Source organism: Malus domestica, chromosome 05 (assembly GCF_042453785.1).
Source record: "Malus domestica chromosome 05, GDT2T_hap1".
NCBI classification, from domain to species: Eukaryota; Viridiplantae; Streptophyta; class Magnoliopsida; order Rosales; family Rosaceae; genus Malus; species Malus domestica.
In genome coordinates, this window is record NC_091665.1 from 30760862 (window position 1) to 30829814 (window position 68953).

The window sequence follows — 68953 nt, forward strand, 5'->3', positions numbered from 1 at the left end:
AATAATTAAATTTAAAGAATTGGACTTATTTTAATAAATTGGACCATTCCTACTATTGACTCAAAAAATTAGAGTTATATCAAGTTTCCCCTTTTTTATTTTATTTTTTGAAAAATTATCTTAAAGAGGGCCCTTTTATAAATTTCGCACATAGCTCCCGAAATCTCAGAGACGACCATGCCCATAAGGCAACGGAAGACAAACCTTAGTCGCATATGGTTGTAAGAAGCGAACTAATAACTAAACTTATGCCGTGCCCACCAAGTTTAAAATGTACCAAGTGATAAAACCTTTTTTCGGTTTTTAGCTTGCTGCTTTTCTCACAACCCAAAACCAAAAGTAATAAAGCAACATAACACACTCTGAAGACCGAAGCTAACAATTGGAAATTGGTTTGACAATAACTCCAACGAGATGTTATTGTAACAGTATTTATATCAATTGTGCACGTTTTCTTGTTTGAAATTCCAGGTCGGATCTTCATAGGTATTTACTTTTATTTTTGTGTCAAAAAGTTAATACGTCAGGCAATGCGTAATTGGACGGTCCAAGTTTGTCTCTGACCAATGCACCGGGAGGGAGAAAAAACGACATAACGTTTTGATTTCTAAAATTTGAAAAATTTGACACTGACGTGGCGCAATACGAACCCTCGAGAAATTCAGATGGACGGTTGGGAAGTACGGGAAGGAATCAAAAAGGGGTATTTTGGTAAAAAAGCGACGACTGCGGGTTCGTCCTTTTTGTAAAACCAACGAAGCAAGCACAACATAGGAAAGAGAGAGGCACGGACTCTTGTTCTCTTCTTCAGGTTTGGGAGTGAGGTGATTAAAAAAAAAAAAGTACTCATGAAAAAAAGTTGTGAAGATTTTAAGCATTTGGTAAATTGAAAAAAAATGACTTATTTTGAAAGCTGCTTGTTAAATTGAAAAAAAAATGACTTATTTTGAAAGCTGCTGTGAGAATAAGCTGAAATCAAAGGAAAAAGCTGAAGCTGCTATTTGCAGCTTTGGAAAACTAGTTTTTTTTCAAAGCACACAGAGTTACAGTGCTCCTTTAATGAAAAGACCCACTATCAGACTGCTTTTTTTCTTCCAAAAACACTTTTACAAAAACGTTTACCAAACACTCTGCTGATTTATTTCACATTCGCTTATTCTCACGACACATTTATTCTAACAGCGCTTATTTTTCAAAGCAGACCGATACCAAACCAGCACTTCCTCGCATCAGAGAAGCCTCGATTTTCTTTCTCCTCAGATTCAGATTTCACAGAGTTCTCCTCAAAATTCAAATTCCGAAATTGGAGTCGCAAATTCGGCTAAATTCCCATGAAGTCCGATCTTACGATGGCTGGACCTTCGCGAACGTTGGATCAGACCCCGATTTCTCCATGGCTGTCCGCCGAGCATCATCACTGCAGGTCAGAATTCCAAACCCTCTGGGTTAGGGGTTTTTTTGTTTGCTGTAATTCGATCCATATGCGTTTCGGATTCTGGAATTTAGCTAAATTTGATTTCTTGCAAGTGTTGGATTTGAGTTATATTAGTGTAATTAGGAATCTACACTCCGATAATCATTGTGTTTAGTTTAAGTTGGATTTTTGCATTCATTTTTTTATGTTTTTGTTTATATGAATTTCATCACGTCGTGTAGTGATTGGTTGCACTTAAAAGATTTTAAGTTCAATGTGGCCTTTCGTTTAGTTTGTGTGAAATGCTTGTTCGAATTATGAAATAAGGCTCGAGTACATAGGACGGTTCAGTGTTGAGGATCAAGTACTGATGGACTTGGACCGCTTGTACGCTTTAGTAGTGAAATCAATGATTATATAGCTATGACTCTGGATTCCGGGAATAGGGAAAAATGAGAGATTTGGTTGGACTACTGAATGTGAATTATTGGTATGAAATGTTAAAAGATCATATAAAGAAAGAGTTTTGATACATTAATTGAGAAGAAAACACAATGTTAAAAATTACAACAATTTAGAGGGTGGATGTGAAATAATAATTTTTCCTTGATTATTTGAACACTTTGAATTTCCTAAATAGTGAAATTTATGTGTAACTAACAACATCATAATATTACTTTTTGTAAAGCCTAATTCAACTGTTTACGGTAAAAATCCAACCCACATATCTAAATGCCACCCTGAGACATGTTTTTATTCATATGATGTCCTTCTGAATAAGTGAACTTCTTAATTTTCTTTTTCAGTGGCAGAAATGTGGTTGCCTTGATAGCACGGAGGGAGATTTCTCCTAGAGCAAAACATGTGCCCACAAGGCGGTGGGGAGAAACTTCTAATAGGAAATCTAGTTCCACCTATGGGCCTAAGGGTGAAGCAATCAGAGATGCGAAACGTGGCCTCCGCTCATGGTACCAACAGTTCTCTTTTTTAAGTTTTTTCAAGCAGGTTTTAGTGTGAGACCTTTTGGACCTTTTATATTAGGTTATCAAAGATGCCATGCTGTATTAATTGAATCTGTATTTCATTGATCTTTCAGGGTTGAAGCAGAGTCACTGCGGCATTTGTCAGCCAAGTATTGTGATTTAGTGCCTCCTCCAAGGTCAACCATTGCAGCAGCATTCAGCCCCGATGGAAGAAAACTTGCTTCTACGCAGTAAGTTTTCTAATCTTGTTCACTTATTTAGATCTGAATACTTATTTCTGATCTTGACTCTAATTGAAATCTTTTCATGCTTTCAGTGGTGACCACACTGTAAAGATAATTGATTGCCAAACTGGCAGATGCGTAAAGGTTTTGAGCGGCCATAGAAGGACACCTTGGGTGGTACGTATGACTTGTGCAATTGCAGATCTATTTATTCTTCAATTTTTATTTTTTTTTTGCTAATATTTGCATCTTTCTCTATGAACTATTTAGCTAAGGGTAAAATCTATGTAAATGGAAGTCTGCTGAAAAAAAAAACAGATACAAATTAAATACCTTTATCCAATTTATTTGAAATATGAAATATCAATTAGCTGGTCCAAATTGTTTAACATTTTATTAATTAATTAATAGTTTAGGTAGTTGCTTCTGGGGCATGCGTTTTTTGGTATGGGTAAATTCCAACCACTAAATTGTGAATATTATTTTGACATGGAAGTAAAGTAACTAATGGCATTCTTACAGGTTAGGTTTCATCCTTTGAATCCAGAAATAATTGCTAGTGGAAGTTTGGATCATGAAGTTCGCTTATGGGATTTAAACACATCAGATTGTATTGGCTCTCGTGATTTCTGTAATCTCCAAAACTTCAGTGTCTTACTAAATTAGTAGGCTTTTTTTTTTTTTTTTGACACATTGTACATTTTTCCTAGAATTCTGACATAGTTCATATCCCTTTATGATTCTCTCCCCAGATCGACCTATTGCATCTATTGCTTTTCATGCCAATGGGGAACTCCTAGCTGTTGCATCAGGACACAAGGTGTTGATTCTTTTTATTACGGTTCTTTAGTATATCATACAATCATTGATGGTTAGTAATGGGATATATATTTTGATAACACTGACATAGAAAATCTGGTTTCAGTTGTATATATGGAAATACAATGGGGAACCTTCTTCTCCAGACATGGTATTAAAAACATGGCGTTCCCTTCGAGCAGTGCATTTTCACCCCCAAGCTGCTCCGTTTCTCTTAACTGCTGAGGTAATTTTCCAGAGGGCATTTAAGTGATTCTTCATTCCTGCTATCGTATAGGTTACATTATTAAACTGATATGCAGGTCAATGATCTTGACTCTTCAGATTCCTCAATGTCTCAAGCAACATCTCCCGGCTACTTGCAATATCCATCTCCTGCTGTTTTTGTGGCAAACGTTGATTTTAGTGAACGTCTTAGTTTGGCTACTCAACTACCACTTATGTCCTTGCCTTTTGTCTTCGTGCCGCCATATGTAGATGATCCAAGAATAGTAATGCAGCCTGAAAACGGACCTGCTGGATCAAATAGCATGCAAGTCACTTCTGCTTCAATGCAGTTTCAAGCAGATGTAAATGCAGCAGAGCAGGATGCTACCACAGTTTCTCGAATGGAGACATTTCCATCAGCTCCAATTGTTTCCAATCACAATGCTGAAGGCAATGCAGATAATTATTTCCTTAATGGAACGAGAAGTGATGCTTGTGACCGCACAGGAGATGCAATGGAGACTGATGAGATGCCAGCTGTAGGAGGAAGCCAGCATGGAAGCTGGATGAATTTAGATCCTGTGAATAATAGAGTACCTGAAAATACTTCAAGTCATCCTGGTTTTACTGAATTTGGGCAACCTTATAGAACGTTTCCTTATAGAGATCCTGCATTCTGGGAATTGCCTTTTCTCCAAGGGTGGTTAACAGGTCAAAGCCAAGCTAATTTTCCCTTAATGCTTCCTCTTAATCATGGTGGGCTTAACAATTTAGCTCAGCCTATGGGTTCTTCTAGTTTGGTGTCACATCTGTCTGCTCATAACGTGACGGATGTGGCAGCTTCTTTAGCATTGCCAGGAAGCACCAGTGTATCTGGGCTTTCTGGAAGATCTGGCTTGCAGCATTATTATCCGCACTTCCACTTCTCTGGACCAGAATCAGGGGATAGTGCTTCCTTAAGTACCCAACCCGATGAGAATGATGCACAGCCCATTATTAGTCGAATCCAGTCTGATATTGATACATTAATGGCTGCAGCAGCAGCTGCAGAATTACCATGCACTGTAAAACTAAGAGTATGGTCACATGATATAAAAAATCCTTCTGCTCCGCTGAATGCTGAAAGATGTCGTTTAATTGTTCCTCATGCTGTTCTTTGCAGGTATGTGAACATCTTTGGTATTCCTTTATTTCGTTTCTTTTACCAGTTTTCCTTTTACAATATTCTTCATTCTTCTACATGGCTTCAGTATTTGATAAATTTACAATATCTTCTAGCACTCGCGTCTATATTAAAAACAATTGTAATCAGATGCAATTGAAGGATTTTTTCTGCTCAGCTTGTAATTATGTTTTATTACAACTTTGTGTGGCATGTGCTTTTGCAGTGAAATGGGGGCTCATTTCTCCCCCTGTGGGAGATTTTTAGCTGCCTGTGTTGCATGCATGCTTCCTCATACGGAAGCTGACCCTGGACTACAAAGTCTAGTTCATCAGGATTCTGGAATTGCAACATCCCCAACTCGGCACCCAATCTCAGCTCACCAAGTTATGTATGAGCTTCGCATATATTCACTTGAGGAGGCCACGTAAATTTCTAATCCTTTTGTCAACTCCTTCTTATTTCCTTTATTCTTTTATCAACATCTTATATATGAGTTATTCTATTATCTCGTGCAGATTTGGTTCGATACTTGTCTCTCGGGCAATTAGAGCAGCACATTGTTTGACTTCAATCCAAGTTAGTTTCAAAGAAAATTTGACTACTATTGCTTTTATTTCTATTTATTCTCTGGTGCCTTGTGTCGTGCTTTTATTACCTTGGGCTCATTTTCTACTATGACTTGGATCATTGACCTCTTGTTCTATGTATGATAAGGTCGAAATTCATGGTTGACAATTATGCAGGTTTAGGTTGGATAATGACTTTCTTGTTTGTTTAATCTTATGTCTATTTCCGGAAGCTGTTTTGCTCTATTGTCATTTGCCACTGACAATAAACTGTATTTGTGCCTGTTCCTTTGGTACTTATAGTTGATTTAGTGTAATTCGCAACTACTGGTACTTTTGCATTCGATGTCAAAAGGATATTTTTGAGTTGAGTCTCTGTGCTTTATGTTGTGCCTGCAGTTCTCCCCCACGTCTGAGCACATATTACTGGCCTATGGTCGCCGCCATGGTTCTCTTCTTAAAAGTATTGTCGTTGATGGGGATACAACTGTACCTATTTACACTGTTCTTGAGGTGAGCTTCCAGAGTCTTCCTTCTTGTCCTGCAACTGAGTAGAACGTGTTATCTCTCTTTCTGCTTTGTGTTTGTTCTTTGGGAAAGTATTAGTTAGCAAAAAGTACTATTCGTTGAGATATGCTTTATTTTTTTAGATGTATAAGTTAGAAAGCTTAAAAAGTTGAATAGTCTTCATTTAGGGGATGTAATAGTATGCCTATTTGGTGATATTGTGAAGGCACAATGGTTGGACTTGGTTTTCTGTGTTTATGACAAAGAGTGATGGACTGGATTCATTATAAAAATTCAAAATTGAGTGAACCTTACTACTATTATCAAAGTTTTACTTTGTCAGACTCTTAGTTACCACATATATTTCTTTATTAAGGTCTACAGGGTTTCAGATAGATTTTTCTGCTTAATTAATATGTCAGCACTCTCTCAGTTGGCATGTTGTTTGCTACTGTTGTTAAAGTTTTACTTTGTCGGACTCTTAAATTACCATCATTTCTTTCTTTATTTAGGTTTACAGAGTTTCAGATATGGAACTTGTGAGAGTACTTCCCAGTGCAGAGGATGAGGTTAATGTTGCTTGCTTTCATCCCTTTGCTGGTGGAGGTCTGGTTTATGGGACCAAGGTGTGCTTCTGATGTTTCAGAAATCTTGCAATGATCAATCTACTGCCCTTTTGTTCTTTTTTGGAAGGTTGTGTTTTCCCATTTACAATGCTAATTTTCATGAATTGCAGGAAGGGAAGCTTAGGGTACTCCAGTTTGATGGTGCTCGAGATGAAAAGTTCATTGGACCAAATTACTTTACAGAGGAAAATACGGCTGTTGCAGTATAGTCAGCAAGGTTGTAGCATATTCTTCCTTTCATGCTTCTTGTTGAGTTTTCCTTGTGTCATTATAAGGGGTCAATAAAGTCATTAGTTGGGTTGCCGGGTTTGGCAGGTGGTAATGTTACCATTTGAAGATCTTTACATTTGTTACATGATCAAAGTTGGTGTTTATGTGTTGGTTGAAAAAAAAATAATGCTGGTTGTCAATTGTCGTGTTGATATATATGCCCGTACCAGTTACCTGCTCTGAATAAATGGGTGTTGGGTCATCCATTTAAGACCTTGGATATAAATGCGTAAAAGGATGATTTAAGCCTGAAATCAAAAGGGCTGTATGGTCGTACCATATGGAATCTTTCTTACCCCAAAAAGGAAAACAAGAACAAACAAAATGACCTATTTGGACTCGATTATTCGCTGCATGCAATCTATTTTTGGAACTTCACTTTGACATCTCTCTCTCTCTCTCAAAAATAATAATACTAATAATAATCTCACTAGAATTGAATTCCTATTCTCTGTTCAGATGTTGAGGGAAATGGTTCAGAGAATTGCTTGCTGAGCATCTTTTAGGACTCCAGAAGCCTAGCCTTTTTCCTTCAGGTAGATGTATTTTCCTATATTTTCAATGTTTGCATGCTTATCTTTATATTCATTTGCAAACTTGGGTTTGGGTTTGGGTTTTTATCGGTTTTTGTTCTCTTTTGTTTATTTTTTTGGAGGGTGGGGGAGGGGAGGTATTACTGGTATGATAAATTGTGATAGATTGAGGGTTATTTATTTATTTAACCGGTTAGAGTTCTGGATTTGGTCTACATTTTGTATGGAGATGGTTTTGGATCGTACAAATTGGCTTAAAAATTTGGCGTGTATTTGTGTTTGTTTGGCTTGTAATACATTAGGGTTCGAGTACTGGTATTTCGTTTTGTTCTATATTTTCCATGTCTAGTAATTCAGAAGATGCTAAGTTCTAAAAACTAGACTAGAACGTGTACCATCTCATTTTCGCCTCCCTGCATGACTTGAATTCTTGCTTTGAGTACTCTGCGGACCATACAAAATGCATGACTTGAATTCTTTTGTTTGAAACTTTGAATGCTGTTTTGGTTGCAGGATCCATGACAATGTAGATATTGGGAAAGCAAATCCATAAAACAGCTTCTGCAGTTGGAGCCACATGGTTCTAACCCTATGCGTGCTTCTCTCAAATCATAGATCCAATCAGCAGCGGAAGCTGGCGTCGGGGGTCCTGAAAGATGGCACAGCCAGCTTCATTGAGGCTGATGGCAGAGTTTATGCATTTACGGGCGATGGCGAAGCAAGATTGAAGTTTCGTGCGTGTACATAAAACCGTGTTTGATCAATTAAGAGACCGTTCATAAGCCCATTTTGTGTTCGTGTAACCGTATCAAATTGTGAAGTGCAATTTTGATATGGAGACTGCTTTTGTATGTCTAGAATTCAAAGAAAGAAGTCCAAAAATCCTCTATGATTTTTTGCGTCACCAGCTAGTTATACTAGACCTGCACACAGTGGAAAGTAGCACAAAACAGCATCATATCCGGCTAAACAAACAAAAAGGAATGGGATCCGAAGTCTAATGCTTTATCAAAACTAAGATTAGTGTCTTCCAAAAAAATAAAACTAAGATTAGTGGTAAAAAAACTTTTCTCTCTCCTTCCGTGAGAGACCCTCTCTCCTCTGTGAGAGTTTTCTTCCCCCTTTGGTGAGGGTCTTCATCTTGTCCACCTTCTCAGGCGCTGACTCTGGCTTTGGCTGGAGTCGGTTGCCTCTTTTCCTTTTCTTCTTTTGATGCTTCTCCCTATTTTTCCCTCGGGCTTGTCCTTTTCTTCATCTTTCGTGGGTATTCCTCTCCCCATCTCTTCCTCAGTCCGATCTTTAGCCATGGTTCCTTTTGAGTTCGTGTGTAGAGTTGAGGTGTTGTTCCTGGCTCAGGTGTTTCCCACACCATCACGTTCTCCTTGCTGTCTACTGTTTTTGGCCGTGTTGTTCGTGGGTTTCCCTGAGCTTCTTCCCAGTAGTTGGCTAATCCCTCTTTGGTGCTAACTATCACCTGTTAATGGTTGTGATATGGTTGATGTTCGGGGTTGGCGGTGGTGTTTGAGACGGCGTTGCTCGATGGTGGATGACGTTTCCTGTGGCTGGCCTGGATCTCTGTCGATGGAGGAGTTTTCAATAGAAGTTTCTCGGTTGGCTGTTGTGTGTTTTTTTGGATTTCCCTGTTGTGGGGCTTCTTTCTTTTTTCAGTTGGTTTCGGTCCTTTTCTGTTTGTGTATAGTTGTAGTTGGGCATTTGGTTTGCTTGTACTTTTGGGCTGCTTGTTTTAATAAAAGTTGAGGGAGAGATGTTGGGTTGTATTGACTTAACTACGATTAGTGGTTTGTATTGACTTAACTAGATGTTGGGTTGTTAGATTGTTAATGAAGTCATACTTATTTGCATTGATCCATCATTTCTAATTTTTTTTTTTTGGGGACCGCTAGATGTTATTTTGTGAATTAAGGTGATATATTCTTGCTAGGTGAGTTGATACATTATGTTGTCAGATTGTTTGTCGAGATTGTTAATTGTAGTCGTAAATACAAATAAGAATCATTGTGTTGGCAAATTGTTTGTCGAGATTGTTAATTGTAGTCGCACGTACAAATAAGAATCTTAACCAATTTCCTAATTGCTTTGTTTGTAAGACAATGATTTAAAGCATTTTAACCATGCATGGTTGCATCCGAGATTCTAAGTTTGATTTGTCTAATTCTCTCGGCTAGTATAAAAACGGTTGCAGAAGATTTGAACTCGATGATTGTACCAACTCAAAAGAACAGGCCGGTGTCTAAATCATTGCCCACAAAAGAGGAATTTTTTTTTTTTAACAAATCCTATTTGACCAGTCAAAGGAGCATTAAAAGCTAATAGCCAATACGTAAAGGAGGGTTGGTTCCAATGGGACATGCATTGACTAATTATTTTCCCTTTGACTACTAATCGAACTATCGATCTCTCTCTAAAAATTCACAAACCCTAAAAAACAAAAAACAAAAAACAAAATAAAAAATCTGAAATTTATGAGCAAAAGAAGACAATAATCATGATTAATTCATGATAATAATGGTTAAGAAGAAGAAGAAGAAGATTCGAATTTGTAGTGTTTATCAACAGCAAGAGAAACATCCCAAGTGCAGGTGAGTCCCTTTGGGATGGTGACAAGATCTCCAGCTCCGAACTCGACATATTCCGACGACCCTTTTGGATAATACGCCTTCACTCTTCCCTTCAACAAATAACACGTCTCCTCCGCATCAAACTTCAGCTGGTACTTCCCCGGCGAGCAACCCCATCTGTCAATTCATAATCCCAAAACAAAAACAAAAACATAAATAAATCAACAAAAAGTACCAAGTTATATATTTTGTAGAGAGAGAGAGAGAGAGAGATGGAAGCTCTGTGCCTTTGACCGCACTGAGGAGCTAATCACGCTTAACCCTCTATCGGGAGTGAGAAAGAGAGAGAGTGGAGGGGTCCTCTCGTGTTGGGGGTTGAGAGTGGCAAACCTTGTGCCTTCGTGGCACTGAAGAGCTAATCTCGCTTAATCCTTGATTTACTGAGTGAGAGAGAGTGAGAGGAGGGGAGGTGAGAGACTTACTTGGGCCAGCACTTGATGTCCAGTTGGGATAAGCGAGATTCAGAAGGGTTTCTTTCAACTGTGATTCTTAGGTTTGAAGATGATGAGGAACTTGATGACGATGAGGAGCAGGGTTCTGCAGCCATGAAAATTACTTAAGTTGGAAGGATGGGATAATATCTTCTTTTATTTTTGGTTGAATTGTTGGGCTATATATAATTATATATTGTGAGGGTTCTTGAGAAGCTTTAGGAAAAGGGAATCTTTACGAGAGGGGTAGGAGAGAATAAGAAACCTTACTATATATATAGAGAGAGGGACAAGATATTGGTATACCCATTATTCCCTCCTCATTATTTACCGTTGACTTATCCCATGATCATGTTACAGTCAACAAAATTTTATTTTTCATATGCTGAAAATCAAAATATCTGAGCTGTGGTGCATTACGTATTCACGATAAAAATTTGACTTTTATTATGCTTTATAAAAGAAGGTCAATTTTTTTTTATTTTGTGTATTAATACGAAAAAAAATGTAACTTTTATTATGCTTTATAAAAGAAGGTCAATTTTTTTTTTCTTTTTATGTATTAATACGGAAAAAAATGTATATCTAGTATTACGTTAATGCACAAATTTAATTATATGGTAGGTGGTTAGCTACACTATATTTAGTTATTGCAAATGGGGGTAGAGGGCCAACCCATGCGACCAACTCCCTTATGCACAAGGAAGTTTACATGTGCAATTTATTAGACGGTGTTAGAAGGAGAAGTTTATGCACAACGTTGTCCACCCAAATAATTTTTATCGTTTAAAAAAAAAGATCAGCGGGTAGCTTTGTCATAGTAGTCCACAATTTCAAGAGTTGGAAAGACTTGCAGAAGCATTTTAGTATTTTTTTTACTACCATCGTGTAATTCATCAACATCAGAAATTAAATCTAAGACATATCATATGTAATACGAACGTGAAATTCGTCCTATCCAGCATCGTCTGCAATTCTGTTTCTCATTCAACAAAGAAAACCATAGACTGAAAACTCTTCAACTCATAATACCTTCAACCAACAACTCGAATCTAGAAATCAAGTCATGCCAAGAACAAAAATATTTGTACATTTGACATAAGATATCATAGTTTTTTATTGTTCGACGTCACAAATGCGATGAATTAATTGTTGACAAACACAATTGACGAGACGTCATACATTTGCTGTCATATAATTTTGATGTTTAATCCATTACCATCGATGTATCTAAGCTAAGTTTGTGAAAATATCCAGTCACTGGTCAAACAATTTGACCGTAAATCCAACCGAAAGAGATTGCGTGGCAAAAGATGAGTGGATGAAGCATATTACAGTTTGACTGGGAACCATGATCTTGAAGATACCGACATAGCTCTGTCAGACCTTTTCGCTTGGCTTCATCCATATCCTTGATGTCCCATGATGTTTACATCTTTTGGTTTTATTTATCACCCCTCATCAAACAACCATTTCTGCACATGCCGCTCCACGTGCAACCATACTGGAACATTCTACTGGTCCTAGTCACGAGTCACGAGCCACACTGAGATGAGATATTCGAACTTAGATTTCTTTCTGATAAGAGAAAAAAAAAGTACTATTATGATGTGTTTGTTGTATCGAATTATTTCGAACTGAACTAGTTTCAGGGATTAAGTTGGACTGGTTTAGACTAGATTAAGTTGAACTAGCTTAGTGAAGCGTTTGGTGTAGTGTCGGACTAAGAAGCAGGATAATGAAAACAGTATTGTCATCAGTTTGGTGTTTGCTCAAACTAGAACTACATTATTGTTCTATTTTTTTTTATTAAAGATATTATTAAAATTAATAATATTGGATGAGAGTGAGACTCAATAAAAATACAAGCTCAAAATTCAAATTAACATAGAAATTGGAATTGAAGATTCCTTTTTATTTTATTTTATTGTGTCTGGAATTCAGAAATTCATAAGATGCATGTGATACTAAATGCAATCAAATACATCAAGGCTGGCAAGTTCAACCAATTGTTTAATCCAAAATCTCTAACACAAAATACTTAATTAATTGAGCACACACCATGAACAACAACTTAAAACACATGAATTATTTCCACTTGAAAGATTCTTGCATTATATAAAAAACCCAAAAATCAAAAGCTTCAAATAAGAAAAGATTTTACATTCACTTCCTCAAGCTTTGAATTGATGAAAACACAGAAACCCACCAGACTACCACAACCAAAACCGATAATCGCAAAATAAAAAAAAAAAGCATAAAACTCTCATTTTTCCTCTGCTACTTCAAGAATCTGCAAACAAAAAGAACAAAACAATTCAATTTCTCCTTCTTCAAAGTTTACAACTTTGAATTTGTTTCAAATCAGAAAAAAGAAAATGAGGAGGAGGTGGAAGAGATAACCTTGCGTCGCTGCTTGCAGGAGGAAGAGAGGCTGGACTGGAGACAGCGAGAAGCTTGTCGTTGCCGTCGGTCAATCCCTCTAAAACCCTTTCATCACCCCTACAGAACTATGAGATCGTTTTGTTGAGGACGTTGTCGATCTGCTACAGCAGCTGTTGATGTATAAAGGACGAGATCGATTCGTTTGATAGCCAAAAAGATGAGATTGACGAAAGCCCGTAGAGGATTGGAAGGGCGAAGCGAAGCAGTTTTAGCAATCCGGCTGTTTTTTGGAGGGACTCGCTAAGAACCTCTAGTGAGGGCGTTAGGCGAGGCGAGTGCCTCCGAATCCCACTAAAGTTAATCATTCCATCAAACAAACACGGGACTACATTCATTGCTAGTCCAGTCTAGTCCAATGAAGATTATTAAAGGCAAACAAACACACCCTTAGATCATAAGCTGGTGGTCCGTTGGTAAAGGACAAATTACGAGGTTTTCTTAAAACTAAAAATTAGAGGTCTCAGGTTCAAAAGCGTTGTTGGTGTGGAAGTCAGATTTGTGGCAGGAAAAGCTAAAATGCCTCTATGAGTCTTCTTGATCCCGGAAGAAGTGGATAACTGTGACTTACTACTAATTATCCTTCTTTTAAAGAAAAAAGAAGAAGATTTCTTTCGACAAAGAAAAAGAAAGTACAACTAGATGAAATGGATTAACACGAGAAATAGAATACTTAAACTTCAGTTTCTCTAAACATTAAAACAAAAAGTATTGTTAGACAAAGAGTTGGTCCGTTGATATGTACGAGACTCGATCAGTCATTTTTTATCATATATTTTTGTCTTTCAATTTTGGCTGCCCATTTGGATTATAAAAGTAGACAAGTGATGATCAAATTCATTTAATTTTGCCTCTAAATTGAGTTGAAATTGAAATGGTCTTATTAGTGTATATGGAATTATGCATGTACATATAAAATAGTGGGTGGGCTGTATTGACTAACTATTGCCTCCACATTTTTACGGAGTATAATTCTCTTTCCTTCTATTCCTTTCTCATTCTCTCACATTTTTTATTTTATTTTATTCTCTTTATAAAAAAATTAATATAAGAAGTTAACGTAACTTAATGATAACCTTTCAAATTGAAGAAAAGAGAAGAGAATGGAGGGAGAAAAAAAAGAGAGAAGATAATCCTTCTTCCATTTTGATACATTTGTGAATGATGAGGCGTGCCCATTTTAAATCACATCTCCACGTTTTGAATGCCATCTCAAGAAAAGAAAAAAAAAAGATTGTGCATCAATCAAAGTCAACCACTCACTTCTTAATTTCTATTTGGCACTCACCAACTTGGATGTGATGATTTGTACGAATAAATTGTATTTGTATTGTATTTGTATTGTATCTGTGAGACCCCCTCAAATTTTAAATTGTTTAGAAAGTGTTGTTACTATTTTTGGAGAAATGTGAAGTGTATTCGAATTGTACGATTTGTGGTTGATTTTGAACAATTGAGAAAGCAGCCTCTTTTAAGGACTCTTTTTAAGGTTATAAGATGAAGTTGGGCGAGATCACAGAGTTCTCTTTCAGATTAGTTTTTTGAGGTCGGATGTATTTTTAAATGAATTTAGAATAGAGTGAGATGGAATTAAGTGGTACCACATGTTGAGCACCCCTCCAACTGCTGAAAGGAAGAGTGAGGTTGTATAACTGTGGAGTATACCACTTATGTTCTGATCACAATGAAAAATTTCTCATAACCGTGGGATAACTCCATGCCTTCTTCTTCGTGGAACAGCAAGGGCAGAGCATAGAGAGAAAAAGAAAATTAAATAAACCCTTCAATCTTCCGAAATTCATAACTTTTCAATTCGAGAATCCGATTGAAGAACAATATTTTCCTACCATTGGACCTGGAACGGTATTGATAGATTCTGTTTTGCTTGAAAAGTTGGAGGGGAATTTCTGGAAGAAAAAAAAATTGACCTGGAACTCGCTGGTTTCATATCATGGACCTAAATGCAAAAATAGTTTCAATTTTGGGGAAATTGTGTAATTTTCACAAAATTCAGGCACCAAAGTTCAAAGACCTATTTGAAATGTTAAAAGATTTTAACGAAGAGAGAATTATTATTTCGTTAAGTGAAGTGTCCTTTTTGAAGTGAACGGGATAAAGTTTAGTTACTATACATGTAACATGCACGTATGTTGACATATTTTAATTGTTGATTATGTATTTGTATATTTTAATTAGTACTTATATATTTATATATTCATCTTACATCGTTTCATAAAAATGACGATGATGTGATATGTGTCATTTGGTTCAACTGCATGACTTGATCAACACCATTCACATGTTTATGAATATAACTTTGATTCTTGAATAATATTTGTTTATTTGGAATGTTTGGTGATCTCCAACAAGGGCTATAGGCCACAATTAGCTCAAAATTTGATAAAATTTGTCTCCAACCAAAGGTCTAAAGGGAATCAAAATAAAAGAATTAGGTTGAGTTTGGTCCCAAGGCAAGCAACAACATGTAGTGTCAGCATATGTTAAGTTTAACCCAGGGCACGCAACATGTAGCCTAGGACAAGCTAAGTTTGGCTTCAAAAGTAATAAAACATGAAGGGGGATAAAATATAGCCCTGCATAGTTGAAGGTGGAAAAATTTAGCCCTGAAGTAGTTTTTAAATATTAATTTTTAAAGGGCTAAAACATAGCCAATGGCTACGTTTAACCTCCATGACTGAAGATGGCCTTATGTTGATATTTATTTATAATTATTATGAACAATAGTTATCTCATAGATTATGGACTCATTTGAAAAGTATCAATGTAAATAAATAACTATGCTCATTTGTTGAAGTCCTAAAGTGAGTAACTATGGATTTATGAAAATATGGAACTAAAATTAGTTGAGTCCACTCTCGAGGTACCAAGATCTAGGATCAGCCTAAATTGCACAAGATAATGAATGAAGTCCTTTCGATAAGGATCTGATAAAATGATGAAATTGGATTTTAGATTTGGGAACTAAGAGTTTGACAAGATGACTAATGGAAAGAGAAATGAGTTATTTTGTTAACTAGTTAACAAAATAGAATGAAGAGATATCTATTTTCTTCTATTTTTTTTCTTAATTCACAGACTAGCCATGGAGTTAATTTTTTTGCCGACCTCGGGTTCGGGAATGCCAATACAATCTTATGTTCAAGTAGGAGGAAGTTTACAATGCACCAAGACAACACACTAAGAGATCGCTTGGTGGTTAAACTTGAATTGAACTATTTTAACTAAATTAAACTATTGTCTTCACCATTATTTAATGAGCTTAAAAATATTGAAACCAGACTTAATAAATTGGATAACAGTCCAGCAAATTGTGTTTTCCAAGTCTCCTTAAAAGGTTGAAATTCTATAGGAAACACTCGTACTCATTTCTCATATTGTCTAGTCTTAGCCATTGAACGACCCCTAATGGTGCGTTTGTTTCCCTTCCTTAAGTTTCACTACATTGGATTGGATTAAGAATTAGCTAGTCTTATGTTTGTTGGCCGACGAAATTAGCTTTAGTGGGACTAGAGTTCACTCAGCCTAACTATGGGGCTCACTAAAAGGTCTTAGCGAGACCCCCCAAAAAACTAGCGAATTGGTAAGCCCGTTTCTCGTTCTGCTTAACTCCTTGTCTGTCTCGACCAATTCGAAGTCACCCCCCACTCCCCGCAACATCTTCGTTTTGCTCCATGACTTGGCCAAACTATGCCTCTGACCACTGCTGCGTCCTCATAAGTCTTGTGCGGCTTTCTCTTTTCCATTTTCTTTTCACTTTCTTCGATTTTGTTGTGAAGATTCGTGAAATTATAGGTTTGAGTTTATGGTGGGATGAATTGGTAGAGGTGGACATTATGGACTCATCTAAATTCTTCATTGATGCCCATTGTAGAGTTGTTGAGTCACAACATGTTTTTCGACTAACGGGGGTCTATGGTACTTCCTATAGAGCAGAAAAGGCGGCCTTCTAACAAGGAATGAACAATGACTTCTACCCATTTACCACCCCTTGGATTTGCAGAGGCGACTTCAACGATTTCCTGTGGGATTGGGAGAAGTCGGGTGAAGCGGAGGTTCGACACAACATGTATAGATACTTGGGGGAATTCATGAATAGTATGGAATTAATGGATTTGGAGTTTAACGACCCAAAATTCACATGGAGGGGAACTCGCAATGGTCAACTTATTGAGGCTCGATTGGACCGTGGTTTAGTGAACAAGTAGTGGCTGGACTTGTGGCTTAATACCATTGTTACCCATGGTATTATTGTCTAGAGGGATCCTATTTGTGGAAAGGGTAGATGGCTATTCAGGTTTGAAGCTTATTGGTATAAAGAAGCCGAATGCAGAGAAATTATGAGGAACTGTTGGGAAAAACGATGCTTGGGAGGTACTTAGATAGATGGAACAAAAAAGTGAATGATTGCCGCTCCAAATTGATCGACTGAAGTAGGAAAAAAATTCAAGTTTAAGGGGCGGGAAATTGAGGAAAAGTTGATACACTTAGGGAAATTAAAAGAAGATTGGGGAAGGAATAAACAGCAGAATGAGGAACTTTCTATGAAGGTAGATAAGTTGTGGAGGCATGAGGAAAGCTTTTGGCAACAAAGATTGAAAGTGAAGTGGCTTCAAGAGGGGGATGCAAACACTAACTTCTTCCATCAGTCCACCTTGCAAAGGTGTAGGAGGAATAAGATGCTCAAAATCAATGACGAAAATGGGAGTGTGGATAGATTGTCCTAGGAAAGTGAAGGAAACCATTGACAAACACTTTGTCAACCTCTTCACGTCAGCGGTCTAATAGGGAGTGGGGAACAGTTTTGGATTGCATCCAACCAAAGGTGACTGCCGAAATGAATTCTTCCCTCATCGCCTTGGTCTCAACGAAGGAAGTCAAGGTTGCTGCGTTACAAATGAGGGGGTTAAAGGCCCTCGGCCGTAATGGCTTCCAAGGCATTTTTTGCTAGTCATTCTAGGGAAATATTGTGGAGGAGGTCAATGGGTTGGTTGATGATCTTATGATGGGCAACAACAATCCCAAACGAATTAACTCCACACATGTTGTCCTCATCCATAAAGTCCCAAATCAGGAGTCTGTTTCTCAATTCCGACCTATTAGCCTTTGTAACTATTCTTACAAAATATTGTCGAAGGTCATGGAAAATCACCTTAGACTGTTGTTGTCGGAGCTAATTTCCTCGTCCCATAATGCCTTTGTTGCAAGAAGGCAGATTCATGATAATATTGGCATGCCACATTAGCTTTTCCACTTCCTCAAAACACGAAAAACAAAGAGAAAATTTGAACTCGGAGTCAAATTAGACATGCAAAAGGCTTATGATAGGGTGGAATGGGATTTCTTAATGGCAATCATGGAGAGGATAGGGTTTGGTCAAAATTGGAGCAGTCTTGTCCTCAGATGCATTTCGTCGGTTGATTTCACCATTATACTAAACGGTCAACCTGGATAGAAGTTTACTCCCTCACGTGGCCTTCATCAAGGTGATCCATTATCCCTATATCTTTTCCTATTCGTAAGTGAGGTCATCTTCCAGCTCATTATGCAGGCTAGTGAAAAAAAGCTGATTACGAGGGTTCAAATTAATCCATACGGGCCTGTTGTTTCCCACAACTTCTTCGCGGATGATACCTTATTTTTTATAAAAGCAGAAAATGAGAACTGCAACAACTTAGTGAATTTAATCAAGGAGTATTGTGAGGCCTCTAGACAGCAGGTGAACCTTCAGAAGTCTAGTGTGTTCTTCGCGTTAATGTCCTTGCGGCCTTATCGGAGGAGTTTAGTAGTATTCTTGGGATGCCAATAGTTGACAACCTTAGGACTTACCTCGGAGTGCTTACCATATGGGGGAGGTTCAAAAGAAAAGGGCTTGCTTATGTCAAGGAAAGGATATTGGGAAAATCAGGGATGAAAACATGCAACCTTATCGTAGGCAGGTAGAAAGGTTTTGATTAAAGCTGTGGTTCAGGCTATCCCGGGCTATCTGATGAACCTATTCAAATTTCCCGCCACCATTGCAAAGAAGTGGACTTTTTGATCTTTAATTTCTGGTGGGGGAATAATAGGGAGGAGAAACACATTCATTGGTTCTCCAAGGTTACTCTTGGGCTCCTGAAGGCTAATGGGGGCATGGGTTCATATGCTTCATGGATTTTAATGATGCCCTTATGGCGAAACAATGTTGACGTCTAATCCAAGAACCTGATTCATTATGGGCGAGGGTTCCGAAGGCTTGGTACTTACCTCACTGTTCCTTTCTGGATGCCAAGCGTGGAGGCCAAACATCCTGGGCGTGGTCTAGTTTGCTTACGGGACGCGACCTTCTGCTTAAGGGAACCCATTGGCAGGTCATAAATGAGAAGGATATTCGGGTTCGAAGCAATAGATGGATGTCATCATTCCGGTCGGACACCCCATCCCTACCAGGTCGGTGCAGGTTAGCTGTAACACCACAGTGGAATCTTGAATTAACCAAGCTAGTGGGGATTAGGATATTGAATTTTTAAAATCGTTCATTTTGACGGTAGTGTTTGATGCAATCCTGGAAACTCATGTTGGCGACCCCGTTCTATGGGATAGGTTGGCGTGGTCGCTAAATAAAAGAGGGCTCTACTTAGTAAAGTTGGGCTACCACTGGGCGCATTCATGGGTGATTCCAAGGATCAACCCTAGATCTTCATTGTCTACAACCATTCCGGATTCGTTATGGAAGTCGGTGTGGAAGCTGAAACCCCATCCCCCCCTAAAAAAAATCCGGTGCTTCATGTGGAAGACGATGCATAATGCCTTGGCCACAATGACGGCTTTCTATAGACGAAAATATGGTTCTTCACCTCTATGCCATCTATGTAACTCTCAAGAGGAATCGATTGAGCACCTATTTCTCTTGTGTCCGTCGATGGAAACTATATGGTTTGGTGGAGTTCTAAACTGCAAGGTAAACAGGAATGAGATTACAACGTGGACAAATTGGCTTCTTGCAATTATAAAGGCCAACAAAAACTCGAAGGCCGACATGGAGAGGATCCTGCCTTTTGTTGCTTTCTTATGTTGGCATATTTGGAAAGCTAGATGCTGCCTCCTCTTCCAACAACAACAAATCAACCCGTCCCAGGTGTTGGCGGTAATATCCACAAATGTCAGTGCTTTCTTGGAGGCTTCGCGAGCTCCCATTATAAGCGTGGTGCAGAGCAGACCTGGCAACCATGTGCAGGCACGTTGGACTAAGCTGAGACATCCTTTTGTAAAAATTAATGTCGACGCGAGCTGGGTGGCTGCCACGAATGATGGATTTGCAGGGGTTGTGGTGAGGGACTTTTTTGGCAGTTTCACTGCTACTCAAAGATACCGTTTCAATGCTCATAGCGTCGCTGCTACAAAGGTGATGTCCATTTTGTGTGGGTGTGGCTTGGGTTTATCCTTGGGTCTGAACTACGTTGTTGTTGAATTTGATTTATTGGATTCCATATCTTGCTTGCGGGGAAAGATAACAAATGGCAAATGAGAGGCTTTTCCAACCTTTGCGAGGTGCAAGAAAATTAGGGAATCCTTTCATGGCTGTCGCTGGTCTTGGATTCCAAGATCAGCCAATATGGCGGCTGACCAATTGGCGTTGCGAAGAAGTGGGGAGATGTGTGACTTTTCTTGGGTCAATAGACCCCCATCTTCACTTGTTCATGTCCTAAACAATGATGGATTACCTTGCCCACCTTAACTTTGTACTGGTTGTGCAAGAGGTGACGTTTATAGCTTTGCTTGCAGCGTTGGATTTCTTCTCTCCCCTTGCACTTCCTGGTTTGTTATTTTGGTTGCTTGCCTTGTTGTGGGCTTTCGTTGTAATTTTTGGCATCTTTGCCCTAGTTATATAATTTCCAGTTCACCAAAACAAAAAAAAAATGTAAATCAAATACCGTCTTTTTATATTTTTTCTATAAATTGATATAGAGTTTTTATCATGCATCAGATTAAATTACTACTTTTTTAGACCATCAATTTTGAACAATTGATTGAGTGGATGATTGTTTGTGAAGTTTAGTGTTTGTATTGCATTTTGTTGAGTGAGGGGTGCAACAGATGAAGAGTGAAATAATAAAACAAAAGAAAATTGAAATTAATTTTTTTGAGCTAAAAATATATTTTAGTTTAGGACCTAGTCCGGCACTGCACCAAACATTTCACTATTCATATCATGTTTATTCCAAGCCAAGTCAGTCCAGCTTAGCCCTTGAAGTTTGTCCAGTCCAAGATAATATGGCGCAACAAACACACCTTAAAAGTATAACGAGCCTCTCTTTCTTTTAATTATGGGTTTGGTCAATTGAAAGGAAAATCTCATGGACCCAATGAAGTATCCATGAGCTCAAAGACGTTGAGCTTTCATTAAACCCACATAAGTAGTCTCCTAGTTTTTCTTGCAACCCAACAAATTGTATAGCCTCGAAGAAATAAACCGGATACTCAAAATCGGTTTAAGTTCAGGCCCTGGCCTAACCCCGGATTAGTAGTTCATTAGGGAAAGGGATCTTTTGATATAGGCGCCTCGGTTTTGAATTTTTTAGATCAAATATCCATGCATTTTAGAGATTTGATTAAACTTTTTTTTGTCATAATTTTAGTCATATATGCACATTATATTGTAACAAATTTCTTATAATCTAGCTTTTTAATTACACTCTTCTCCGTTAGAGATAATTTTAACAAATATCCACGCCCTCACGGTTTTGTTTCTGGGAACTCAGACGAGAACTTCTCAGTGAGTTGTAACATCCCATATCAACCAACGGAGAGGGGGTGATGTGTCTTATATGTACATGCCCACCTCCATATAGCACGAGACATTTTGAGAACTCACTGGCTTCATATTCTATCGGAACTCCGAAATTAAGCGAGTTTCGGCGAGAGTAATCCTAGGATGGGTGACCCACTAGGAAGTTCTCGTCTGAGTTCCCAAAAACAAAACCGTGAGGGCGTGGCCGGGGCTTAAAGCGAACAATATCGTGCTATGATGAAGCCGGGACTGGGATGTGACAAAATGGTATTAGAGCCATTCTGTTGTGTGGTGCGAGTGTGCCGACGAGGACGTCGGACCCCTAAGGGGTGGATTGTAACATCCCACATCGACCAACGGAGAGGGGGTGATGTGCCTTATATGTACATGCCCACCTCCATATAGCACGAGATATTTTGGGAACTCATTGGTTTCAGATTCCATAGGAACTCTGAAGTTAAGTGAGTTCAGACGAGAGCAATCTTAGGATGGATGATCCACTAGGAAGTTCTCGTCTCCAGAAACAAAACCGTGAGAGTGTGGCCGGAGCCCAAAGCAGACAATATCGTACTACAGTGAAGCCTGAACTGGGATGTTACATGTAATTTAGCTTGAGCACTTTAATCAAATTTTAAAAAGGCTCAAATGTTTAATCTAAATAATATATAGAAACTGTAGGGGATTTTAAGTTTCCCTAATGAAAAAGGATCCTTGCTGGATCCTTTCCTGAAGATCATGTAATCGAGATCGTTCAAGATCCCGTAATCGAGATTGTTCATGGCAGTCGTTTTTCGTTAATTACTGTTTATATTTTTGGTTGCTTACTGTTTATATTTTATTAGAGATCGTTTTGTACACTCCCCACAGACACTCAGGTTCACATATTCCGATCCACTCACTCTCTCTCTCTCTCTCTCTCTCTCTCTCTCTCTCCGTTTCGCTTTGTGGTTTCAGTCTAATCCATGGCTACTCAAGGTCAAGTCATCACTTGCAAAGGTACTCTCCCTCTCTCGCCCCCCTCTCTCTATGTGTATGTATCTTTCTGTATATGTATTTACAGTGAAATGGTTGGTTGTGATTGAGAATAAGTTTTGTGGGTAATGGTTTTTTGGGTGAAATTGAAATTGGGAATGCGAAGCGGCGGTGGCCTGGGAACCCAATAAGCCGTTGGTGATCGAAGACGTGCAGGTGGCTCCGCCGCAGGCCGGAGAGGTCCGGGTCAAGATTCTCTACACCGCTCTCTGCCACACCGACGCTTATACCTGGGGCGGCAAGGTAAAAGCTTTGTTCATTTCTCCTCCGAGTCGGTTCGATAAAATTCATACTTGCTTGGATTGTTTGTATAAATTGTTATCTTTGTTTGGTTGAAATGATAATGCATTGTTTAAGTTTGTCTAGTATTCGGTGGATTACGCGGCGATTGTTGTGAATTTCAGCAAATGGGATGGTTATTTATTGAGTTTTTGTTGTTGTTTCAGTTTTGAAGCTTGAAATTACTGACCTTGAGACATCTAATCGAAATTGGAAGTTTACGATTACCTACTGTTGTGTAGAGATATTGTGTAACGGTTATTGTACCAAGTTGCGAATGGAGGCGTTCTAAAGAATATCTGGAAATCAACTCTGACCGATAAATATATTTGAAGTGTGCGCGTTATAGTAGGTCTGACTTCATAATTGTTATGAAAACTTATTAGGTTTCTTGGGATGGTTGGAAGTAGCTTGAATTATTAATAGTCGTGCCAAGTTGAAATTTTTTAAATTGCAGCATCGAGTTGATAGTTCTGTTTGTTCTTTTTTTTTTAAATTTTGTTATTTAGAGGGAACTGTACACTGAGTTTACTTAATTTACCTTGTAGGATCCTGAGGGTCTCTTCCCTTGTATTCTTGGTCACGAGGCTGCAGGGTATGTTACTTATCCATGTAGTGTCTTGTATCAATGGCTTGTTGTGTGTTTGATGCTGAAAGGGCTCCACTCATCTTGATGCAGTATTGTTGAGAGTGTGGGTGAAGGTGTTACTATAGTTCAGCCAGGAGACCATGTCATCCCTTGTTACCAGGCAGAATGCGAAGAATGCAAGTTTTGCAAATCAGGGAAGACAAATCTTTGTGGGAAAGTACGTGCTGCCACTGGAGTTGGAGTCATGATGAGTGATCGCAAAAGCCGTTTCTCTATAAACGGAAAACCTATCTATCATTTTATGGGAACATCAACGTTTAGCCAGTACACAGTTGTTCATGATGTTAGTGTTGCAAAGATAGACCCAAAAGCTCCATTGGAGAAAGTTTGTCTTCTTGGATGTGGTATTCCTACTGGTAAGGATAATAGTACTTCTTTAGCTAGGCCCGGTGAATGTATTTCAACTTTTGTTAAAGCATACATCTTAATCATAATTGTTTGTTAATATTGAATTCTATAACTGGTTATATTGATAGATTAGAGCGTGGAATTTTCATCACCGCTTTCCTAGTAAATAGCCTCTTTCTTTTTATGGGGAAGAAGAAAGAAGATTGTAATGACTCTCTTTTTTTTCTATGGTTATGACATGTATGATGTATGACTTATCTTATGCTTCTATCTAGATTATTCATGTGTGTCCCTGCTTGTGACATATACTAGGTCTTGGAGCTGTTTGGAACACAGCAAAGGTAGAAGCGGGATCAATCGTTGCTATTTTTGGCCTTGGGACTGTTGGTCTTGCTGTAAGTTTGTATTTGAACCCTAAGTTAATAATCTTGTGCTGAGTTCTAAACTGTAATGAAGTAATTGTCATAACTTGACAGGTTGCAGAAGGTGCCAAAACAGCTGGTGCATCACGGATAATTGGCATTGATATTGACAGCAAAAAGTTTGATAGAGGTACATATTAAGTTCTCCATATTAAAACCTTACTATACTATATAGTGTCTTGTAATTGACTGTTTATGTATGGAAGAGCTCTGGTTTTACATGCTTGGGGACAAAGCTGGTATCACCTAGTGAGCGAGAGAAAAAGTTGACTTCTACTTTTATGGGAATAAGGAAGGAAAAGTATTAGGAAACTAGTTCCTGTGGATCATGGTAGTCAGAACGGGTCACATTCACGCTCATCCGTCACATAATCTTGAAGCACCTGAAATCAGCCTTTTGTAGTAGTATTACTGTATTAATACTTTATTTCCTGCACATTGGATTCTTTTTCTTAGGTCATTTAACTTGTCATAAAAGACGGAACAAACCCTATCAAAAGATCCTCAGCTTGTGTTTTTAATATCTTTTCTCATTAGCTGTATCTCGGATTCATTCAGCGAGGTTTTTATAAACAATTTAAAGCTGACATTCTATTGCAATTTCTTATTTGCAGCAAAGAACTTTGGAGTTACTGAATTTGTGAATCCAAAAGACCACGAGAAGCCAATCCAACAAGTCCTTGTTGATCTCACTGATGGTGGTGTTGACTACAGTTTTGAGTGCATTGGAAATGTCTCGGTGATGAGGGCTGCCTTGGAGTGCTGCCACAAGGTGAGTGCTTTTATGACTGCTTCTCAAATTTTTGTGCATAAAACACATATTGAGGTCACTGAAATTGTTTGCAGGGCTGGGGAACATCTGTTATTGTTGGTGTTGCGGCATCAGGGCAGGAGATCTCTACTCGCCCTTTTCAGTTGGTGACTGGTCGTGTGTGGAAAGGAACAGCCTTTGGTGGTTTCAAGAGCCGCTCGCAGGTGCCATGGCTTGTAGAAAAGTACTTGAAGAAGGTAAATGATTTTAACAAATATTCAACAATATGAATTCCTTTATAACAAATTATATAGCGTATAACATTACGTCATTGTCTTTGCAGGAAATCAAAGTTGATGAATACATCACCCACACTTTGACTCTTGGTGAGATCAACAAAGCATTTGATCTGATGCATGAAGGGGAATGCCTCCGGTGTGTGCTTTCTACCGATGCATGAAGTGGGATGTCTTCGGGGTGTCCTTGCTACGGATTCACGAAGAATTCCATTGAGGCTTATTCCAAGTTTCTTGTGTGATGGAACTCTCTTTATCCTTATGCCTTTTAACTTTGACACTGCTCTGCTTTGATTATAAATAGAACTTCGGGCTGGTTTGCCATGTGTTGTATTAAAACGTCTTGCAGTTGTGCTATGCTATCTTATGTGTATATTGTCGGAACGTTTTGCTGCAGAATTATAAGATTTCTATCGGTGTTTTGTCTTAGTTGAATCTTGTTCTCGGTCGAGTTGCCTTGCTGCGTTTATCTGTCGAGAAGCCTAAATGCAAAGGAAGCTTTTGTCTTCCTCCTTTTTTCAGTTTTTGTTTTTCCCTTGTCCGAATTTTCAGAAGAGAAATGATAAATACATTCTTTTTATCTTTCACAGGCTTCCGTTTAATTTGTCAGTTGAAACTGTTTGATTTATTCAATTCAATGATTAAAAATAAAATGACCGATAAAGACCTTAAAAGATAATTTATAATTACTTTCATTGTAGTAGAACGACCGATAGACGACGACCTCCTTCCCTGCCAGAACTATCGGTACTGATAGGATGTCGAGCCCCTGGACTTGAAAGGAACAGCTTGCGGTGTCAATGGATGAAGCATCATCAACTTGGCCTGGCAGTGCAGCAAAAGTTGCATCTCTCCTTCCGCTGTGCAAAGGACGGAAAACACGCACGACAGAGAGCAATTGGAGGGCCTCCAATTTGGTCACTTCACTTCTAATGGACAGGAACGTTGTTTGAGTTTTAGTACTAATCCTCAAAAGAAATTTTCGTGCTGTTGGATTTTCATTTTTGTGGTAATTCGATCTTCAAAGAAATAGGAAAAAGATTGTTATGGCAGTGAAGGACACTTTCTACCTATCGCTCGGATCGCCCACGCTCAGCATCGACGATGCGATTCCGGCCAGAAAATTGCTCCAGTCTTGGAACCAAACCGTCTATCCTCACAAACCCACCTCCATTCTCATCATCTCCGCACACAGGGAGACCGCCGTCCCCACCGTCAACTCCATTTCCGGCCGCCACGACACCATCTACGACTTCCCAAATCGATGTACCAGCTCAAGTACCCTGCCCCCGGCTCCCCCCACCTCGCCAACCGCGTCATGCAGCTGCTTACGTCGTCTGGCTTCGGGCCCGCGGACGTCGATAGCAAGCGGGGGATCAACCACGGCGCGTGGGTCCCGCTCATGATGATGTACCCGGAGAGAGACATCCCGGTTTGCCAGTTATCGATTCAGACAGAGAGGGACGCCGCGTACCACTACAACATGGATAGGGCGCTGGCTCCACTCAAGGACGAGGGCGTGCTTATAGTGGGGTCAGGCAGCGCCACTCACAACTTAAGGGCGTCGGAGAGGGAGATGCGTGGGTCATGGACGCTCTTCTCGAAGGAAGGTACGAGGATGTGAACAAGTACGTGGACAAGGCGCCGCATGCGAAAATGGCGCACCCTTGGCCGGATCACTTTTACCCGCTGCATGTGGCGGTGGGGGCTGCTGGCCCGGGTGCGAAGGCTAAGCAAATCCACGAAGCTGGGAGCTCGGTGCTCTTTCGTATGTCTCCTATCAGTTTACATCACCTTGAACTTAGAACTTCCGGCTGCCAGTTGAAGATTGTAAGAAGTGTGAGCCGCCGTCGCGGTTGCCGCCGATCAATCATGTCAATAAAATTGCGGTGAATGAATGATTGTGTATCCCTGAACGTTATGTAAGGTGTGCATGGATTTTAAAGACTATATATTAGGGTGCATGACGGAAATAAATTTAGAATTTCGATAAAAATTAAAATTTGTAAATTGACATGCACTAATTCTTTTGTTTGGATTCATAAACTTAGGAATTTAGAATTTCCTTGTGGATGAGGGAAATAAATTTAGAATTAAGTCCGAATTTGTAAATTGACATGCACCAATTCCCTTGTTTGGATTCATAAACAGAGGAATTTAGAATTTCCGTGTGGAAAAAAACTTGAAATTTGGAACCTTCAATTCCCAAGTTTAAAATCCATGTAAATAGGTGTAATTTCCCAATTTCTATGATTGAGAGCTGAAAAATAACAAATTCCGTATTCAATTCTATTGTTCTTTTAGTCTAACCAAACAAGAAAATCCACAAATTCTAGAAAATAAAATCCCGTCAATTCAATTTCCATCATTTTAAAATTCTTTAGTAATCTTAAATTTCTTCATCCAAACATAAGTAACTAGCTAATTAACCAAACCATATATTACATCCTAAGATTTAAGGGCTAAACTTTAAGGTGCGGGAACAATACCAAATTCAAATCAAACAGATTGAGTAGTGCCTGTGTTTGAGCCCGGTTTCGGTGTTGCCGGATGGCCGAATTCATCGTTATACACATAAGCCAATCCACCATGACTTGTGACATCCATTCCTGCCATCTCCTCCTCAGTTGAAATCCTCAAGAGCTTTAACTTGTGAAGCAAGAAAAACAATGTCCCCATTGTCACACTCACAAACCCTATAACCACCACAATCTGGACCAAATGCGCCGCCAGTAGTTTTCCGCCACCGCCCATCAGAAGCCCATACGGCCTGTTTGGCTGCCCTGCATATATCTCATTCACATAAGCCTTTTTCGCAAACAATGCCGTGAAAATAATCCCCCACGAGCCACACCCCCCATGGAGCTGTGCTGCTTCAAGCGGATCATCATACTTCAACTTCTCAGCAAGCTTGTTGCACCCAATCAAAACCCAAGCCGCCACAAACCCGCAAATGATTGCAGCCCAAGGATCGACAACCGAGCAGCCAGAAGTGATTGCTGCAAACCCACCAAGCAAACCGTTGCAGACATCAGTGACGTTCCAATGACCGGAGAACAAGCGCTTTCCGAAGAGAGTAGTGAGTGCTGCTGAGCATCCAGCGAGTGTGGTTGTGACCGCCGTTCTTCCAATTGCACTCCATTGCCCGTAATATGATCCGCTTGCACCGTATGCCTTTAGAATGTTGAGGAAAGAACCAGCATTGAAGCCATACCAACCAAACCAGAGAAGAAATGTGCCCAAAACAACCAATGTGCCGCTGTGTCCACGCAGTGCCACTGACTTGCCTTCGTGATCAAAACGTCCAATGCGGGGGCCTTCAATTAGGGCACCCCACAAGCCAGCAATGCCACCAACCAAGTGAACAACGCCGGAACCTGCGAAATCAATGACCCCGGATTCGAATAAGAGATTGTCAGCACGTGCCGGGCTAGCCCATCCTTCAGCAGACCAGAACCAATGGGACACAATTGGGTAGACAAATCCAGTCAGGAAGGACGAATAAATCAAGTACGCGACGAATTGGGTTCGTTCAGCAATGGAACCACTTGTGATCCCAGCAGCTGCAATGGCAAAAGCCCATTGATAAAGGAAGTAACCGTAATCAAAAGATTGAGAGGGAAACTTGCTGAGGCCGAAGAAGTGCTGCCCTATGAAACCGTTTGACGGTGTGCCAAAGGCCAATGCAAATCCAAAGAGGTAGTAGAAGATGCCGCCCGTGGCAGCGTCAAGGACGTTGGTGAGCATAATGTTCATGGTATTTTTCGCGCGAACTGATCCTGCGCAGAGCATGGCAAACCCTAGCTGCATTGCAAAAACAAGGTAGGCAGAGAACAGAAGATAGGTGTTGTCCACAGCATAGGCTGTGTCGACAAACTTGTTTGACACAGCATCAAAGCGGCCGCAGATGTATTCTGCAGCCGCAGTGGCGTTGGCAGCTGCACCCAAAAGGGGTCGGAGGTCGGTGGCTGAGCAAGAAATAGCAGCCGCCATGACGGAGGATGGAGGAGGGAGGTGGAAATGTGGGAGATGGGTGGAGAACGTGAAGGGGTATTTATTGTGGAAAAAGATCCAATTTCTTGGGGATTCTAAGAGAATTCCAAGTGGAAAGAAGACCAGTGGGCGTCAAATACGCGTAAATAACTGATATTCCGATATTGGAGATCACACATTTTCAAAAATTAAACCAAGTTAAATGAAACGTTTTTAATTACTGAAGAAACAATTTTAAAAAATTAACAATTTACCAAATTTGTTTCCTGGTTGGATTCTACTACTTACCTGTCTCCGATCTGTGAATATTCTCTATGCAAAACATTGCACATACATCTGTATTGGTCTATTTCCATTTAAATGTGACTAGGAAGAATCTCGACCGTAAGATTCAGTATTGAAAAAATTCTCGATTCATCTACAAATTTCTATGTATTGTTAATGAATATCGTTGAAGAATCGAAAAAAAAAAAAATACTCAATTAACAAAACAGAAGATTCTATATTACAATTTTCATGGGTCAAAGTGACTGTTCATCGGTACTGTTATAGTCTGAATACTTGTAATCCGATACCATTGATGTCCAATAGCTTTGATAGTAACGGCTAGATCTACTACTGCCTCGTCCATTGAGTATAATAGAGCAAATGATGGTATAGCAATGGAGGTGGATGAGACGCGACGTCGTGGCCTACTCACGATGGAGGAGCCCAGTTCCCGGCTTTGAACTCTTTATAGAAGCTGGAGCATTTAGAAACAACATAAAACACTGCACAGGAAAAAAACGACTGGTAAGAAAACGAAAGGAACAAAACAGATACCATCTGAATTGAAGGTGACTGATAAATTAAAGACACACCTGGGATCCCTGGAATGATGAGGTTAGGTTCTCTCAGAACGTCATAAAGTGTTCCTACTTTCGTTTACTTTGATCCATTTAGAGAAACCTTTGCCTGAGGAACATCAGATAAAGGACATTCAGATAACCTTGCCGAGAGAAGTAAAACCTGGGGAAAGCGGGCCGATAATGTTTCTTTGTAACTAGTGAGTAGATAGGTGACGGCAAGAATTTGAATGGTAAAAAATTTGAAACAAATTTTCCAGTTCATAAAGTCACGTGAACTTAATTGGTAACAGAACAATGAACTGACAGATTGTGTATATTTCATTACTATCAAATTGTATGCTTAATCAAGAACAGAATGTTCGTTCCTACTTTCTTGTTTTCCCCTATCCATCATTGCTATCATTAAAGAGGAGAAGCTAAAATTGAAAATTATCAGAGGCCACCAATAATATGACTTTTTATAGCTTAAACCCCACATGCGCACACCCGCTGAAACAGAGTCATGAGTCACTTCAGTGCATCGGGAAATCATACCCAGCCTAACAGCCAAATACTCGAAGTGCATAATCAATGAACTACTGATAAACGGGCTAAAGATAATGTTAAAGCCATCCTACCTGCTGAGCTGCTACCAATAGAATTCTCATTGGCATCCTTTTGCTCATCATTGATGCTTTCCACATTAGAAGCTGGTGTGCCCTCTAGGAGACAACGAAGGATCTCTGTCTTTGACACAGAAACTCCTGAACCAGCCTGTCAAAATCAGTGACGGAGAAATCATAAATAACGGATTCTCAAAGGTACAGAAACCTATTACTTGGGCATACCCAAAAAAAGGTATTACTTGGACATGCAACCAACCTACAGAGAAAGAACAAAAAATGGACATGACTAGGTTTATACAAGTTCACTTATACGCCTCGACTACTGCTCTTTGATGCACCGACATCCATAGGAATCCCCAGCAGGCTCTACTAGTCACACTTTGACTTCAATTAACCTCAGGGGAAAGCAAACAATTCTACAATCCAGTTGTGATCTCAAGTCCTAACTATTGAGAACTAGACAAACCTAACATCTAATCACAATCCTATATACGACATGCATCCCAAAGTCCATGAAAAATTACCTTAAACAAATGGATAGAAGCATCCTAGAATCAGATAATGTATTTATGCTAACCATCGGTACAACAATCAATGCCACAACATGCACTTTGCCAAATTTAATAATTAACATCACTTCACGTAGGTGTAGCTGGTAAGGTCAGAATCCTGAGATATAGTGACTTTCCCAATTCCTCTCAGTAGTCCAACACGATATAAGCAACCCAAAATATAGATTAACTTCTACAGAAGTTTAATATTACAAAATATTGAGAAGACTCTTCAAAAAGCAACTTCGTTTTACTTTGAGTGAAAACAAAGAGATTATAATTTTAAGAGCACTATATGTCAACAAAGCGACTATAAATTAAAATGACTTACTTCGTAGTATAACTCAATAGCATCACGAGTGTAATTGTGTTCCTGATCCCATGACAAAGGCGGGCAGCTATCTGAAAACATGTTTGAAAGTTCAGGAAACCACAAAATGCACATTTATCCAAAAGCATGGCATGCTACATTGAAAACTCACAGACAATTCAGTTTTAAAATATAATACACTTTAAAAGAAGGATATCACGTTGAGATGAGCTGACAACATGTCTGTCTCACAGAAATCCTCAATGAAGTCACTGGACATAACCTCTGCATAAAGCAGAAGAACTGGCCAATGAAGCGTATTATTCTTGTCTAGTACAGGCTTTCGTAATCCAGTAAGTTCTCGATACATTGCCTTCCCAAGCTTCATGCCTCGAATTTCAATCGCGGAAACAAGGTCCTGCATTATTCCAACAAACAAACAAAGACAAGACTCAGAATAATCACAAACAGTTCAATCATAACTATATCATCCCATTACTCCATTAGAATCATAATCAAACCTTAGCCTCTGCAATTGCCTTTGAAACTTGAGCCTCACGCTGCTCATGTTCCATCTTCTTCAACTCAATCGGCCTCAACAGCTTCTTCAGCTCTTCGTTACCCGGGTCATGTTTAAGCCCGTTTTCGCAATGTGATGCCGATTCAGACAACAAGTTCAACGAAAAAGACGCTTTCGCAGCTCGGTACAAAGCCTAAAAATCAACACCCACATCACTTAACACATAAAAAATTAAAAACACCAGAACTTCAAACAAAACCCACCTCAGAACAACACAAAAAAGACTAAAAATTCAAGCAGCAATAACACGGCAAAACTCGAGCACCTTGAGATTAGTGGGGCAGAGCTTGAATGCTTCCTAGGCATCAGTAAGAGCGCGTCTATAGTTTCCAAGCAAAAGATTGACATGGGCTCGATTCGAAAAGAGAATTGAGATGTCGGAATCGGTCAAAGCTTGCTGATTGATTGCCCTCGTGTAGCAGTCCATGGCTTCCGAAAAATGCTTTTTCCCTTTTTTCACACACTCGTTCCCCTTTTCCTGCCAAGCCCAAAATATGAAAAAACGAAATGGATATGATAAGAGTTGTGTAATTCTAGAGAGAGATATAGAGAGAACCTTGAACTCAATGGCAGAGCTTTCTTTGAGGGCGGCAATGGCGTCAAGGTCGGCCCTTTCGCTTTCGGTTTGGCGTTGGGACCCCTTTTCCATTAGTAGCGCCTTACTTCAAATTCGCGTCTTTGCTATGTTTTGTTTTTCTTCTGTTACTTGCAACTACGGAGAGAGAGAGAGAGAGAGAGATAGAGAGAGAAGCAGAGTGTTCTTCAGTCTAATGTCTGCAGACTTGTACACTCGTGTGCAACAGAAAGCAGCTTATGTTTGCCGAGGGGTTTTCTGGGCCAACCATTAAGTTTTTCCTAACACTATCAGGCCTGGATATTTTTCCTTCCACAGCCTATATAGCTTCGTGTGTTTCTCTCTCTTCACATAACATTCCAAATTATTCCCATGTAAGATGCATATCGGGATCTCACGGTCGATCGACCGGCAACTGTACGCTGGTAGACGGCTTGCATTGTGCCAAGAGACACATGTTACAGTTTTTGGCTCTTTTTTTGTTTTTTTTGATCAAATTGTGGTTCAAACGTTTTTTCTAAAACACATTGAAATTTTTATTAAGCAGTCAAATGCTTCCTGAAAAAGCACTTCAAGTGTCCTGCATTCAAGCAGACGCTTCTCCTCCACCATTTTGATTGTCAAAAAACACTTTTAGCCATTTCCGTAAGCAAACCCAAGCAACAACTTTTTATTAGAAAAACCCAGAAATAATAATTAACTGGCAGAAGCTTTGGGAAACAACCAGCCTCTACACAGCATCTCCAACCTAGGGATACTTTGTACACCACTTCTTCAAACACCTATACACTTACCAAAGCTCCTCACAACCAGCCTTATTTTGCTGAATCATATGTTGTGTCAAACAGCTTTTTTCGTTTCAAACGCTAGAGTAGCGAGAGTCACTTCACCTACGTACATAAGCTTCCCGCTTTTAGCGAAGGACTAACAGTGACAGTCGACTATACCTGCGCCAGACCATTCCAGGGGGTTTCAAAATCAAACAAGAGTGAGTCTATAAAAGTCGGCTCGGGAGACAACATGTTCAGGTGAGATGCCATCGCATTATTTGATTCAGCCGGACTAGACTCGGCTTCAAAGAGCCAGCTTTCAAATTCGGTATCCAAACCATTGAAATTTGCGCCTTTGTTAGACTGCTCATTGACGGGAGCTGGCTCGGATACAGGCTCGGTGCTTTGAATTTCAGAAAGTTCAATGGGAGGCTGTTGCTGGATAGGAGGCGGCTGCTGAAACTGAGGCTGCCGAATGGGAGGTTGCTGGATGGGAGGTTGCTGAAATGGCGGCTGCTGAAGCGGAGGCTGCTGAACAGGAGGTTGCTGAATTGGAGGCTGCTGAATAGGAGGTTGCTGAATTGGAGGCCGCTGAATGTTTGGACTGGAAGTGTTAACCCAGTTACAATCCGTAAAATCCAAATCTGTGACACTTACACCTAGATTACCTTGCAGACTAGAATTCTGACTCTGATTCCCATACTGATATACACCTTGACTGGAATCCGGACTTGGTATCGCGTACTGACAAATAAATTGGCTATCATTTTGACTTTGATTCCCTTGCTGTTGAAAAGTTTGGCTGTAAATTGACTGGGGGATGGCCTGACTATATGTTTGGGGTTGGGAGGGCACTGTATTTCCAACGAAAGTGGTCATGGGCTGGGAGGCGTTCTGATGCACACTAGAATGAACACCCTGCAACCACAAGGGGTTTCCGCCATTTGATGTTGCCATGGGAGTGGAAGTTCTGTTGTATATTAATGGAGTGGCACAACTACTGTTATTTGACGAAACAAATGTACTTCGGTTCACAACAGCTCCTACTCTTTTGAACATTGAATGAGAAGAGACGGGGCCTAAATGACCAATATTTTGACCTCGGTTCCTCCCAACAACATTAGTGTGTGCACCAAGCAACTGCTTAGAAACTGAACATGGTTGGACTTTGTTCTTAGGGACAAGATATTCTGGTTGGTGACTTCTGCTTGGAATTCTGATACTAGGCATGGTACGACCGGCTGAGGTGCAAGGGCGGACTGTAGCTGGCCTAGAGACCTGATTCTGTGGTAAAGAGTTGGGTGCCAACCGAATAATATTGAGAGGTGGAACTGGACTATGTTTAGTCGGTGCCAGATTGTTTGAAGCTGATAATGGTGCAGTTTTTGCTGTCTTGAAATCTTTTCTCAGTACTTTCCATGTCTCTTCTTTGTCCGTGGCATGACAATGATCAAAGTTGGAGCCTCTGGTGCTCCAGTGTACACATGGTGCCAGCGAGTCACAGACATAACAGTGACACTACAGTTTAGAAGGAAAAAAATAAGAAATCATAGTGATATATTGTCAAACTCAGGCAAGAAAATACTATTTGATGGAAATTCTATAAGCAACAGCTTGTAAGAGTGAACTCACAAGATCACAGTGGTTCTCGTGCCGGGTAGTTTTGAAAGGAAATTTGGCACAAAGATGTCGTGGATGAGGGTAGTCTCTACATGCTACCTGCAACCAAAGAAATAAGATAAATTAAAACTGGAAAAGCAAAAGGTGCGTACATCCTTCTAAATAATACAAAAATTAAGGGATTAGACAATGTATGGTGCTGCGGTCCTGTACATGAGAAACAACTTTAACATAAGAAAATAATAACAGACTGAAAGATGAAGTGGCCAAGCAAGCAAACAACGCCAAATACAAGCTAAGCCAAGAAAAACCCACGATCCAAGGGGAACTTCTTTAAACCAATGGAACTTCAATATCAAGGTCACCAAAAACCAAGAAACGGGTTTTCACCGTAAAACAAGACTATTAAGATAACTATGTCCGAAAAACAATAGCATCCAGAAACACCAAAGCTTGTGCTTCACAGACAATGGGGCAAAATTCAAAATATGTATAAATCATTCAGATGCATCCACAAATAATTTTCCCTTACTAAAAAGGTAGTCCCAAAATTCATATGACAACAATATCATTAGCCTATCCCAAAAAATAATGCCACAACGAATCAGTTTGGTACATTTTCATGGCAACCAACCAAACAGAGTTAAGCACAAGTCGAAAAATTATTAAGCTGCGATAACTACAACACTTCAGTTAAATTAAATTTCTTTAACTCCTCCAATCAAACCAACAATAAAAAAACTTCCAAAGCATTTAGTTTTCTTTCTCTAACTTCCAATTCAGAGTAAACTAAAATTCATACTCGAACATAAATCGGGTCGAATTTATACCTGCCCCTTCTCCCCAACCACAAGCAACTCGTCGGAGCCGCTACCCGAATCCTCCACCACCGAAACCGGCTTATCCGGGTCACCGTCCAAGACCACACAATCATCGTCCACATCCGCCACCGTCCGTTTGGAAGACTTTTTACTGGGCTTGGAGTTGACCTCACTAATCACCACAACGTCATCGGAATCATCATCATCGTCATCATCGTCATCATCGGTTACCTTGTCGACAGATTCCAGAAGGTCCGATACCCAATCAAAGTTGTCCTCCTCATCCAGGTCGGTCCAGCCCAGTTCGTCATCGGAGCTTATGTAGATTGGACCCGGATCCATCGCTGATTGAAGTTCACAGACTAGGGTTTGAAGAAAAACTTGAACTTTTTCTTGACCTGGAAAATCCGAGGCATGGTTGTGAAGAAAGAAGCGAATGAATCATACGGGAAGCCAATGCTCGAACCACATGAAAATGGGCAAGCCTTGGATTTCCGGGAAAATTTCCAGAATTTCCCGGGAAAATTTCTGTAAAGGGGAAGTTGAAGGGTGGAGGAAGCGCATTTAGGGTTTTGAATTGAGCGAGACAGAGAAAAATATTAGGGTTTAAAATGGATCGCCGAACTTGGCGGAGAGAGAGAGAAAGAAAGAGAGAGAGAGAGAGAGAGGAGAGAGAAACTGATGAGGAGTGAGAAGTGACTCAGCTCCTCATAAGTCGTTTTACATCAACCCATGAAGAAGGTTAGGGATATTGTTGGAATTTGCGGTCTTGTGAGGGGCATTTTTTGGAACCAAGAAGGAAGTACACAATTTTGTTTCGACCCACTTTTACGGCTACGAATGAGTCATGCAGGCCTTGTGGTCGTGGTTCGTGGAAGGTATGACGATGGGCTTGAATTGATTGATTGCAAGCCTGCTAAAGTTGCCCAATTGGAGGGATCTCGTTTGTATATGTGTGACCGCACAAACACGTAGATCGTACGTCCGACACCTATGTTTATTTTACGTACAAATTTATTAGAAAACTCAAAGATACGAGTGTATTGCGTAGACAATCGGTGGGCTGGGCTGCATGATGAATTTGTTGAGAGTATAAATTTCACACCAGTAAGAAAAAATTTATGTGTTTATAACGAGGTGGGATGGGCTGCATGATGGATTCCTGATTGCCCCCAACTCATGAACTTTCAGTTCCCACCTCCCAACATTGAAGTTAAGACGAATTTAAATCACATTATTACTAGTCTCATTGTGAAGCTTAGCTCACCTCCGCCCCCGGAAATAACATCATTTGTTAAAAAAAAATTCTCCAAAAAGAAGAGTTGGATTCCATTTTTCATGTGGCCCCTACACATTCTTGATTTTTTTATATATCTTAGTAAACATTAAAATAATCCGTAATCGAAATCAAACTTTTTTTTTTCATTCTGATTACTATGCGTAAACCCCTAAATGTAAATGAGTAAAATATATTTAGCTACCCCTTTACTGTTCACGGGCGGTGGATCGGGTGGGGATCCACGCATGATTAAAATTAAAATTAATCCGCGTAGGTAGTAGGTTCAATGCTTAATCATTCTTTTTAATCACTAATTAACTTTTGTTTATGAGAATCTTTCCCATAAAAGTCTCATTGACTCACTTGTCTTTGTAATCAACGGCTCCAGAATCGCGCGCCTAAAGACGATTTTAATAAGCAAGTACCAAGAAAAGGAATTGGATCCTTTCTGAGACAAAGTCTTGGAATCTTCCTGATCGGACAATACAGATTGTTAGATTTTAATCTAACGACTACATATAGGAGGTCTTTTTAAAATTATAATAATTATAGTCGTTGAGTCAAAATTCAATAATCCATATTGTTCGGAATAAGAGGATCCAATTCCCCGAGAAAAAGGCACGTGCTGATCTGTACAACCTAGAAGGATTTCCCGCGACTAATTATTAATTTATTTTATTTAAATCGGTGCATATTCGACGGTCAGGATCGTAACACCATCGCATCGCAACGGTTTTTCGATTTCCGGACCCACTGCATTAACAGTTTGTCTTGTGGAAGTGGGGTACTTTCTGCATGCGACACGTTGGATCTCAAAGTCATAATGCACTTTCTCGTTATTGGAAGTTATTGCAATTATGATACTTTCCATTTTTTACTATAATTTCGTTTTAGGCCTCAAGGTTTCTGATAATATCATAAACACACCCGTTACTTTCTCATTCGTCATACACATACATTTTAATGTCAAACACGTGTTAGATTGTCTTATTAGTGGCTAAAACTTCCGTATTCAATTTATTTCATCTCAGTTCAAACTCTCATCTTCCCTTAAAATAGTTTAGAGTAAAAATATCGCTTCTATTAAAAAAAATTGTATTACTATTTAAGAGAACATTCTTTATGATTATTGTATCGTTGAAAGTTGTTTTGCTACAACAAAATAGATAGTTGGGAAGTACTTGTGTCATAATTTGTTTTATAGTTAACTATAGTCGAAGTTATAATAATAAATAAATAAATTAGTTATAATTAAGTCAAGTTAAGAATTCAGCTCTCTTTCATTGCAACTAAAAATAATTACTTGATGTTATGTATTTGTGGTCTCATAACTTACCAAAATTAAATCATGTAACTTTTCTCTATGTATTAGAGTGAAAAACACCACACATAATTTTCTAAGCCAACTGCTCATCCATATTAGTTTCACATAATTTGTACTAGGTCGATTCCATTTTAGCAACCTACCTTTTTCTTTGTTTTATAGGAATAAAGAGTTTTATTGAATTACTATAAGATAATATATAAATAGTAAAACGGGTAGCCAAATAATTAATCAAATTCAAATGTGAAAATCATAAATAAAAGTATAATCTTAATTAAAAGACTCGTTCTCTAAAGTTAATTACAATACAAATAAAAAAAGAAACAAAAGAGAACATAAAACAGTTTCTTAGAAAGTAACTTGAAAAGCTAAGACAAAATTCAATTTTTCGTGGGATAGTTCAGTAGTTTGAGACGAATATCAAATCTGTATTTCACATGATGTGTCCTGAATTCGACATTAAATGGCAATGGCAAGTGAGGAATGCAAAAGCATGGATAATATATAGGTAATTATAATATTGTTCATAATTTCAATACCTTTTTTTCAAAACTATTTTTGTTTCCGTTCTTTTGTCCCGATAAGAAAACTGAAAAAGTCTGGATGGTGCAATAGGGAAATATGTAAAAATCAAGGGGTGGTTTCTGATATTCTCTGAGTTTCGATTTCTACCTGAGCTGTCCTTCTCCCTTGTGTTCATGTCTGATATTCACAGACCTCTTCCTAAATAAATACTTCCTCTCCTCTCTTTTTATACAACCCCATTCCAAATTTAGCAACTCTCTCTCTCTCTCCCCTCAATCTGAAGATCAATACATTTGAAACCAAAGAAAAAAAGGTACTATATTTCTCAAATCCCAGAGTGATATGATTTTTTATTAATTTGCATCATTGTATTTAATTTTCTCATGCCAGTTACCATCCAATATGCCCCTTCATCTTCTGTTTCAGTTACAAATCAATGAAACCATGATGCCATTTTCACAAATTTTGAAATACATTTGAATTCATAAATGCTCGATTTTTTGCCCTTTCATTTCTCTGCATTTTAATCGTGTTTATATTAAATTTTGTGTTTTGCTTCGTATTCTATTGGGATTTTCCAGAGTGTGTATTGTTTGCCTGATTAAAAAGTTCAAAACTTGCGGATTTTGTGAGTAGATTGAATGCTTCTGTGATCCGGGTTTTCGCGAAATCGAGGATCAAACACATTTAAGGAGAGAATCGTTTCGGATTTTGTGTTGTTTTTTTGCATCTGGGCCTTGTTATTGTGTGTTGGCATGTTGTAGGAGCTATAAGAAGTAGTGAAATGGGTTGAATGTATGCTGGTTTGGGATTTTTTAAGCAATGGAGCGATGGAGTATTAATTCGGTGAAATGAGCATTTTACGAAGATGAGATAAGGGTTTTAAAATGGAGGGTAAAGAAGATGCCGAAGCATACGAAGAGCAGCCTCCGTCGCCTATTCAGGTTTTGCAGGAAATATCTGAGGAGGCACTTAAAGTGGCAGGGGAGACACTGCAAAATGTGGTCCCGGGTAATTCGAGCATGCCACCATTGGCACCGGGGCATAGGCGCTCCCGAAGTGAAATTGTAACTACGGGACACAGACGGAGCAATAGCTTCCAGAAATTGAAAAATCAGATGCAGAGGGCGTGGAGATGGGGTGGAAATTCGCGGGATGATTTGCGGTTGGCTTTCAATCCTGAGGTTTTGGCAAACCAAAAACGTCAGTGGTATCAGCTTCACTCCAAATCAAAGGTACTCTTGCTATGGGATTGCTTGATACATTGTTACTTACACAAAAAGGAAAAGAGAAAACAGAACTTTATTACTCGAGAATTTCATGCTATCGAGTAATAGTAAATTCGGTGGGTTTATACTATTGTGTAAGAAAGTTACCTTTTTTCGGATACTTTGTACATGAATATAGATATAGGATTTTTGATTGCATAGTTAGACATCGAAACTGGAAAAAGCAAATGATTAAATATAGTGATCCATATGAAAATCTTGGAACCAGTTTCCCCAGTGATGCTTGAATGTTATTGCTTAATAAAGCTCTGTTCTTGATCGGTTTAATTGTCTGTCTAATTAACTAAAGTTTATGATTATGATCTTCTAGGGCCATATAAGATATACCGAGCCAACTTCACTCTTTGAGCATTTTATTATTGCGGGGCTTCATCCGGATGCTAACCTTGAAACTGTGGAGGATGCATTTGTTAAAAGAAAGAAATGGGAGATGGAGATGATAAACTCTGGAATTGTTGACCTTAAATTGCTACAGCAGCGGGGACCTCCAATTCCTACATTAGAACCTCAGGTTGAGTGTATAACTGCATAAGAAGTTCCCTGGGACTTTGTTTTCTCTTCTGGCATGCAATGATAATTTATATGTTTCCTGAATGTTTTACTGGACCTACAGATACTTTTCAAATATCCTCCTGGGAAGCGTCTAGATATGCGTTTGAAAGATTTAGCTTCCTTTTGTTTTCCTGGAGGGGTTAAGGTTTGATATTGCTTCTTTTCCACAATTCTAAGTTCGATCATTAAACTTGTATTCATTTAACAGTTTTGTTGTATTGATGTAATTCTACGTGGTTCTCATATGTGGATTATCACATTACAGGCACGGTTAATGGAGAAGACTCCATCACTAAGTGATTTAAATCAAGTTGTTTACGGACAGGTACACGGAAATGTCTCTTGTAATCTATGACATATATATTCCTCTCACCCTTGCAATTTGTCTTTGTTTTATCTTGTGAATTAACACAACTTCTTGCTTGTTGGATGGTTTGAACTTGCCTCTTTCACAATTTTGTCGTAGCAGGGTTTGCGTTCACAATCTAGGTACTAATAACAAAGTAACATAAATACTGTATGAGAAAACTATAGCCTTTAGCCTTTTCATAGCCTTTTCGTTGTACTTTGCTATCTGCATTTTCTTTTTCTACAAAGATAACCATGTGAAAAACAAAAGAATACAAAGTGTAACTGGTATTGACCAATGGAGAAATAGGTGCCACAAAATTACCTTTTCCTTTTTATTCTTCCTCACTCCTATACCAGCATCTAGAGCTAAACAGTTAGGAAATGAGCCAACAACGTGCAGTCCATGTCCATCTTGCACGTGGAAAGGCAAACATATATGTAGATGGAGAAACGTCGGTTTAGCCCCAACCTGCACTTTTAAAACTAATAAAGAAGTAGGGTAACAAGGATATAGGTTTCGAACATGAGACCTCAGGGAGATACAGCTCTGATATTACCATTGAATGTCAGAAGATAAAACGAGATCAATCTTGTTTTAAAATGTGTTTTTAAGTTTATTAGTTTAATCAGTCATGTGTAGGCTGGGGAAATCATTGGAGTCATCTCCATTTAGAGTTTGCAGATTGATTTGCCACTTTATGTTTCATCTCATTATTGTTAATATTATATAAAATATATAAATATAAAACACAGATTGCACTCTAATTACGGGTATTCTCAACAGGAGCATTTAGGAAAAGATGATTTATCATTTATTTTCTCACTCAAGGTATCTTATGCCTTTTTTTATCCCCTTTGAAGATTTTTACTACCTTTTTTTTATCCCCTTTGAAGATTTTTACTACCTTTGTAGCACACACGGTTACTAAAAAGGTAATACCCTTTGATCAGGTGGCAGACAATGCAACACTTTATGGTGTTTGCCTACACGTGTCAGAAATTGTTCAGAGGCCTCCTGCTATCTTAGGCATCTCATCACCTAATTCTCATTCGATGGGAGGACTCTTCCGATTTTTGGTTTCTGCGCCTCGATGCTACTGTGTGCTATCCAGAGTTCCTTTTTTTGAGTTACACTACGAGATGCTGAATAGGTGAGATGTAGTTTTAGTTTCTCTATAACTTGTGAGTATCGCATATACATTTCAAAATCTTCTTTATCCTTGTAAAAATCAATGCATTTCACCGCTTTTACTTACTTGGATGCAGTATCGTTCAACAGGAGCGTCTGAAGCGAATCACACAATTTGCTAGTGAAATGGCACTTACTGATTTTGTCCCTACATTGCCCAATGTACAAGATAATGATGATGAGTCCCCCGAGAGGGAGTCTTTTGATAATTGGATGGACTCTGCAATACCAGTTGACAGTCCAATTGCCCTTACAGCTGCCAGTGCAGGAATTAGACTGGACGATGAGACTCCACCTTCTTCACTCAAGATATGGGAACTGCAGTCCCCTGAAAGTGTCTCAGCTAGTGAGAGTTCAGATTTTAGTCAAGTACGGTATTTAGACAAGGATGGTAGAAAGGATTCACAATGTTCTGATGACTATGGTTTTGAGGTCTCAGAAACTCGTTCGGAAGCTTCAGAAAGAATATGCGGAAACTATGGAAATGACCATACTTTTTCAGAGGTTGGGACATCTTTCTCCTCCAGAAATCGCACGTTTGAGAGTCTTGGGAGTGCTGAATCTGTATTTAGGTGGTAAATACATTGCTAATTATTTGATTTGTCATTTTGTGCCTTAAAACATAAATTAATTGATTTCATTTTTCAGAAATGGCCATACTTCTCCAGAGGTTGGGCCATCTTTCTCTTCCAGGAACCGCACATTGGAGCGTCTTGGCAGTTCCGAATCTTTGTTCAGGTGGTCAATATATGGCTATCTTACATTTGATTTATCATTTTATGCTTAATACATAAATTAATAGGTTTTTTTAATATGCGCTGTTATATGAGATTAAGTAGTACTTGAAATAGCTCCGTTATTGTTTCGCTCTTAATTCTTTATGTCATGTAAAATTACTTGATGGTTCTCGCCCTTGTTACCATATACGTACAACTTCAATAATCTATTATTATCTTTGGCAGTCCAGCTAGAAGCATGGTATCGGAGGATGAAGACGATGACCTTTTCTCGACTTGTGAGAAAGAGTTTGGTGATGAACTGATAATGGAATGGGCTAGGGTGAGTATATCGACACTGTCAATCTCACTCATTTTATTTTTCCCCATAAGTGATAATTTGATTTCCGTTTGACAGTTATTTTTGTATCAACTCTCTATGATAGGAGAACAAGAACGATTTGTTACAGATTGTTTGTGGTTTTCATGCTCTGCCTCTCCCACAACGAGGAAGTGAATTATCGTTTCTACCTCTTGAACATCTTCAAGCTACTGAGTATAGGCGACCTCCAGTAGCTGCTCTTGGTTTTGATGAGAATAGTTTAGATTCATTTCAAGATCCTGGGGTATTTCTTAGGCCTCTTTCTCTCTCTCTAAATTTTATTGTATTCTTTAGTATTGACTCAACTTACTTCACTTGGTTAAAGGTCGATGTTATGCTAGCTGCTGCTGAAGAAGCGCTTGCACTATCAATATGGACAACTGCAACAATCTGCCGAGTTCTCTCCCTTGAAAGTGTAAGCTCAGTTGTTTGGCTTGAGTCCAGCTGTGTTAAGATTGTAAATTCCTTTTACCATTTGGTCCAGATTTATTTTAAGCAATATTTATTCACATCATGTGATGTAATGGTTCTACATTTTTCCTTTGATTCAAGTCCACTGTGAGACTGAAAGTTTTAAATCCCGTACAGCCACTGAAAGTTCTAACCTAACTGCATATTTCCATGTGGGCTCACTTTTCTCCTTTGAAAAAGAGTCTCTTTTTCTCCCTCACCCCCTTTATAGTAAATATTGTTGTCTACTCTTGGTGATTCATTGGGGGTGTTTTTGCCAGATTTTATCATTGCTTACGGGAGTATTACTAGAAAAACAAGTGGTAATAGTGTGTCCGAATCTGGTAAGTAATTGTTTGTATTGGAGTTACGTGCATCAATCCTGAGAGCACTTTTTATTTTCAGAGTTTGAACATTTGACACTTCAATCAATGCAGGGTGTGCTATCAGCTACAGTATTATCTCTCATTCCCATGATTCGTCCATTTCAATGGCAGAGTTTAATGCTTCCTGTAAGTTCGATATTATTGCTGAATGTAAAATATTTTCTTATAGGTATAACCTTGTTAATTATTGAAGCAATATCATTGATGATGTCCTGAAATGTATGTTTTTCTCTAAGTTTCTTAAATATCTTCAGGTTCTACCAGGGAAAATGCTTGACTTTCTTGACGCCCCAGTTCCATTTATTGTGAGTTTTGTTTCATTTTTATAGTTGTATTTGTATAAATGTATTGCATCGTATTACTTTCTCTCAGACCCATGTTCGACATTCTTCGATCAAGGTTCTAAAAGACGCTAGGTGCTAGTCAGGCGGCGGACTGGGGCCTAGCACCTAGGCGGACTAGGCGGATTTAAGTAAATCTATTATATTTCGTGTAAATAAATGTCTGTTTATACTTAAAATATATATAATTTCATCATAAACTACAAAATAGAATGACATATATATTATGAAGTATTGGAACATAATGAAAACATGGGGGAACAAGCATATAATGTATGTTCATTTGAGTATTCAACAAGTCTTTTACAATTTATTGAAAAAAAAAATGCAAAATGAAAGTTACATATTTTCTGTCTAAGTGAGTTGCAACCTAGGCGGGTCTGGGCAAGCTAGGCGGGTGCCTAGACGGTCTAGGCACCCTTTCTTAATTTTCAAACGCCTAGGCATTAATCAGGGCGATAGTCAGCCGTCTAGCGCCTAGGTGGGGCCTAGGCGGTGCTAGGCGGGGATTTTTAGAACAGTGTCTAGGATTCACTCTCTCTTCCAAGTGAGGTGCTAAAACTGTGCTAGTATGTGCGGTTAACTTTAAGGCTTGATCAAACGCAGTTCCTTGCTTTGCTTGGATATTATGTATTCACGAAGCCAGAATCCTAAATGGGATGTCATCTCCAAATTCATATATTTCTTAGGCAGTTACAACATTCTGCATACAATTTTTCTCTTTAATTAGTTTAGTTTACATATTACTCAGTCTTGAATATTTGATTTTGATCAGCATGTACTATTTATGAACTAGGCTCTGAAGTGAAGTGGTAATCCTGTCAAGTATTACCCTGTAGAACTCTTATGATGGTCTTAATTCTCGGAAATTCTATTTTGTGCCTAAATGTTATTACTTTCTGGTATATATAGGAAATCCTAATTTTATTGCCAGACAATTCATGTTTCAAGTTCTAGCTTAAATTTCGAGGGTTCTAAGAAAACTACCGTCATTAGTTTTAGTTTAATTTTCTTTGTGCTCTTATCATATGACAGACTGGGATACAACAGTTTCCTGCAGACCTGAAGAGGAAAACATCGGATCCTGTTCAAGTTAATGTGCAAAAGGATCAGGTTTCTTTTATTCTCATTTAGTTTTTTCTGCTATTTTTTCCTTACCAATGGCTTATAAAGAGGTAGATGGTCTCTAGAACACTATGGAAGATCTTTGAACTCCTGCGTGTCCAAGTTTGAATCAAGCAATGAATTCTAGAATACCTTTTTTCTTTTAGGGTTATCTCTTCAGAACTACAGAATGCTCAGTTTTTTCTCGATGCTACCTTCGAGGAATTGCTACGTATTTTACAGTTTTCAGTAATTTCCAGCACTTTTTCATATTAAGAATAACTATTGTACTTACTGTTACTTTGTTGTTCGTGCAGGTGAAAATGTGTCATTTGCCGTCACTTCCAAGACATAAAGATCTAGCCACTGAATTAGGGCCCATCCATGCTAGACTGTCATGTGAAGGTTCATTTGCTAAAAAGCATCCTGTATATAGGTGCAACGAAGTGCAGGTTTACTGTCATACTTGCATGCTTACTGCTTCTGCTGGATTTACACTTGGAAACTTCATATTAGCAGTTCGACACTTTTACTAGTTGTGAATGCGAAATATATATTGTTCCTACACGTTTCAGGTCGAAGCTGCAGGTCAGTTTTTGGAAGTCATGAAGAACTACATGGAGTCACTTTGTTCAGATCTAAGGTCTTACACAATAACGAGTGTACAATCAAACAGTGACAGGGTAGAGAAACTAACACCGTAGTTTCTATATTCCTAAAAGTCCTCAGGGGACCTGGTTTGTTAACTTTTTGACATGTAAATCTTTTACTGTCCTTTCAGGTTTCTTTACTTCTTAAAGAGAGCTTTATCGATTCCTTTCCTAGCAAGGACAGGCAATTTATCAAGGTAACTTACAATCCTCTCTAAACTTCTCTTGGATGTTTCGTTTGTACCCTGAAGCCATGTCACCCGTCTTTTATTTCATTTGCAATCTGTGGCTTGTGCAGTTATTTGTGGACACGCAGATGTTCACTGTTCTATCCGACTCTCGTTTGTCAAGCTTTGAGAACGGTGGCTCCTAAGTGAAACCTGATACAGAAGTTGAACGAACACATCATTGCATGATTACGAGTTACATGTCAAGGATTTGGTCTCAAGGGTAATGGCTTCTCCAACTGCTAGTGAATTACGAGGCACAAATAAATTGGAGTGGAGTGAATGGCTTCCCACCCTATCGGTGAATGGCCCGCCTAAGGAATTTTTGTCAACCTAACATGGTTTGGGAGCATCTCCCTGTCCCTGCAAACTGCTAGCTAAAGCCTGCAGAAAATACAAATTGTAACATAAAATTATAGTCAAAAGTGCAAAATCTCCACACCAACATGTATTGCATTGCACACCCCATAGGATCACAATCCCGATATTTTATGGGGTTTTGATGTTCGACCTAATGAAGTTTTGTATCTTTTCGAAAATTTGTAAATTTCGTTCATAGACATAAAGATCCTGCCTCTGATGTCAATAGACAAAACATAGAAAAAATCGTAGCGCATAAGGTTTGTACACAAATTTGAGCACGGTGGGGTTGGGCCGCGGGCGAGAGCCAAGTCCTTGCGTTTTCATTTTTGGTATTTTTGTAGTTCAAGTCTTTTCCCAAACCCTAGCAAAAGCAGTGATACTGTCGACGACGGGGGTCGCTCTCTCCCTCTTTCCGATTCACTCACTCACTTGTTTCCCCAAAATCCTAAGCGATAAGGATTTTGGAGGTAAATGATTCTCGGTCTCCAACTTCTTTGGGGGAACAAGAATCTTGATGATAGAGATTTTGGAGGTAAATCATTCTCGATTTCCAACTTTTATATAACGTGAGTTGTCTTAGGTGGGCGCCGGGAGGGCATTTATGCTGAGAGACTCAGGCCAGGCGTTTATATAGCAACTAGACTAAGATTCCTATGACATAATAGTGTTTGTTTCAGACAAAGTAACATGCTCATATTTGAAGTAAGAGAATACATGATAGCATACATGTTGGAGACTAAAACTATATGTGCTTTAGTAGACCAAAATAGTGGAAGTAATAATCCCTTCTTCATAACTGTGTGAGCCACTGGATTTTCGAATCCAATATTTGTACCCTTTGGGACCATGTCAGAAAAAGGATACTTCACGACTGCTACTTTAGCAACTTATCTACGGCGATCAACAATCATTATCATCTAAAGGGGTACGTTTAAGAAAGCGGTCAAGTCTAGTAGGATTGGCATGAATGCTTAGGGAAAGCAGTTTGTCATTACACCACATTTAAGGTAGCTCATTAGCTGGCCAACGTTCACATAAAGACAAGAACATTAGTACATATCGCTTGAGGGACAAAGTTTCTGTTCTATGATGTACGTGTTTTCGTAGGGTCACACCATAATCCATTCTTTGTGAACGTCAGAATGTTGGGATGATGAAAAGTGACTGAATGTGAGGATACCACTCCTATTTGGGTGAGTGGGAGATGTTAGTTTTATTTGACGTACTAAAACAATATAATAATCGACTCAAATAGGAGGTGGATTATGATAATATGTATTTGGTAAATTTTTTTAATTATTTATTAATTGAAGGATATGGAATATGCTTGGTATAGTGGCTTTGGAAGGCAAAGAAATTTTAACGAGAAAATATTGAAAATTCTGAATCACAATGATAACCCCAATTGAAGGTAACTGAAGCCCAACTAAAATCATAATCAAAACCCCAATAGGATAAGTATAGGCAGTCAAACCCCTTTTAATGATATAAGGAAACCAAAGAAGATCCACTGATGACCGAGAATTTGGAGGGTATTCTATTTTCAAGTAAGTTTGTCGGATAGGATTAGCATTAATTCATATTTGATCTGTTAACTAACAGGTAATCGAATTTGGATCATAAACGGACAATTGGGTGGAAATCACAAACCTATATCCTACTAATTACACCGGGTCCATTGATTGGTCTAGTTAGAGCACCCCTAAAACTTTAAACCCTAAACCCTCTTCCTCCCCCTGCCAACTCTCTCTCACGCACATATAGAGAACACCTAGAAATTACGTAGGTTAAGGTTTTAAACACTGTTTCTCGTTGAATTTGTTGTTATATTGATCATGGCGGTGACAATGGCGAAAGTCCTATGGGTTGCTAAAGCAGCAAACAGGAACTACATCAAGAGCGGTGTTTCACAACTCATATTAAGATTGATGGCGTCGGCTTCTCATAGTTATACAACTGTTACTCCATATCACATGCAAGGAACTGACATGGCCAATAAGGATGAAGAGGAGAAGCAAGATTTGAACTGGCCGTGCAAGGCTTTTTGTCCAAAAGAAAATAAGAAGATATTCCCGCGCGACATGTTTTACTCATGCGAACAGGTCGGCATCGAGATCTGTCCAATGGATCCCGCCAAGTTTACTGGAAAGAAGGATGCATTGAAAGTTTTTGACCCTTAGGTTAAGGTTCAGAGTCCTTGTGGTTTTTTACAGTTAGGATTGATGATGTTTGTGCGTCTTTTCTGTATGCGACACTTTGATGCAGTCATAGCCTCCAATGATTTATTTTTATTTTTTTGTGTCAAAGGGGAGTTTTATTAAATTCTAATAGAAACGTTTGCATTTCTAGCAATAATATTAAATAGGAAAGCATCTCAACGGAAAGCACCTCCATGCGCGAGGTAACATATGAGGCTACAACATGAGCAGCGCCAGACATCAAATAACCAATATCATGGATAAAACACTCCAAAGTAGCATTTATAGCTTACTCCTCATTAACCATACAAATTATCACATGAGAATCAGACTCAATATCAAGGCTCTAAAAGGCGCTAGATGTTAGTCGGGCGGCGAGAAGGGGCCTAGCGCCTAGGTGGATTTAAGTTAATTTAATATAAAATTGAAATTTATTATATAAATAATATGTTTTTTTTTTAAATGTTATATATGTCATGTTAGGGTTTTTAATATAAATGGTCTTAAAAGGAAAAGGAATAATAAAACAATACAAAAATATTTAAAAAGTAAAGAATGATGATTGATTTGGGTGAGAAAAGAAACAAAAGAATATTGATCCAAAAAAAAAAAGAACATAAAATAGTGGAAACGAGGAACCAAACAGGAGTGGTGGGACCATAAAGATCACATTTGTCCATTTAAATTGAAAAAAAAAAGATGGACCCCACCAGTCATCTTCTTCCTCTCGACTCAACAACCTGACTTTTCCAGATTCAAAATTTTTCCTGGTTCCGACGTCTTCAAATACGGTCGACTAGACTTCGCCCAGCCCCGCGCAGACCTGCATAGCTCCACCTAGACCCGCCTAATCATGCCTATCCGTCTAATACTTTCTCTGATTTTGCAACCGATTACGAGTTAATTGGGGCGGTTAGTCTCAGCCCAGCGCCTAGACAGCTGCCTAGGCTGATTTTTAGAACACTGCTCAATATCCACCGCACTACATCTCATCTCATTACATACGATTAATGCTGCTCAAATCATACCAATTAAAAATCAATAAGCTTCCAATGTTCTTTGATTGGAACCTTATTGGTTTTTAAATTTTTTTTTTTTTTTATCAAAGTCCTTGATATGCCTAAACAAATTTGTATCATTTGGTTTGTAAATTTGGTTTAAAGATTTGGTCTCCCATGCATGGTTAAGTTAATCAGCACGTGACACTGCATCAAGGTGGTGCACACATTCGGACCTAGTTTAAATGATATCATTCAAATTGAAGATATAGATAATCCTTATTTTAGGGAGATATAGAGAATCCTAAATTTTAGGGATTATATTAACTTAATTACTCTCTTAAGTTTAGGGTAAACCTGGTACGAGAAAGGTAAAAAGACTGCGTACTTTTTTTGTCAGGAAAAAAACAAATTGCTTAAGTTAAGGTGGTTTTAGGGTTTAGGATTTAGGCGATTGTCTACTGCATATACATGTCCAAGCATTCTGATTATCAGGAATGTTATGAAACCAAAAAAATACATATCTTACTAATTATTGTTGAAGTATAAGTCTAAAGTTGATTAGAAATAAGTTGTGATGTTAATATGTGTATGCACTTATGTTAAATACTAAGTGAGAAGGTATATAGATATAAAAGGCCATGAATGCCATGTGTGATGATCTTAGCTATTAGCTAAATGAGTGGCTGAGATCTATTTTAATTGTTTTGATCCAACTCAGCTTTGTAAAAGCTTTATATCTCTCTTTGCACGTTGTGTGCAAGAGATAGAGAGACAATTAATGAAAACAAAGTTATTCCTCTGTGACTTTGCAGAAGAAGAAACAACCACGTTCTTCTCTCCCTATTTTTCTTCCTAAACAATTCATCTTCTCTTCTTCCTTAGAATTAACTCTCTCAAACACTAACATGGCCTCAGAGCCGGTTTCGATCAACTGAATCTGGGCGTGAAGCTGTGAAGTCACTGAGCTAAGTCAAAGCTCGGTGAAGGTTGCCGGAGTTTCATTTGAGGAGAGAAATCAACAGTCAGACCAAGATGTCTGGATCTGGAAGCTCGGAGGTAAGAACCCTAATTTTCTCCGGTGAGAACTACGAGTTCTGGAGGATTAAGATGGTAACGATCTTCAAATCACTTGGGTTATGGAATCTGATGGACAAAGGGATTACAACCCCTGACTCGAAGAAGAAGAAGGAAGCTGAAGGGTCATCGGACGATGCAGTTGATGCGAAAATTATCTTAACACACAAATTTAACCCTCTTTTGATAATTGTTGTACAAGTATAAGTAGGGATCGTTTTGGACCGGGGATTAGAAGGGCCTGCTAATAACCTCTAAACTGACTCAAAACATAAAACTAAACTTAAAAACACTTAACAAGACTTACAAGACTCAAAGCCAACTTAAAATACTCAAAACAGCTTAAAACAACCAAATAAACTTAAACTAGACACTAGGAATGACTTTGGACGAAAATTGACTTTTACTTAAATCAAAACACTTAAAAACACAAACTAAAACAGATTTGAAACACTTTGAAACAAGAAACTAAAATGGGGGGTTTTGATTTGGATGAAGTTGAAACAAACAAACAAGTATGAAAAACTAGACGGATTGTAAAACGAATGTGAGAAATAAGATGATGGATGGGATAGCTAGAGCCTTTTTCTCCACACATGACATGTATGCAAATAACTTGATTTCCAGTTACTACTTCATTGAATTATGAACGACAATGCTCCAAATTAACCATGACATCACTAGTTAACTCTCAGATTTTTCTTGTTTTATTGGATTGGATGACATCATTCGACAACCCAAAACATTCTTCTAAAGTTTCCTACATGACATCATAATAGAGATACAATCAAAGATCATTACGTTTAATGAAAATCATAAGCATTGACAAAGCACTTGCAACTATGACATCATGTCACTCATGCTAGGAATTGAACTTAATGCGATCGTTTATAAGCGACATTCACTACATGTGAATATAAGTTTGTAACGATTATGTGAAACTTCCTTATATTCTAGCAACGGATTTATGCATGCCAATTAAGTGTGGGCCCTTAATTAACAAATACAAATAAGTTATCAATCAAATAGTTAAGCCAATTGCATTCATGATTCAAGAGTTCATAACTGGAATTTATCAAATTATATTGCATACATAATCATGGCTTTGAATCACCCCTAACCAAGAGGGGTTTAGCCACTCATATTTACAAAAAAATGAAAGGAAATGAATTTAAACATTAGAAACAAAAGAAAGAAAACACCTAAACGCTCCAACGATCCAAGTTGGACAGCAAGCACGTCCAAACACTTTCCTTCCTTTCCTTTGCTACGGCACAAGGTTGGTGAGTGTTTGAAGGTTTGTTTGTATGGAGGAATGGATGTGAAGATGAATGGATGTGTTTAGATGAAGGTTGTGTTGAAAATGGGAGTGAATGATCTAACCCAGTATGAACTAAATTTATGTTACACACACTTCCTTTTATAGAGGAAGTGCATGGCAATGGAGGGGAACATGGAGTGGTGTAGCAATTGAGTGCAATGATGCATGAAATATGAAATGATGGAGGGAACAAGGAATGGTGTAGCAATTGAGTGCAATGATTCAATGTAATGATGCATAAAATCTGAAATGGAGGAAACAAGGAATGGTGTAGCAATTGAGTGCAATGATTCAATGTAATGATGCATGAAATCTGAAATGATGGAGGGAAAATCTGAAATGATGGAGGAACAAGGAATGTTGTAGCAATTGAGTGCAATGATTCAATGTAATGATGCATGAATCTGAAATGATGGAGGGAACAAGGAATGGTGTAGCAATTGAGTGCAATGAGTGGTGTTTGAAATGATTCAAAGGTGAAAGTGAAGTGATAATGCAAAGCATGGGGGTAAAATGGAGTGGTGTTGCAGCTAGGGAACATGAATGATTGTGCACATGGTAGAGAAAGGAAAGGGAGGTGGAATGATGCAACAAATGAGTCAATGGAGGGAACATGGATGATGATGCACGGCATAGGAATCCAAAGGGAGTGCAATGGTGGTGCACGACAATGATGGAAAGGTGAATGGTGGAGTGACACCCCTTTGTGGCTGAGCTCTTTGTCCTTTTTACATTAATTCTTCTTTCTCTTTAACACATTCCTAGCCTTTTTAGTCTTCAATTTCGTCCATCCAACTTGCTCCATGCATGTGCTATTCATTCCAAGCTCAAAATTGCTCCAAAATGCACCAAAATGCATCTTATTGCTTCATAAGGTCTATGGACCTACAAACACATGAAAATAGCTTAATATACATAATTAACTAAGAAATAACAACATAAATGCAAGAGAACAAGCTAACTCAGTCGCATAAATATCCTTCTATCAGCAGTCGATGAAGAAATGACTACTGTGTTCATGAAGGATGCGAATGCTTTAGGAATCATTCAAAATGCAGTATCTGATCAGATTTTCCCTCGAATTGCTAATGCTGATTCATCTAAGATAGCATGGGATCTCTTGTTCGGCGAATACCATGGTGGTGATCAGGTTAGATCTGTAAAACTTCAGAATCTTAGACGGGAATTTGAGTATGCTAGAATGCGAGATGATGAGTCCCTATCTAGTTATCTTACAAGATTGAATGAACTAATTAATCAGATGAGAACATTTGGTGAATCTCTTTCTAATAAGAGACTTGTGCAGAAGGTTCTAATTCGTCTGAGTAAACCGTATGATTCTATTTGCTTGGTTATAGAAAACACAAAGTGTCTAGAGACTGTAGAATTGCAGAAAGTAGTTGCAATCTTGAAGAGTCAAGAACAACAGTTCGATTTACATAATGTTGATACCATTGAGAAGGCATTTGCATCATTCTCAGTGAGTCCAAAAGGGCAAAATAAGAGTGAGACTAAATCTGGTCCATCGAAATTTAAGAAGAATTGGAGTTCTAAGGAGAAGAAATGGGATTCAAAGCCTCGGTTTCAACAGAAACCTTTCAATAGTCCTGCATCAAATTCATATCAGTCACAGTCAATGGGTTAGGAAGGTACCAAATCACAGTGTAGAGTATGCTCTAAGTTCCATTTTCGTGAGTGTAGATATAAGGGGAAGCCCAAATGCTATAATTGTGATAAGTTTGGTCACTGGGCTAGAGAATGCACTGCAGGAAATATGGTGCAAAAGGCAAATTCTGTAAATCAAGTGGAAGTGACAAGAAATTTGTTCTATGCTAATTGTGCAATTTCAGAGACAAATGTCAATGGTAACTGATACATAGACAGTGAGTGTAGTAATCATATGACAGGGAATGCTAATCTTCTTGTTGATATAAGGACAAATGTTGCTGGAAAGGTACAAATGCCCACTAGTGCATTAGTAAATGTTGCTGGAATGGGTTCTTTGGAAATTAACATTAACAAAGGGAAGAAGTACATTAGGGAAGTCATGCACTTGCCATGATTGAAAGAAAATTTGCTCAGTGTGGGACAAATGGATGAGCATGGATATTATCTCTTGTTTGGAGGAGGCATGTGTAGTATATTTCATGGACCCTCTCTTGATAATCTTGTCATCAAAGTTAAGAAGAAGGAAAATAGATGTTATCCTCTTTCTCTGTGGAAAAACAGTCAACTTGCTTTGAAAGCTAGCATTGATTCAAGTTCTACTTGGATTTGGCACAAGAGATTAGGACATCTAAATCTCAGAAGCCTTAAACAACTCAGAGAGAATGAAATGGTACATGGTCTTCCACATCTTGAAAATGTTGATGGTGTATGTGATGGATGCCAGTTTGGGAAACAACATCGTGATTGGTTTCCAAAAGAGAAAGCTTGGAGAGCAAGTAGTCCTCTAGAGCTTGTGTACACTAATTTGTGTGGTCCTATGCAAAATGAATCAATTGCTGGGAATAAGTACTTCATGCTTCTAGTTGATGATTGTACAAGAATGTCATGGGTTTATTTCCTAAGACAGAAATTTGAGGCTCTAACTTATTTCAAGAAGTTTAGAGCAATGGTAGAATTACATAATGGTTTCAAAGTAAAGTGCTTAAGAAGTGACAAAGGAGGTGAGTTTGTATCAAATGAATTCAACCAATTCTTAGAGACTGAAGGAATACAAAGACAAATGTCTATGGCTTATACTCCACAGCAAAATGGAGTAGTGGAGAGGAAGAATAGAACAGTTGTAGAAATGGCCAAAGCAATGCTTCATGATAAAAGCTTGACATACTTTCTGTGGGCAGAGGCAATACACACGGCAGTGTACATTCTAAATAGATTACCTACAAGAGCACTTGATAATCTAACACCATTTGAGGCCTACAGTGGCAAAAAACCAGGAATTGGTCATCTAAAAGTGTTTGGATCAATCTGTTATGTGCATATACCATCTGAGATAAGACAGAAGCTAGATGCTAAGAGTGTCAAATGTGTGTTTGTTGGATATGCTACATGTGAGAAGGGATACAGGGTGTTTGATCCATGCACTAAGAAGTTAATCTTGTCAAGAGATGTGTTGTTTGATGAAACTATAAACTGGAATTGGAACGAAAATTCAGAGAATCCTGTTGCTGTAACCTACATTCAGAATTCACATAAATTGAGTGAGTTTGAAGGTAGTGCCTCAAGTTCTTCTATTCATTCTCATACTGAAGAACAAGAAAACAGCATTCATGAATCTGTAAAGATCTCTCAGCCTTATGATCATACTTCAGTGAAATGGAGAAGCATAAATGACATTATGGCACAGTGCAACCTTTGTATTGTGGAACCTGAGAAATATGAAGAAGCTGCACAAGACAAGGCTTGGGTAAAAGCAATGGAAGAAGAATTGTCAATGATTGAGAATAATAGAACTTGGGAGCTTGTAGATAGACCAAGTGATAAACATGTCATTGGAGTGAAATGGGTGTTCAAAACTAAGTTGAATCTGGATGGCTCAGTACAAAAGAACAAGGCAAGACTGGTTGCAAATAGGTATGTGCAGAAACCAAGAATCGATTACAATGAAACTTTTGCTCCGGTTGCTAGATTGGACACAATAAAAACCTTGATTGCTCTTGCCGCACAAAGAAGCTGGAAGTTATATCAACTAGACGTTAAATCTGCATTTTTGAATGGAAAATTGTAGGAAGAAGTATATGTTGAACAACCTGAGGGATTTGTAATTGATGGAAAGGAGGACAAAGTCTACAGATTGCACAAGGCTCTTTATGGGTTAAAGCAGGCACCTAGAGCTTGGTATGGGGAAATTGATAACTACTTCACTAAGTGTGGATTTACAAAAAGTTTGAGTGAAACAACTCTTTATACTAAGACAAAAGGAGATGATGATATCTTAATTGTTTCTATCTATGTTGATGACATAGTATATACTGGAAGCAATCAGGAAATGTTGAATGAGTTCAAAGAAGACATGAAGGTGAAATATGAAATGACAGACCTCGGGCTCCTCCACCATTTTCTAGGAATAGGAGTGATACAATCTGACACAAGCATTTTCATTCATCAAAGGAAGTATGCTTCTTCTTTGTTGGATAAATTTGGCTTGAAGGAGTGCAAATCCGTTTCCATACCTCTAGTTGCTACTGAAAAGTTAAGCAGAGATGATGGAAGTGGTGCAGCAAATGAAGAGCAATATAGAAAGATTGTGGGGAGTTTGTTGTATCTTACTGCTACAAGGCCGAATGTGATGTATATAGCTAGTTTACTAGTTAGATATATACATTGTCCTACAAATAAGCACTATGGAGCAGCCAAGAGAGTGCTCAGATATGTCAAAGGGACACTAGATTATGGTTTGAAGTATGAGAAAGGCAAGAAGGCAGTTTTGGTTGGATTTTGTGATAGTGATTGGGGAGGATCAATTGAAGACAGCAAAAGCACCTCAGGGTATGCTTTTTCTTTTGGAAGTGGAGTGTTCTCATAGGCTTCTGTGAAGCAAAGCTGTGTTGCTTCCACTGTAGAAGTAGAGTACATTAATGCCTCTGAAGCCACAACTCAGGCTAGTTGGCTCAGATTTGTCTTGGAGGATTTTGAAGAGCTACAAACAGAAGCAACTCCTCTGCAGTGTGACAATACATCTGCAATTTCAATCACTAAGAATCCAGTGTTCCATTAGCGGACAAAACACATCGATAGGAGATACCATTTCATCAAAGATGCTCTGTAGCAAGGAATAGTCTATTTGATCTATTGTCCTACCAAAGAGCAAGTAGCAGACATCTTTACCAAAGCTTTACCAAAAGAAAGGTTTAACTATCTCAGAGACAAGCTAGGAGTCATATCAGCTTTGGACTTAAATGGGAGTGTTGAAGTATAAGTCTAAAGCTGATTAAAAATAAGTTGTGATGTTAATATGTGTATGCACCTATGTTAAATACTAAGTGAGAGGGTATATAGATATAAAAGGCCATGAGTGTCATGTGTGATGATCTTAGCTATTAGCTAAATGAGTGGCTGAGATTTATTTTAATTGTATTGATCCGGCTCAGCTTTGTAAAAGCTTTATATCTCTCTTTGCAAGTTGTGTGCAAGAGATAGAGAGACAATTAATGAAAACAAAGTTATTCCTCTGTGACTTTGCAGAAGAAGAAACAACCACGTTCTTCTCTCCCTGTTTTTCTTCCTAAACAATTCATCTCCTCTTCTTCCTTAGAATTAACTCTATCAAACACTAACAATTATGTCGGATCGATTTAAAACCTAGACCCTCTTCCTCCCGGAGCTCACTTCTCTCAACCGCATATATAAAAAGCTAGGTAAGAAAATAAACAGGATAGGGTTTTAACCACTGTTTCTTTTTGAATTCGTCATTACAGTGATCATGGGAGCAAACATGGCCAAAATCCTGTGGTTTGCCAAAGCAGCAAACAGAAACCATGTCAACAGTAGTATTCACAACTTACGACAAGATTTTTGGCGTCGGCTCCTCATAATTATACAAGAAGATTTTTGGGTCCAGTTTCAACAGAGCTCAACTACCTAGATATGAGAGAATGATGGTTGCCAATTTCAACAGACAAGCAGCAACAGCCAAGCCGAAAAATATCGAAAACCCCTGTCTTGATCTTTTTTACAATGTTGTCAAACCCTCCTTTAGCACATTGAAGCGGCTGCTCCCGCTGGCCTGATCCCACAATCCCCTAACCGCCGTGAAGCTCATCTGGAACCTGCTACAACACAAAATATTAATGGACGTGGATGGAGAAGCCTATCACGTTGGAAAAGCCTACAGAGAAGCGTTCTACACCGCGGCGTGTTGGCTACACCAACACCACCCCAAAACCCTAGCGTCCAACATCACACCCACGTTTACCCTGTCGTTCGGGTGCTTTAGTGACACCGTCCGGATTCTGCACCTGCTTCTAGAAGGCCAAGATCCTGAATTATCAGTTTTAAGGTACGCGGACTATCAATTTTTGCACGACCGGATTTTGGATCTTTTTATGCAGCACCTGAAGTCTGATATTGAAAATTTGAAGCAATCTGATACTAATGATGGTGGCCGCCGCACGTCCATAAGCGAGGCTGCGTTAAGTTGCAATTCCGATTGTGAACTGTACGCCCAGGCCTATAGCACCACGAAGATGCGTGAAAGCATTGCAAAGAAGTTTTTCCCACGAGCGGAATGCCAAGGTGATGCTGCGGAGGCAGATTATGTCGACATGGTCCTACAACGCCTCACGAATGAGGTTTTGATGCCCTTAGACAAGGCCTTCTATGACCCCAGAAATGATCCGCCAGTAGAAGAAGAAGAGGATAGAAGCCGTGTGGTTCACAAGTATTTGGAGGAGGTGAAATCTGGCAAGACGAAGATCGTGGCAGATGCTTTGCTGCCACATGAGATCATACGCAATATACATCACTGGAATGTTGGGGTAGTGGCTGAGCTTCAGTGGATAGCAATGGTGGAGGACTTCAAAAAGCAAGGCAAGATGAACAACTGCTTGGCTGTATGTGACATCATCAACTTGACATTAAAGGACGAGGTCCCCATTGCTTTGGGACTTTTGGTGTCTGAATTGAGTGAAGAGCCATGGAAAGGGAAAGTGGTCAGTCACGGTTCTTGCCCTGAGATGCATTTGATATCAGGCAAGGACGTTAGGTACGGGTGCGAATTCGTTAGGAGGTTATTGAATCCGATCAACCCGTATCGTGATTTTGGCAGTCTGTTTGATTTGATTTTGGAAGTGGCTGTGAATGAGAATTTGAAGCCGGAGCAAATGGTTCGGAAGGTTTTTGTGTTCAGTCACCGAGACTATGATTATAAGATTGGTGATGAAAAACTAGTTGTCAGTGATTAGGAAATGTAGGTTATTTTGAGCATGACAAATCCGGCCTAATGTTGCAAACATGTCCAAAAACAAAAGCATGTTAGACTTTTGTTCTTTATTAATTTTTGGAAATTAAAGGCATGTTAGATTGCTCTATAATTTCTAACGTACGGTTTGTTTGACTGGTTCCTTTGGTTCCCAAAATATGTAACAAAACTAATGTCACAACGCTTGAATAACGAGACAACAGAATTAGGGCCCTCTTCAGTAAAAATTGTAGCATGAATTTTCTTTTTCCATTAACAATCCATTAAATTGTACTGTCTACGTTTATGAAAATCAAGTTACAATTTCTCAAGTTCTAAATGCTTCATTGTACAATGACTCCGAGTTGAAACTCGAAGATTTCTATGTCATAGATTCTGTAGCTGTTTTGACGAATCACAAGGCACAAGTTCAAAATATGGGGTGGATTTGCTTCTGTTTCTGTTGGCGATGGCCTGCGAATTAACTTTTCTAGTAACGGCAACCTTTCTCAGATCATTTCTCTTCATCCTCAGAGCCTGATTTTGCAAAAACTGTTTCAGGCTGGGTTTGCGCATAGACTGGTGCAATGTACTTACGCTCTTTTGCTGCAACATCTGCATACTTGAGTATGGCTTCTCTTGGATGTTCGTCCATCCACGTCTGAGATGGGACTCAAAGGATCAGTATATATATTTTCTACAGTTACATTAAATCCGGGAACTAAAGATAAATATTTTTATGGGGGAAAAACATTACCTTCATGAGGTACTGGGTCAATAAGCTTCCTTTACTTGCGCCAACTCTTCCACCAAAACCTGGTCCCATCATGGGGAGTTCGGGCTTATGGGCTTTCAGTGGGTCTTTCAGTGCTTTCTCTCGCTCACGCTTATGGCTTGGCTGATCTCTGAATAGGGTAGAGCATGAGGGTTGTGAATCACTGGTTTTGCCTCAAAATCATCAATAAACTTTTTCCTGGGGGCACACGCAACACAAACGAGGGCTCCTCTTTCACTAAGAGCAGCTCCAGCAGGAGCTCGTGCTCGAGGGACAGGCTGCGAAACAAGGCTTGATTGCCCGAGGGAGGAAGCCTAGCGTTGGCTGGCGAGACAGCCCGAGCAGGCCCGAGCGCCAGGCTCGTCGATTCGTGCCAGCCCGAGTGCCCGAAGGTAGTCTGACGTGGGCTGACGTCAGGGCGATGGCGACGCCAGCCACATGGTGGACGGGACTTCCCTTTCTCTCCCTCAACCTTCATGGTTCTTGAACGACGTCGTTGTCTCACAGTGTATGGGCGGCGGCGACTGCGACGACTCTCCCCAATGCCTCTGTCTCGTGACCACCACCGCCTTGCCGAATTGAGCAAGTGCTCCAGAACCCACCAACTTGCCGGAGTTTGCTTCGAGGAGGGGACCAAAAACTGGGCAAGGTTTCAGTGAAATTGCAGGGGGTTAAACATCTGGTTTCGAACTGGAAAAACACCACAAATCTTGTCCCAAACAACATTAAGACATAATGAAACAAGATTTTCATAGAGAACCTCACCTGTGTTCGAGTTTCAGATCTTGAAGTTCTCGGTTTCAATGGCGGTTTACACCGTGATGGTTCGATGACGCATGCAACGGTATAGCTAGGATCCTTTAGTCCCAGAGATTAAGGTTTCATGGTTTTGGAGTTTGATTTGTTTAATTTTTGAAGAGGAAAGTGGGTGAGAGCTCTCGGAGCTCTAGAGAGAGTAAGAGTGTCGAGAGTTTAGAGAGAGAGAGGTGAACTTCAAAATAAATGGAGAGAAGTGAGAAAGATGAGTGCAAAGAGGGGGAGTGACGTGAGCAAGTTGCAAAAAAATGTTATTATTTTATTTACTTATTGTCAGGGCTATTCAAGTGTAGGGGTGGAGATGCAAAAGGCAACTGTTCGTTAAGGGTAGTTACTGTTCACTGGTTGGATTAAACAGTGAATAGCCTGGGGGGAGGGTTCCCGCTGGAACTGCTCTAAGTGTTGGATCATATAACACATGAATTCCTCCTTGGCTTTTATCTCCTGATGTTGCAAAGATTTAAAAAACACAGGCATGTAAGATTTTTCATTTTTTTTAATTTATGTAACTTTTGAGTATATTTCCATTCTTCATAAATTGTGCATGCATGCATACGAATGTATTGTGTGGTTCCCAAATAATCAATGTGCGCCCTAGAACAGTTCAGGAAAATGATGGACTAAAAAAGCATGTTATCAGTGAGAGCATTACCTGATTGAGTTTTGGGTGCCAGGCACACTGCACAACACTGGACGTGGGGGATATCCCAACCTTCGAAACAAGTTCAAGTTTTCCTCGATCAAAGAAGCATAGCAAACCTCCAGTGGTGCTTTCCCTTTCAATAGACGTTCCAGTCAAGAAGAGTTGCTCATCGGGACTAAATGCTAAATTAGTTTGGGCATAGTTGTTTGGGAGATCCTCAAACGCCTTAAGAGGATCCTTCATCTGACGCAAATCCCAAACCTGGTACACATTATGGAATTAGTAGGGAAATACACAACAGACAGAATAAATCTCGACGAAGCACATCTTAGACCGGTAATAAATAGCAGTATACTCTTTAGACACGAAATTCATTACCTTCAATGTACCATCAAGGTTTCTTGACAGTAAAATTCTCCCATCCACAGAAAATTTAAGCCCGGTAATATCGTCTGAATGACTATTCTGGATGTGTATATCTGGCCTACTTCCCCCATCCAGGCTTAAGGTTCCATACCTGTCAGAATGATACATGTAATGTGAGAAGGAGCTGATGCAAACAGTGAACAACATAAATCTATCTATCCAACCAATGCAAACTTCCATTTGTGAGCTAATTCACTACTGTGGTTATTGAAGTAAGAGATTCCAGCCAATACCTGTATAGAACCATGTCCTATACCACCAGCAATGCGTTTTCCGTCGCAATCCCAAGCACAGGTGGTGACCGGAACTCTTCCAGGCCTAGCAAGTTTTGGCTTGATTACCTATTAATTGATATATAACATAATTTAGTCTTAACACATCAAGTTCAGTAATATGCATTCTCAATAACAAAAGCAAAACAAAGTCTCAACATTAGAAATCAATCTAACATTACATACAAACAATGTTTGATTCGTAATCCAATTCACTATTACATAAAGCAATTCCAAATTCAACAATGTTTGATTAGTTATGCAACTCCGCCTATGTCTTACATGGCCGGTCCCAAGCCCGGATAAAGGAGGAGGGGGAGGGCGTCAGGTAGTCGACAGCCGGCACTCCATGATCACGTCGAATCCTTATGAAAATGAATCCAGAACAAAATCGCGCTAAAGCTAGGGCGTCACCCGTAAGTGGCGCGCTGTGTGGCCCGAGCACAGTGATAAGTGAGCAAGGGTCGCTGTATCTCCATCGGCACCCGGATGCAGTGTTAAATGAGCAAGGGGGCCATAGAAACTTCTTTTCGAACGACTCCACTCAAAGTTGTTTGGGAGCATATGCTCCTATCAACTTTACCCGGGACACACAAAAGAAGTACTTTGATCCTATTAGACGGGGGAGGGTGAAGAAGCTAGGACAGAAGGGTAGAGTTCAAGAGAGCAAAATGCGTTTAGGAACGTGGAATATAGGAACCTTAACGGGAAAATCTATGGAAGTAGTGGAAGTTATGGTGAGGAGAAGGATAAATATTATGTGCCTACAAGAAACTAAGTGGGTTGGTAGTAAGGCAAAGGATCTAGAAAACTCAGGGTTTAAACTTTGGTATTCGGGCACAAATAGAACGAGAAACGGTGTTGGCATCATCGTGGACAAGACCTTGGTATAAGATGTTGTAGATGTCAAGAGAATAGGAGATAGAATCATGGCAATCAAGATTGTAATAGGACAAGAACTTATCAATGTGATTAGTGCGTACGCACCTCAAGTAGGGTTGGATACGAGTTAGAAGGAGAAATTTTGGGAAGACCTTGGAGACTTGGTGCAAGGAATTGCTCAGACGGAGAAGTTATTTATAGGAGGAGATTTAAATGGACACGTGGGCAGGGAGACAGGCAACTATGGAGGTTTTCATGGTGGCCATGGTTTTGGGGAGAGAAACGAGGATGGGGAAGCCATCTTGGATTTTGCAATGGCATATGATCTCTTCTTAGCCAACACCTTTTTTAAGAAGAGAGAAGAACATGTGATCACCTACAAGAGTGGGTCGTCAAAAACACAAATAGATTTTCTTCTAATGAGGAAAGGGGATCGTATAACTTGTAAGGATTGCAAAGTTATACCAGGAGAGAGCGTGGCTAATCAACATCGCTTATTGGTGATGGATGTACATATCAAAAGAGTAAGACAAAAGAACAAGACTTGGAAGTGCCCAAGGACTAGATGGTGGAATCTAAAAGAAGAAAAACAAGCCATTTTCAAAGAGAAGGTAATCACCCAATGTGTGTGGGATAGAGAGGGGGAAGCTAGCCAAATGTGGGATTCCATGGCTAGTTGTATCCGAAAAGTAGCAAAAGAGGTATTAGGAGAGTCCAAGGGCTTTGCCCCACACCAAAAGGAATCTTGGTGGTGGAATGAGGAGGTACAAACAAAGGTGAAGGCTAAGAAGGAATGTTGTAAAGCCTTATACAAGGAGAGGACCGATGAAAATGGTGAAAGGTATAGAAAAGCGAAGCAAGAGGCGAAGAAAGCTGTCAGAGAAGCTAAGTTAGCGGCTTACGACGATATGTATAAACGACTAGATACCAAAGAAGGAGAGTTGGATATCTATAAACTATCTAGAGCAAGGGAAAAGAAGACAAGGGACCTAAACCAAGTGAGGTGCATCAAGGATGAGGATGGAAAGGTTCTTGCTACAGAGAACGCGGTTAAAGACAGATGGAGAGGTTATTTTCATAATCTTTTCAATGAAGGACATGAAATGAGTGCTTCTTTAGGGGAGTTAAGTAACTCAGAAGAGTGTAGAAACTACTCTTTTTATCGTCGAATCCGGAAGGAAGAAGTGGTTGTAGCTTTGAAGAAGATGAAGCATAAAAAAGCAATAGGCCCAGACGATATACCAATCGAAGTGTGGAAACTTTTGGGAGAGACAGGTATAACATGGCTCACTGACCTTTTCAATAGGATTTTGAAAACGAAGAAGATGCCAAATGAGTGGCGAACGAGCACTTTGGTGCCTATCTACAAGAATAAGGGCGACGTACAAAATTGCATGAACTATAGGGGTATTAAGCTAATGAGTCATACAATGAAGCTCTGGGAGAGAGTCATTGAGCATAGATTGAGGCAAGAGACACGGGTTTCGGACAACCAATTCGGGTTCATGCCAGGGCGCTCAACCATGGAGGCAATCTATCTCTTACGAAGATTGATGGAAAGATATAGAGATGGGAAAAAGGATTTACACATGGTCTTTATAGATTTGGAAAAAGCGTATGATAGGGTCCCAAGAGACATTCTTTGGAGGATTTTAGAGAAGAAAGAAGTACGAGTAGCATATATCCAAGCTATAAAGGATATGTATGAAGGAGCAAAGACTGCCGTAAGAACTCATGAAGGACAAACCGAAAGCTTTCCCATAACTGTAGGATTACATCAAGGCTCATCCTTAAGTCCTTACCTTTTTGCGTTGGTAATGGATGAGTTAACATGACATATTCAAGATGATATTCCTTGGTGTATGCTTTTCGCAGACGATATAGTGTTGATAGATGAAACTCAGGAAGGGGTAAATGCAAAGCTTAACCTTTGGAGAGAAGTGTTGGAATCTAAAGGTCTTCACCTAAGCCGATCAAAGACAGAATATATGGAGTGCAAGTTCAGTGCAAATGGAGGCCAAAACGAGTTAGGGGTGAGGATCGGAGATCAAGAAATACCAAAGAGCGACCGTTTTCGTTACCTAGGATCTATCTTGCAAAAGAACGGAGAATTAGATGGAGATCTCAACCATAGAATACAAGCTGGATGGATGAAGTGGAAGAGTGCATCCGGCGTGTTATGTGACCGCCGTATGCCACTGAAGCTCAAGGGAAAATTTTATAGGACGGCAATAAGGCCGGCGATGCTGTATGGCACAGAATGTTGGGCGGTGAAACATCAACACGTACACAAAATGGGTGTAGCGGAGATGAGGATGCTTCGTTGGATGTGTGGGCACACGAGAAAGGATAAGATTAGGAATGAGGATATCCGGGGTAAAGTAGGAGTAGCCGAAATTGAAGGAAAGATGAGAGAAAATCGGTTACGGTGGTTTGGACATGTGCAAAGAAGGCCTACTGACGCTCCGATTAGAAGATGCGACTATGGGACAGAGGTTCAGGGCCGAAGGGGTAGAGGAAGACCTAGGAAAACTTTGGAAGAGACTCTAAGAAAAGACTTAGAGTACTTGGATCTAACGAAGGACATGACACAGGATCGAGCACAATGGCGTTCTAAGATTCATATAGCCGATCCCACTCAGTGACTTGGATTTTCCAAGTCTCCAATTGAGAAGTTTTCCTCACTCGGAAAATTAAGGGAACACTACCCCAACCTACATGCTCCACTCAGAAAGCTTCAACATACAAGCTTCAACAAAAGAAAATTCAAAGAACTTAGCGAATAAGGCTTTGGTGTTTTTAACACAGTACGTTGAAATGAAGGAAAGCTTATTTATTGATATCCCCAATAAGCTACAAATATGTACATATACATGAGTCAAAATAAACACACAAGAGGGAGCCTTCATAAAGGTTGCTTAGGAGAAGTCTCAGCAGTCGGTAGAGCCCCAGAAAGAGAAGGCACCGGAGGGGGATCATTTGGAGCCTCAGTACTGGACAGAACCCTAGAAGGAGGAGGCATCAGAGGTTGATCATTTGGAGCTTCATTACGCGGTACAGCCCCAGAAGACGAAGGCAATAAATGCCTTTGGAACAAACCCACAAATCTCTGATGATCAAGTAAAACCTGACCATCAGTTTCCTTCATCTGGTCAAGCTTTCTCTTCATGTTTGTAGCATAGTCATGTGCGAGCCGGTGCAACTGTTTATTCTCATGCTTGAGCCCTCTAATCTCCTGTTTGAGACTCATCACTTCAGCCGCCAATGATTCAACTTGTCGGGTTCGAGCAAATAGGCGTTGGGCCATATTAGACACAGAACCTGCACACTGAACACTGAGAGCCAGCGAATCCTTAACAGCTAACTCATCAGACCGTTTGGAAAGTAGTCTGTCATCTTTGGGAGTGAGAAGGTTCCTGGACACCACCGCAGCGGTCATATCATTCTTCATCACGGAATCCCCAACGGTAAGAGGACCAGTAGGGGAGACGAAGGATGGGCGCCATATGTTGTCTGGAGAAGGCGGGGCTGCCTCTTCAACAAGGTTCAAGTCAAAACGACGGTCGGAGGGGCCAGACATTTTCAAAGTTGTTGAAGAGAGAAGAGGTCGGACAAATCAAGATCTTAGAAGTGCAAGAATGAAGTTTCTACTGGTGGAGATTCAAGTGTGCTTTGGAACTTAATGCCAGCCCCTATAAAAATCTGCACTCGACGGAGCTTCAGAAATCGAAGAGGCGCCTGCTCAGAAATCGAAGAGGCGTTTGCTTTCTCAAAAGCTGGGCTGCTTAGAGATCACGAGGGTTGATCTCAGAAATCGAAGAGGCGTTTGCTTTCTCAAAAGTTGGGCTGCTCAAAGACCACGAAGGCCGATCTCAGAAATCGAAGAGGCGCTCGCTTTCTCAAAAGCTGGGCTACCCAGAGACCACGAGGGCCGATCTCAGAAATCGAAGAGGCACCTACTTTTCCAGCCTTGTCAGCACCTGTCACACGCACACTCAGCTTTGCGGAAATTATGGGCATTCTGTCGATGACTTCTGGGGAAGTAGAAAACACATGAATCTTACTGTTCAATCACCCACTTCCCACACGCAACAATAGCTCATGGGTACCACAGATAACTTTGCCAAAGTTGAGCACGTGAAGCTTGCAGCTCCCACTACATCGCTCTGACCAAGAAGGGTAAAAGAATAACAAAGAAACAGCACTAACAAAGTTTAGACCCATAAATTTTGAAGGTCTAGCTACCATATTATTACCCACAAGGGTAAAGGAACAGTACCACTGCTGGATAATTGGAAAGTCCCTATGTGTCAACCTCTGTGCTTCGTGGCAAGGTAGACTAGCAAACATGCCCAACCTTTACTCACATTCGAGAAAACACTCCCAATAAGATTGCTTGCTCCAAAATCGAAGAGGCACCGTCCTCCGAATCTCGAGAGCCAGACTCCCAACATGACTACTTTCTTAAAAATCGAAGAGAGGGTAAAGGAACAGTACCATTGCTGGATAATTGGAAAGTCCGTGTGTGTCAACCTCTGTGCTTCGTGGCAAGGTAGACTAGCAAACATGCCCAACCTTTACTCACATTCGAGAAAACACTCCCAACAAGATTGCTTGCTCCAAAATCGAAGAGGCACCGCCCTCCGAATCTCGAGAGCCAGACTCCCAACATGATTACTTTCTCAAAAATCGAAGAGACTGCTCCCCGAATCTTCGAGAGCCAGACCCCCAGCATGATTGCTTTCTCAAAAATCGATGAGGCATCGTTCTCCGAATCAATCGAAGAGGCGCTCGCTTTCTCAAAAGCTGGGCTGCTCAGAGACCACGAGGGCCGATCTCAGAAATCGAAGAGGCACCTACTTTTCTAGCCTTGTCAGCACCTGTCACACGCACACTCAACTTTGCAGAAATTATGGGCATTCTGTCGAAGACTTCTGGTGAAGTAGAAAGCACATGAATCTTACTGTTCAATCACCCACTTCCCACACGCAACAATAGCTCATGGGTACCACAGATAACTTTGCCAAAGTTCTCTGCCAAAGTTGAGCACGTGAAGCTTGCAGCTCCCACTACATCGCTCTGACCAAGAAAGGTAAAAGAATAGCAAAGAAACAACACTAACAAAGTTTAGACACATAAATTTTGAAGGTCTAGCTACCATATTATTACCCACAAGGGTAAAGGAACAGTACCACTGCTGGATAATTGGAAAGTCCCTGTGTGTCAACCTCTGTGCTTCGTGGTAAGGTAGACTAGCAAACATGCCCAACCTTTACTCACATTCGAGAAAACACTCCCAACAAGATTGCTTGCTCCAAAATCGAAGAGGCACCGTCCTCCGAATCTCGAGAGCCAGACTCCCAACATGACTACTTTCTCAAAATCGAAGAGAGGGTAAAGGAACAGTACCATTGCTGGATAATTGGAAAGTCCCTGTGTGTCAACCTTTG

The 68953-nt window shown here is 39.5% G+C and overlaps 8 protein-coding genes, 1 long non-coding RNA gene and 2 pseudogenes across 16 annotated transcripts; 5 read left to right on the forward strand and 6 right to left on the reverse strand.

The window, feature by feature from the left end:
• The first annotated feature begins 1199 nt into the window (after positions 1–1199).
• On the forward strand, positions 1200–8218 carry LOC103428014 (uncharacterized). Of its 3 annotated transcripts, none has more exons than XR_011581480.1 (15): positions 1200–1423; positions 2221–2382; positions 2511–2627; positions 2714–2798; positions 3144–3252; positions 3374–3441; positions 3547–3666; positions 3743–4809; positions 5036–5236; positions 5328–5388; positions 5778–5891; positions 6398–6511; positions 6622–6728; positions 7241–7317; positions 7828–8218. XR_011581480.1 is itself a non-coding variant. In XM_070822566.1 (14 exons), the coding sequence occupies exons 1-13, from the start codon at positions 1332–1334 to the stop codon at positions 6718–6720; spliced, it is 2409 nt and encodes an 802-aa protein (XP_070678667.1). In that variant the 5' UTR covers positions 1200–1331; the 3' UTR covers positions 6721–6728; positions 7828–7974. The 3 variants fall into 3 exon arrangements, 1 of the variants encoding a protein (XP_070678667.1); XR_011581481.1 differs by having other exon boundaries at positions 2227–2382; XM_070822566.1 differs by lacking the exon at positions 7241–7317 and having other exon boundaries at positions 7828–7974.
• A 1317-nt stretch (positions 8219–9535) lies between these two features.
• Positions 9536–10641, reverse strand: LOC103419908 (uncharacterized). Its single transcript, XM_008357996.4, has 2 exons — positions 10376–10641; positions 9536–10070 (listed from the first exon to the last, which is right to left on the reverse strand). The coding sequence occupies exons 1-2, from the start codon at positions 10498–10500 to the stop codon at positions 9845–9847; spliced, it is 351 nt and encodes a 116-aa protein (XP_008356218.1). The 5' UTR covers positions 10501–10641; the 3' UTR covers positions 9536–9844.
• A 1817-nt stretch (positions 10642–12458) lies between these two features.
• Positions 12459–12989, reverse strand: LOC139195736 (uncharacterized). The gene is made up of 2 exons (XR_011580595.1): positions 12788–12989; positions 12459–12677 (listed from the first exon to the last, which is right to left on the reverse strand). It is a non-coding gene; the product is annotated as an uncharacterized lncRNA (long non-coding RNA).
• Positions 12990–22265: 9276 nt separating this feature from the next.
• LOC103435773 (alcohol dehydrogenase class-3-like) lies at positions 22266–25820 on the forward strand. The gene is made up of 9 exons (XM_008374185.4): positions 22266–22610; positions 22753–22889; positions 23474–23520; positions 23605–23930; positions 24235–24317; positions 24399–24474; positions 24959–25116; positions 25191–25352; positions 25439–25820. The coding sequence occupies exons 1-9, from the start codon at positions 22577–22579 to the stop codon at positions 25553–25555; spliced, it is 1140 nt and encodes a 379-aa protein (XP_008372407.2). The 5' UTR covers positions 22266–22576; the 3' UTR covers positions 25556–25820.
• Positions 25821–26102: 282 nt separating this feature from the next.
• LOC103435948 (extradiol ring-cleavage dioxygenase-like) lies at positions 26103–27305 on the forward strand (annotated as a pseudogene).
• A 431-nt stretch (positions 27306–27736) lies between these two features.
• Positions 27737–29470, reverse strand: LOC103435772 (ammonium transporter 1 member 4-like). The gene has a single exon (XM_008374184.4). The coding sequence runs from the start codon at positions 29382–29384 to the stop codon at positions 27891–27893; it is 1494 nt and encodes a 497-aa protein (XP_008372406.2). The 5' UTR covers positions 29385–29470; the 3' UTR covers positions 27737–27890.
• A 281-nt stretch (positions 29471–29751) lies between these two features.
• LOC103435770 (uncharacterized) lies at positions 29752–33079 on the reverse strand. Its single transcript, XM_008374181.4, is given in 9 exon segments — positions 29752–30154; positions 30245–30296; positions 30298–30338; positions 30850–30985; positions 31720–31800; positions 31916–32116; positions 32220–32411; positions 32544–32756; positions 32835–33079. Coding segments are annotated over 9 exon segments (1083 nt in total). The 5' UTR covers positions 32928–33079; the 3' UTR covers positions 29752–30080.
• A 413-nt stretch (positions 33080–33492) lies between these two features.
• Positions 33493–36774, reverse strand: LOC103435771 (RPM1 interacting protein 13-like). The gene is made up of 3 exons (XM_008374182.4): positions 36073–36774; positions 35255–35341; positions 33493–35140 (listed from the first exon to the last, which is right to left on the reverse strand). Exons 1-3 carry the CDS (start codon positions 36403–36405, stop codon positions 33794–33796), a joined length of 1767 nt encoding a protein of 588 aa, XP_008372404.2. The 5' UTR covers positions 36406–36774; the 3' UTR covers positions 33493–33793.
• Positions 36775–39360: 2586 nt separating this feature from the next.
• LOC103435769 (uncharacterized) lies at positions 39361–47423 on the forward strand. 6 transcript variants are annotated; one of them, XR_003773462.2, is made up of 20 exons: positions 39361–39504; positions 39773–40426; positions 40791–40991; positions 41094–41177; positions 41298–41357; positions 42168–42212; positions 42335–42534; positions 42650–43144; positions 43221–43310; positions 43535–43631; positions 43735–43914; positions 43996–44085; positions 44402–44464; positions 44558–44632; positions 44761–44811; positions 45883–45960; positions 46269–46387; positions 46527–46634; positions 46733–46798; positions 46900–47423. XR_003773462.2 is itself a non-coding variant. In XM_029102559.2 (20 exons), the coding sequence occupies exons 2-20, from the start codon at positions 40079–40081 to the stop codon at positions 46972–46974; spliced, it is 2559 nt and encodes an 852-aa protein (XP_028958392.1). In that variant the 5' UTR covers positions 39361–39504; positions 39773–40078; the 3' UTR covers positions 46975–47423. The 6 variants fall into 6 exon arrangements, 4 of the variants coding, with proteins under 4 accessions (XP_028958392.1, XP_028958394.1, XP_070678668.1 ...); XR_003773461.2 differs by having other exon boundaries at positions 44743–44811; positions 46900–47014; XM_029102559.2 differs by having other exon boundaries at positions 44743–44811; positions 46269–46403.
• Positions 47424–58580: 11157 nt separating this feature from the next.
• LOC114825135 (uncharacterized) lies at positions 58581–59693 on the forward strand. Its single transcript, XM_029103501.1, has one exon. It carries the CDS (start codon positions 58581–58583, stop codon positions 59691–59693), a length of 1113 nt encoding a protein of 370 aa, XP_028959334.1.
• A 244-nt stretch (positions 59694–59937) lies between these two features.
• Positions 59938–68953, reverse strand: part of LOC103435947 (uncharacterized) — a 12689-nt pseudogene continuing 3673 nt past the window's right edge.

Bases quoted from the DNA above. Each gene is read 5' to 3' on its own strand.
- LOC103419908 (XM_008357996.4), bottom strand. From the start codon at position 10,500: ATGGCTGCAGAACCCTGCTCCTCATCGTCATCAAGTTCCTCATCATCT. The intron at 10,071-10,375 runs GTAAGTCTCTCA...ATGAATTGACAG, and splicing joins GACATCAAGTGCTGGCCCAA to ATGGGGTTGCTCGCCGGGGA.
- LOC114825135 (XM_029103501.1), top strand. From the start codon at position 58,581: ATGGACGTGGATGGAGAAGCCTATCACGTTGGAAAAGCCTACAGAGAA.
- LOC103435772 (XM_008374184.4), bottom strand. From the start codon at position 29,384: ATGGCGGCTGCTATTTCTTGCTCAGCCACCGACCTCCGACCCCTTTTG.
- LOC103435773 (XM_008374185.4), top strand. From the start codon at position 22,577: ATGGCTACTCAAGGTCAAGTCATCACTTGCAAAG. The intron at 23,931-24,234 runs GTAAGGATAATA...GACATATACTAG, and splicing joins TGGATGTGGTATTCCTACTG to GTCTTGGAGCTGTTTGGAAC. The intron at 25,117-25,190 runs GTGAGTGCTTTT...AATTGTTTGCAG, and splicing joins CCTTGGAGTGCTGCCACAAG to GGCTGGGGAACATCTGTTAT.
- LOC103428014 (XM_070822566.1), top strand. From the start codon at position 1,332: ATGAAGTCCGATCTTACGATGGCTGGACCTTCGCGAACGTTGGATCAG. The intron at 2,799-3,143 runs GTACGTATGACT...GCATTCTTACAG, and splicing joins ATAGAAGGACACCTTGGGTG to GTTAGGTTTCATCCTTTGAA. The intron at 5,389-5,777 runs GTTAGTTTCAAA...TTGTGCCTGCAG, and splicing joins ATTGTTTGACTTCAATCCAA to TTCTCCCCCACGTCTGAGCA.
- LOC103435771 (XM_008374182.4), bottom strand. From the start codon at position 36,405: ATGGATCCGGGTCCAATCTACATAAGCTCCGATGACGAACTGGGCTGG. The intron at 35,342-36,072 runs GTATAAATTCGA...CTTTGGTTGCAG, and splicing joins TGGTTGGGGAGAAGGGGCAG to GTAGCATGTAGAGACTACCC. The intron at 35,141-35,254 runs GTGAGTTCACTC...TCTAAACTGTAG, and splicing joins ACGAGAACCACTGTGATCTT to TGTCACTGTTATGTCTGTGA.
- LOC103435769 (XM_029102559.2), top strand. From the start codon at position 40,079: ATGGAGGGTAAAGAAGATGCCGAAGCATACGAAGAGCAGCCTCCGTCG. The intron at 40,427-40,790 runs GTACTCTTGCTA...ATGATCTTCTAG, and splicing joins AGCTTCACTCCAAATCAAAG to GGCCATATAAGATATACCGA. The intron at 43,632-43,734 runs GTGAGTATATCG...TCTCTATGATAG, and splicing joins TGATAATGGAATGGGCTAGG to GAGAACAAGAACGATTTGTT.